The 72,089-nt window shown below is 43.8% G+C and overlaps 4 protein-coding genes across 5 annotated transcripts; 1 reads left to right on the top strand and 3 right to left on the bottom strand.

Annotated features, from left to right (window-relative positions):
• Positions 1–4,992: 4,992 nt before the first annotated feature.
• LOC110379499 (probable G-protein coupled receptor Mth-like 1) lies at positions 4,993–8,008 on the bottom strand. The gene is given in 6 exon segments (XM_021339193.3): positions 4,993–5,685; positions 5,748–6,071; positions 6,570–6,648; positions 6,735–6,991; positions 6,993–7,042; positions 7,045–8,008. Coding segments are annotated over 6 exon segments (1,734 nt in total). The 5' UTR covers positions 7,705–8,008; the 3' UTR covers positions 4,993–5,321.
• An 18,475-nt stretch (positions 8,009–26,483) lies between these two features.
• On the bottom strand, positions 26,484–34,687 carry Tpst (Tyrosylprotein sulfotransferase). Its single transcript, XM_064036329.1, is given in 6 exon segments — positions 26,484–26,598; positions 26,601–26,731; positions 27,419–27,672; positions 29,845–30,197; positions 30,200–30,387; positions 33,707–34,687. Coding segments are annotated over 6 exon segments (1,029 nt in total). The 5' UTR covers positions 33,709–34,687; the 3' UTR covers positions 26,484–26,497.
• A 4,428-nt stretch (positions 34,688–39,115) lies between these two features.
• On the top strand, positions 39,116–54,094 carry LOC110379497 (helicase domino). The gene is given in 19 exon segments (XM_064036094.1): positions 39,116–39,162; positions 42,106–42,303; positions 42,368–42,752; positions 42,837–42,977; positions 43,313–44,508; positions 44,906–45,230; positions 45,320–45,380; positions 45,383–45,532; positions 45,535–45,590; positions 45,592–45,932; positions 49,610–49,675; positions 49,677–49,939; positions 49,942–50,276; positions 50,530–50,787; positions 50,858–50,918; positions 50,921–51,015; positions 52,804–52,947; positions 53,023–53,619; positions 53,621–54,094. Coding segments are annotated over 19 exon segments (5,193 nt in total).
• Positions 54,095–54,465: 371 nt separating this feature from the next.
• Positions 54,466–67,819, bottom strand: LOC110379491 (uncharacterized). Of its 2 annotated transcripts, XM_049839276.2 has the most exons (7): positions 67,660–67,819; positions 65,446–65,566; positions 59,867–59,965; positions 59,085–59,194; positions 58,115–58,217; positions 57,981–58,041; positions 54,466–55,619 (listed from the first exon to the last, which is right to left on the bottom strand). In XM_049839276.2, exons 4-7 carry the CDS (start codon positions 59,117–59,119, stop codon positions 55,117–55,119), a joined length of 702 nt encoding a protein of 233 aa, XP_049695233.2. In that variant the 5' UTR covers positions 59,120–59,194; positions 59,867–59,965; positions 65,446–65,566; positions 67,660–67,819; the 3' UTR covers positions 54,466–55,116. The 2 variants fall into 2 exon arrangements, with proteins under 2 accessions (XP_049695233.2, XP_063892398.1); XM_064036328.1 differs by having other exon boundaries at positions 57,981–58,217.
• Positions 67,820–72,089: the final 4,270 nt, after the last annotated feature.

Raw genomic sequence — 72,089 nt, 5'->3', positions numbered from 1 at the left:
TTTTGTTTGTAAGTTTGTTCCCTAAAGAACCGAAAATAGACACGTCTAAACTCAAATAAATACTTCTTCAAAGAAGGAGTCAAGGGCGTTGCAAACTGATATAATAATATAAGCAAATGGACATGGGCACGTTGTATGGGATTTGGTACCCATTATTATTTGATATTTTGGTATCGACTCGAGAGTAAATCCCCCACTGTTGCCGGGATTAATAAATAAATAAGCCGTGTCTAATTTCTTGCTTTAACAAAGTTTTTAGTCATTAAGGTATATGAATACCTAATTAAGAAACAAATAAGAAAATATAAATGTAAGTATTATATGTAACATAGTTTAGTCCGCAAGAACCCCTGATTGCCCCTGGTTGCAGGGATTATAGTTTTATAATATCAATAGTCTTATTGAAAATGAATTGTGTCTCGCGGGTAAAGGGACAAAAAAATATAAATTAAAACATAAATAATGATAAACAGTCGATGAAAAGATATTTTAGGTAATATGAACATATTCCTGGGATCCCGGAGCATATCTACATGACCACAGATATCTTATTATAAGTACGTACGTAATGCATATGAACATTCAAATTTGCCGAAATGGAAGTAGGTAGGTACCCAATGGTGATCATTAATGAATAGCGAGGGGCGATCGCTTTCTACCTTCCGACGCGACACCCGCGAAGTTGTTGCGGTGACGTAACGTGTCCTTGTGACATTCGTAACTCGCGACATTATGAGTGCTCAGTGGCGAGCCCGCGCGGTGACTCACGCGCACGCCGTGCGCCGGTGTGCGTGCACATCGGCTGATGCTTTGTTGCATTGCGCAGGCGTCGCTAAAATGGTCACGTCTGTTGCCGCCGCAGTCTCCCGATAATGTGCAGACATGTGTCGTGTAGTTTCATTATTCAGTGGTTTCATAACTTCTGCCACTAAAAGTCGTTTGATGATATCTTTTTGAGTCTCTAAGCTCTAAACAATTTATCCGGTAACTTGAACTACCCGCACAGCGGGTATCTGATTCTACCCTCATTTGTGTATAGTCAAGTACCTACATGGTGCGATATGTTTCCCTTCATCAATTATAGGAAAAGAGGCCCTTTGCGTCGCTAAAATGAATGTCAGAGAGCGGAGGTGAGCCGATAATGTGAAACGCAGCCGTCGCGGGCGCAGGGCCGGGTCACTGACCTGCCGCAACACATCGCGACACCCAAAATACATAACAAGACCCAAATGATGGTGTCATAAATCAAATCAAATGAAACAATAAATGTAACGTTGAAGTGCATAATTTAGATTTAGTAAGTCGTGGTGGCCTAGTGGGTAAAGGACCAACCTCAAGTATGAGGGCGCGGGTTCGATCCCAGGTCAGGCAAGTACCGATGCAACTTTTCTAACTTTGTATGTACTTTCTAAGTATTTCTTAGACACCAATGACTGTGTTTCGGATGGCACGTTAAACTGTAGGTCCCGGCTGTCATTGAACATCCTTCCTTGGCAGTTGTTACGGGTAGTCAGAAGCCAGTAAGTCTGACACCAGTCTAACCAAGGGGGTATCGGGTTGCCTGGGTAACTGGGTTGAGGAGGTCAGATAGGCAGTCGCTTCTGGTAAAGCACTGGTACTCAGCTGAATCCGGTTAGACTGGAAGCCGACCCCAACATGATTGGGAAAAAGGCTCGGAGGATGATGAATTATGAAAAAGTATCAATTTATCCATTAGTTCTTTACCACACCACAAAACCGTGTAGATGCAATCTTAGTTCCTCTTCATCTGCTTGCTGTGGAAAAACTACTTCCCGCACACGGATACGAATAATTTCAGGATCTACTTTGTGTATTGTCATCATCACGCCTTCAATGATCAGCGCATACGTAAGATCCCAGTTAAGGTTTGGTTATAAGGTCCTCGCCTTTGCAACTGCATTGCGCTGGTCATAAACGTGGTAACTAGGTAACATTCAGGTGAAATTTCACAAAAAATGCCACATTAATAATAAACTGTTGAGGTTCTAAATAAAACTAAAAAAAAATCTAGCCGATTTACAGATAAAGGCTTCTTTATATCCAGGTTCGTGCAGAACGGAACGTTCCCACGGAATGCGGGTGACACCGCTGGCAGAAGCTAGTAAATATAAGAATTAAATAATGTTGCCGGAAGATGGTTTGCGGCTATTTCAGTGACCGCCGCAGTGCCAGCCTTTAGCGACGCAGCCTGAATAATACAGCAGGCGCACCAGACAGCCCCCCCCCCCTTACCGCGCACCACTGCTGGTCCATTAGGTTCCAGAGTTACTCGTACAAGAAATATTTTTGTGGTGATTTATTTAGTCGTCAGCAGTGGCTAATAGACGGAGAGCCGCAAACCGTGTGTCTCTTCTCGTCTCAAAGAGTACAAACCTGTAGTAGGTACAGGTTTCATTCATATATTCGCCACCATCCCAGCAATTAAGGAAGACCCTTCATTTGTTGTGTTTACTGTTTTCTGTGTGAAGCTATTCCCTCGTTACCTGTCGCCTGCGCTATCGCTGCGGTATGCAATCGTACGACTCGCCGACTGTAATCAATGCGCCAGTAATGGTCACGGTGGACCCACGACAGAATAACCAAATTGTGCACAAGTAGCGAACAGCTTCACTCAACGATTTCATAATGTAACAATGTAGCACATTGCAGATTCTCTAAATCCGCGATCAATCTCAAGCTGACAATATTGTTTACTAATCATACAAATATGTTGAAGTGAAGTGGCGAACCTTGGGGAAGGTCTTGGAGCAGTCTTTTTTCTGATACGACGACGACATATTTTCACTGATGATTTTAACACCTGCTTACCATAACCGGCTTTTAGACAATCCTGACGTAACATTGTTATGCCTGTGAGTGCGCGAAGCGTGTGGTGGTCAAAAGAATTGACGAGTCGGGTGTACGCGTAATGTTTATCTGTCGCCTGTGTGCAGACCGCAGGCTTCCAGCGATCCAGGTTATTAATGTTTTTAGGTACTTTGAACACCGACCGACACAAGACACAGGCACGAGGCAAGACGGCACAGGTCAGCTGAGGAGCCGCGCGGAGCCTGCTGGCGCGTCTCCAGCGAGTGGAGCGAGAGAAGGCGCGCACACTCGCTAACGGAATAGAAATCGGGCGGCGCCCGCGCAGCATCCCGCGTCACCGGTGTCAAGCAGATCGTGACCGTTACCGACTCACGAACAACGCGTTTCTCGCGAACTTTACTGCCACAAAAATTCCTTCCAAATGAAGCGATTCTGATTTGTCGCCGTAAGCTGATTAAAGACCATAGAGTGCCCAATCAAATTACCGAAAACAACAATCACAAGATCCTTGATAGTGTTGCATTGTAATAGGAAAAGTGTGATTATTTTTACACGCTAACAGTTCTGAACCTAGAGGCGGATAATATCGTCCAGGTGCAGTAGTGCCACCCGAGCACCGCGCCGCGCCCTCATCAGCTCTCTTGAATGATGCTATGCTGTTGAAGTTTCCTAACCTAGACACACCTTGCTGAATTCCGTAATAACAAGCAAAGAACATTTATTTATAAGTTCGATCCTTCCGGCAATCAATATATGTATAGGGAGGGGAGGAGTATGTTCAGCAGCGAACTTCCAGCGGCCTGTTCTCTGTCACGCGAGTGAGGCGTCTGTCTGCCCAACACGTTACTAACATTCAGGAATTGTAAATGTTTACACATTACGATATTTTATCGGAAACAGTGTTATCGTTGAGCCGCTCAGCTTGCGTCGGGAGCGCGCGTGCTGCAGCAGTGACTCCCGGCCCCGGCGCGCCTGCCGCGCCGCGAGCACACGTATTACAGTCGTTATTTATAACTATAATCGTTTGACGCTGGTGACAGTGTTAAGGCAGCGCGTGGAAGTGGCGCGCTGCAGGCACTGAGCACACAAGCAGCAGCAACACTATTCATTATGCACTTGTTAACCGTCTTCCCAAAAAGGAGGAGGTTCTCAATTCATCGGGATCTTCTTCTTTTTATGTATGTTCACCGATTACTCGAAGACGCCTGGACCGATTTGCAAAATTCTTTGTTTGTTTGATAGGGTATACCTTCCAAGTGGTCCCATAATCATCAGGTCAGGATCTGATGATGAGAACCCTGAGAAATCGAGAACAACTTTCGAAAATTATAGGCATGCATAGGTTAGAAACTTGACAACAAGACACTATGCAACAGTGAAGGTTTGGAGCTGACCTGATGATGGAGACCAGAGAAGATCGAGGGAACTCGACAACTGAATATGTAAACTACCTCATCACTTATATTAGGCCTAAAATAAGCGACCTAAGGCAGCAGGCGTGGAACAGGCGTGGCGCAGGCCAACGCCCCTTCAAAACGATTTCATACAAAATGTATGCAGGCGACGTTTTTGAATTATAATACTGAAGCGCCGCGGCGCAAGCACGCCGTTTCGTTGCCTCGCGTCGCTTCAGTACAATTCACTCGCCTGCGCCGCGCCTGTTTTTATTCGCATTGAAGAGAACTTGCCGCTAATGCGGATAGTGACAACTATGCTTGTCACTGAAAAGCCGAAAATAAACTTTTTACAAAAAATAAAATAAAACTGACTCCCAAAAGCACTGGAAAGCAAAAAAAAAACTATTCTTAGGTGCATCGGCCTAAAAGTCAGTTGCGAAATAAACATATCTACTTCTGGTTATTTATCCATTGATGATTTTATTTTATTTCTTTTTTTTCAAGCTCGTGTCTTGTACCTGTGTACCCGTATTCTGTACCGCGTAGCGGACAACCTAGATGAGATATGTTTTTTAAGTACACAACATAGGTTCTAGAGGTATCCATCAACAGACTTGTTAACAGTTGTTGAATATGTTCAGTGTATTCAGCAGGTATTTGGCGCCACGAGCCGACGCGGCCACGCGAACTGACGCGGACGGCCCGCGCGAACAAAAGATATCAACGCGCGACCCACCCACCGACTATTAAGTAAAACTACACAACGTAATGGTTTAACATTTATTTTTTGATCAACAGCCAATCTAACAGGGCAAGATGTCACCAAAGCTCACGTATCGGGAGCTTTCGTCGTTCGCTTTCTTACATAAAAGACACATATCGCAATTACATATATTTACACAGATTTACACTTCTACACATCAGGCGCACTGTTCGTGTCCGTCATCACTTCATCAGCGGTCAATCTTACGACAACACCGACCGTAATCCTTACGGAAATACAAAATAATACTGAAGAATAAATATTCACTATGACTAAGTACGTAAAGTACATTAAAGCTCGAGAGCCTCAGAGGGCAAAGTTGAATGTATCACTCAGCACACGGTCTCCATGGGGACGCGCGGCGGTGCGGCGGCAGGCGCAGGCGCGGCGGCGGCGGGCGCGGGCGTGGTGTGCGTGAGCGACTCGCCGCAGGAGGGCAGGTGCGTGGAGGAGTGCGTGGCGCGAGCCCCGGGCCGCCCGCGGGCGCAGCACGCCGCCGCCGCGCGCTTCAGCGCCGCCCACGCGTGCGGCTGGCACCCCACCACCAGGAAGATGAAGACGCCCTGCAGCGCGTTCAGCAAGTCCGTGGCGTACCACACGTAGTCGGGCCCGCCCGCCGCCCACGACACCACGTCGGCGCCCCACGTCACGCCCATCACCACCACCAGCTTGGCGCAGACTCGCCCCAGCGCCGCCCTGCAAGCAGCGACAGTGAGCGCGGCCCGGCGGAGCAGAGCGCGGCGCGAGGAGGTACTCACCGCTCGGACGTGGACTTGACCTCGTCGCGGCGCCACAGGCCGCACGTGAGCTGGCGCGTGGTGGACACGAACAGCGCCAGGTTGACGAGCAGCAGCACGCCCACGGGCCCGAAGAAGTAGACGAGGATCTCCATGTCGCCGTAGAACCAGCAGCGCTGCACGGCGAAGCGCGGGCGCAGGAAGGGCGCGGCGGCGCCGGGCGGCAGCGCGTCCAGCGCGGCGGCCGCGCCCGCCAGCAGCAGCGGCCCCCCCCACGCGTACACCATGTACACGCGCAGCCGCCACAGCTCCTGCCCGCGCTCCAGCGACGTCGGCCGGAAGTCGCTGCGCACATGCACTCCCAACATTCATTCACTATTCTCTAATCTAGCATTTTTGTAGGCCGGTATAAAGTGGTGGTGGCGGTTTCTCCCGCGCATCCCGACTACCTACATCGCGCACTCAAATAAAAAGCCTACCGCGATCAATGGCATATCAAACACTGAATTCTTTTCTTGGATAAATAAAGACTTTTTTTATCATTCCAGTCACTCCTGGGATATATTAGAAACTAGCCGTCTTACCGCGACCGCAGTAAGATATAGCCTAGCTAGGTGTTACTCGGGAAGAGTGTTCTATTTGACATCAGGCTGCACTGCATCTCTATTCTCAAGAACTGTGTCAGTAAAACAAACTAAAAAAATTATCGCATTGAACTGTTCTAATTAGACTGCTACCACCGCGGTAACTACACTCACAGCGAACAGGCTCGCATTCCTTAGAACTTGTTCAGTAACAGACATTCGAAATTGACGGAAGAATTGAAGAGGAGGAGCTACTCACCGGAAAGTCCACCAGATGTTGAAGCACATCGTGTTCAGCCAGAAGAACGCCGACAGGAACAGGAAATGCATACACACAGCTGCAGCACCGCACATGAAACAAACAGAGCCGTCAGACTCGCACTCGCACTCGCGACACTCGCACTCGCACTCGCGCCGAGCTCACCCAGCGCGCGGCACAGGTCTCCCGGCACGCGGTCCCCCGCCAGCTGCGTGCCCGCCAGCAGCACGTCGCCCAGCATCAGCGCCGCCACGTAGTGCGTCTGGCAGCGCCAGTGCAGCGCGTGGTGCGCCGCCGGCAGCGCGAAGCCGGCCGCCAGCGTGGCCGCCAGGAACGCCGCGCCCACCGCCAGCCCCGCGCCGTACAGCGTGTGCCGCGTGCTGCCGCGCCGCCTGCCGCCGCTCGCCAGCAGCGCGCGCTGCCGCCAGCAGCGCCTCCGCGCACCACGCGCCCGCCGCCAGCCGCCGCCGCCGCCCGCCGCGCGCAGCTCCAGCGCGCCGCCCGCCAGCCGCGCGCCCGCCAGCGCGCCCGCCACGGCGTAGCGCGAGCCCTCGGGGCACGCCGGCCAGCCCACGCCCACGCTGCCGTTGCTGAGCGCGCGCAGCTCCTCCAGCGCCTCCCGCCCGCGCTCCTCCGCCTCCACGCAGCTCGTGCCGTTGAAGGCGCTGCCCTCGGCGCAGCACTTGCTGGGCTCCAGCGGCGCGTCCGCCTCGCACACGAGCGCCGCCGTCGCGTCGGCGCAGTACCGGTCGGGTGGCAGCGGCGCCGACGCACGCCGCAGCAGCATAAATCCGTTGTTAGCGAGCAAAGCGTAAGGTGCCGCGTGCTCGGGCAGCACGCGCAGCGGCTCGCACGCCGGCAGCTGGCCCTGCACCACGCGCCAGTGCGGCGGCAGGAAGCCGGGCGCCAGCAGCGTGCCGCGGCTGGGCGCGTACACGCGCGGGGTCCAGGCGGCGGGCGCGGCGGGCGCGCACGGCGCCGCGCCGGCCGGCAGCACGGCGAGGCGCAGCGTGTCGGCGCTGAGCGCCTGCCCCGCGGGGCAGCAGCGCGGCACGCTCACGGGCGCCGGCTTCACGCCGCCCGCCGCCACGCACAGCGCGCTCCACGCCGCCAAGTAACCGATCACCCGAGACATGTCAGCGGCCGCGCCGAAATCACCGATCACACCGACGAGTACACTGTCCCCGGCCAGGCATCGCTAACTCGCACACTTGTCCGTCATACATACACAATAACTGTTCGAGGAAATAGCGGGTTCCCTATGAAATGCCTGGTTGGAAAAACAACACAATATTTAGATCAACAATGATAATGTTGAACGAGAGTAAACACGTGGTGAAAGGTCTAAACCGCAGCGAACGCGACCTTCCACTCGGGGAGCTGGCACGGTACTGCCGGCAGTCGGGGTCGGTCGGCTCGCGGAGACGCGTACAGCTGACTGGAGGACGCCCCCTCCCGCCTCGCGCGCCCCGCACGGTCGCCGCACGCTAGCTGCACCGGCACACTGCACTCGCGCGTCGCTACACACAATACAAACTTACGATAAACCTCGAACCGACTAATGCAAACACCCGCCAAATAAGTGGCGAGCCACGAACCACGCATTGAGGGGCCGTAGTTATAATATGAAGTTATGTTATGTATGTATGTTACAGCCAAAGTAATAAGTCCGCATATTATACATATTATATAGCTATTATTTATAATATCTACTCAATTTGGATGAAGTGATAATTGACACAAAATTAATCACATTAACTAGGAATTTTATATAATATCTCCATAGACTTAGATAATGTAATAAAACAAGTAGTAAAGATTATTATTTCATGTTAACTAACTAAAGTGCCTGGTAGCTGACCTTAAAATAATTCGAAAAAGGCTAGTTAGCACAGTGCACCCCATAATAGTAGCGAAAAGTCCCCTCTTTGAAGTGTGGCTCGGGCCACTGTACGGACGGCCCGGAGTGTGCCCTGCCCGGGAAGGGCACCGCCGTGTCCTCGTCGAGGCAGTCGGCAGCGGCGACCTCTCGCGCCCGGCCCTGGTTCAAGCCAAGGTCCGGGGCGAGAGGTACTGGGATGCCATCGTGTCCTTCTGTGTGGTCGAGAGACGACTCCCAGCCACCGTAGACGTGGGCCTGTGCGATGAGTTCGGGTGCCTTATCGGCCTTCCGTCTCCTGGGAGACACGGGCCGGCTCGGCGGCGCGCGTTGTTCAACGCGTGGGTTTAAGCCACTAACAGTCTGATCTCACGCTGCACGCTCACGCTCACGCTGCTCTCCCACAGTGGGAGGAATCATTTGATGATTTATCATAAAAAGAGTCGATAATAACTCGAGCCGTTTCTAAGAATTAGTAGGTAGTCAGACGATTATACCATATTTATTACTTTGGCTAACTTTGACCAGCTATTATGAATAAGATCCAGATAAAGTGATTAATCTATCACACTGTCTAGTCAATTTGGGCATTATATACAATGACCAGTCATTATGTATAATATATATTTAATCACTTTGGCTGTAACATGTATACCATATGAAGTTTACTCGAAAGTCTCTTATTATTAAATCGGAATACTTGGCGGATGGTCACAGAATCCAGAATGGAGGTGGAAACAATCAGAGACCTGGGAGTGATTTTTGATAAAAAAGTTACCTTTATTCCACATATTGAGCATGTAATTAAAAAAGCGTCAAAAATGCTTGGGTTTATTATTAGGAATACCAAAGATTTCAAAAGAAATTACTCTAAAATTATTCTATACAATAGCTTAGTGCGTAGCATCTTAGAGTATTGTAGTGTAGTGTGGCGACCGCACTTTGCATCACACACTCTGCGGATAGAAAGAGTCCAGAAAAGATTTCTATGGCATCTGGCATTCTCTATGGGTAAAACTAAGCGACTACCTTCTTACAATAGCCGCTTACGCTATTTCAAGTGTCACTCCCTAACATCCCGCAGAGAGGTTACTGATGCAATGTTTGGATATAAGCTGGTTAGGAATTTAATACATTGCCCAAATTTATTAAGCCAAATAAGGTTCAATGCTCCTAGACGTTATCCTCGACATCGCATAACACCGCTATGTCCACCATTAAGAAGGACGGTTCTTGGTGCAAACTCCCCAATTTCGAGACTTTGCAAGGTCCTAAATAGCTGCAGTGACCTGGTGGATTTACATTTGGACGGTGTTGGCAAATTCCGAAAAATAATTCTAGTTTACATGACTTTTGTTCATGAAATGGAATACATACGGTTACATTACTTTGGGTATCTACATCTCGGAAAAAATATTTAAAAAAATCCAGCACGTCAGGTTTTTGAAATATTTATTAAGAAGATTTTTACAAAAAACACATCTAAATAAACGACAGACAGTTAAAAATGGGTAATTTTTGTTCTTTCTTTATAAATATTTTCATCTGTATCTCTCACAACAGACCAACAATAGTCCCCTAGCATGTTTTCGTCCCAAAAACCTTGATAATTCTGCTCAAATAATTTTAAATCTTGGTGAAATCGCTCACCGTGTTCATCACTCACACTACCAAGATTTTCTGAAAAAAATACTAAGTGGGAATGCAAAAAATGAATTTTTAGTGACATATTTACACCCATACGCTCATAATTATGCAATAATTTTTCAACTATCTCTTTGTAATTATAATTTTTTTTATTGCCTAAAAAAATTTTAACGACACTTTTGAAAGAGTTCCAGGCTGCTTTTTCTACATCGGTTAAAAGGCTCTCGAATTTGGTATCGTCCAATATTCTCCTGATTTGAGGACCCACAAATATCTTCTTCTTATCTTCCTTTAATTTAGCCGCAGAAAGATTCGTAAATACAGAGCAGAGATATTGAAATGCAGGCTTGGACTTATCCAAAGCTTTGGTAAAATTTTTCATCATTGGTTTACCAAATTTCAGTGATCTATTTTTACCTGAATACCAGGGGCTGAGGACCAATCTGCAATTAGTGCAAATCACATGAGGAACCCAATTTTTATCTTGATTTGACACCGGAAATCCAAAATATTGTAAATAGGCTTCTTGCAATGGTTTTTTCTTGCAGGGAAACCACGATTTAACTGAACAATTTTCCCACAAACATAACAAAATCTATCTGGATGTAGGTAGTTTACACACTCTAGATGTCATTTTTATATAAAAATGAGACTTTTGATTCACACAGTTGTTTACAAAACAGAACGATAAACGCATTTAAACAATTGCGGGTAGATAAAAAAAAGTCATCGATATCTTCGAATTGTGACGTGCTACGAAAAATAAAAAAATATTTTTTTAGTAACCGTCCATAGCCTACTTAAATAATATAGGTTTTATTTCATGAACAAAAAAAAATATTTTTTTTGTAAACTAGTGATTATTAGCCATTAAAAATAAGCAAATTTATAATTAATTTATCAAATAATGTAAGTTATTTAATTTTGTATATTAAGTGATTATTAATGTGATTTTCTTGTTTGTTTTCTTTTTTATAAAATTTTGTTATATTGTCATATTTTTTTTTTTATTTAATTGTCTCGTTTGCACTGTAAATGAAATTCAAATATTATATGTATTTTTGTCTTGTATTTAATGAATGTTGTTCGCCGATACAATGCATGTGGTGTTAGCCTGTAAGTAATTGTTGCACTTATTTAATTGTTCGTCATTGTTATTGTTATGTTAATGAATTGGTGTAAATAATTGTTAGCTAACCTCAATAAATAAATAAAACAAATAATAAAACGAAAATTGAAATAAACTAGAGTATTTTAACAGCTTCAGCTAGCAACCAAGAAATAGCCTGTAGCCTCATTCGATAAAATGAGCTGTCAAAGGCGCTCTCTGGACGAACCATTAAAATTCGCACAATATTACGAATTTTGCATTGACCGCGAATATTAACCCATACCATATTGACAATTGCGAATGGTCGCTAAAAATCATTGCGCAATCTCCAATATTAATGACCTGAGCATCTAGGGAATTGACCGTCCAGGGAGCGCAAAACTCTAAAGTAAACGGTCATCAGAGGGCCTTGAATGAATATATAAACTACTCTGCGACGATGAAGGCTAGGGTGGCTGTGGGCTATGTTTGATCCAGACACGCGAAGTTGAAAGTTACTTATGAAGGTAAAAAACCTGTGTCAAACTCATTTGTACTGGATAAATGACTACTTACACTGTGTAAATGAAACTACTGACGCAAACAATAATAAATAAGTATTAGTATAAGTAAAAATGTGTACTTAAATTAATTGATGAGCAATTTAATTTACTATCCCAGTAGACAGGGATGGGGAAGAATTTTTTGACGCGTTTTAGAGACCTATAGTGTTTTTTTGTTATTATTTTACTAGAATAGTTTTTTTTGTGTTGTAAATATCTATGTAAATAAAGTATTTTATTTACAACAAAAAAAAAATATTACATTGTCAATTTCGCTTGAGACACAGGTTTGACCTTGTTCAAGCAATTATAATATAAGCACATATGTCTAGATTTTATTAAGAAATAATGTTGTATTTTAGTGTGAACGTTGATAAATGAATAAATGATTTGATTTGATAGGAAAGTAGGCAGCAAATGCTACCAATTTACATGAACAGAAGTGAATATCTTCTATGAAAGAAAGAAAAAACTTTTATGGGCACAACAAAAGACATACACATAATAATATACAACAATAAGTAGTAAGTAATAAGTAAGTGTAAGTTTTCCGAAAATGTTAAAATAAAATAACAAAATGTTGCGCCAAATATGTATGACGATAAAGATGGCCTGACAACTTCTAGTATCATTGTTAAGACGGTTCTACCATGTCCCGAGTTCCGTGGAAACTTATAAAAGGTATAGCCTATGTCACTCAGGGTTAGTGTAGCTTTCCAACAGTGAATTATCATATAATAATAATAATAAAATTTATTTATCCACAGTTACATACAGTTTGTTTGCCTTAAAATTAGGTAAGGTACATTTGTTAGGTGTAACTATATTGTAGTAGCAGACATTGCTTTCTTGGATCGGCGGTCCCCAAACTAGGCTAGGCCTGTATCTTGGGAGCCCGAGTTGCGGTTACATGAGTATTTTTGTCGTGTGCGGTATATATGTGGACAAAGATAGAATATAAAAAATTTAAACAAAACGTAAAAAATTTAGGAAAGTTAAACAAATTGGAGCTTCTTCTCAAAAAACTAAAAAAATGTCTCTTTCTAGACGTTAAAAGTAAAATATGTATTTAGTAAAAAATAAAAATTATAATAAAAGTGCTTAATTTTAATCGAACTTAGCTTATCAGTCTCAATATGGTTTCTTTCTAGTATTAATTGTGTGAGTGATGTGTGTGTGTTTGTGTAGTTGTGTGTGTGTGTGTGTGTGTGTGAGTGTGTGTGTGTGTGCACGTATGTGCGAGATGTGCTAGTGCGTCCTTTCGAGTGTTGATTGTGTTGTAAGAATGTTTTCTGTCTCTTCATATGATAGTCCTATTAGCCATTTTTTTATTATCTTTTTACATGTGGGAAGTTTCAGCTCATTCGTGTCGTGGGGTAACCTGTGGTGTACGTTGTTAAAGACAGTTGCGTGGAGATAGGTAGGGCAACGTCTGGTTAAGAGGGAAGTCGTGCGTGGTATTGGGATTTTGAATATACGTTTTGAGGTGAGTGTGTTATAGTCTGGTCTTCTTTTCAAGGATTTGTGTGTGTGAAGGTATGCATTAAGGATAAATAGTTGACGGACACGCAGGACTCCAAATTCTTTATATAGGGTGTCTGTTGGAAAGAGCCATGGCTTTTTAAGAAGCACTTTGATCACTGCCCTTTGGGCTCTTTCAAGGTCTATGAGTGTGGTTTTTCCCGCTCCTCCCCATACAGATATACCGTATTGAATGATTGATTGGCATATGGCGTAATCCTATACCATGAGGAGTATGTCTTTTGGTGTTCGGTCTCTGAGTTTTTTCATAATGTATATTAGTTTTCTGACTCGACCTGACAGAGATTGGATGTGTATTTTAAAGGAGAGATTTTCATCAATGAGGAGGCCTAGGTAGCGAATAGATTGGGTTCGTTGAATGTGTTCACATGAACAGGTTTCTCTTGATGTGTATGGAGTGCATGTGTGGAATTTAAGTGAGAGATTAGGAGGTGGACTGGACGTTAGGGTTTTGAAAAATGTGACTATTTTGGTTTTTTTGACGTTAAGTGTTAGCAGGTTGTAGTTAAGAGTTTGTGCTACTGTTGCTAGGCCTTCCTCAGCTAAGTTAAATAGGTGTTCCCAAGTTTTGGAATGAAAGATTATGACAGTATCGTCAGCGTAAGATATTAGTTCTGCATTTGGCAGGTTCAGACTAAGTATATCGTTCATATAGATTATGAAGAGAGTGGGACCCAAAAGACTACCTTGAGGAACTCCAAAGTTAATGTGGAGTTTATTACTTTTATATCCCTCAGATTTGACGTACTGGCTGCGGTTTGTTAGATAGCTGTGAAACCATTCGAGCGGCTTGCCTCTTATACCGGATGACTCTAGTTTTCTGAGGAGAAGATTAGTTGAAATTGTGTCGAATGCTTTGGCTAGATCTAAGAAAACCGCCATGCATCTGTCCCCCCTTTCGACGCAATCTGATATTTTATTTGTTAATAGCAAAGTGGCATCTTCAGTAGACTTCCCTTTTCTGAAGCCAAATTGTCTATTTGAGATAAGGTGGTTCTTTTCTAGGAAATTTACCAAACGTGTATTTACAACTTTTTCGAGGATTTTTGACAGTATACTAAGGAGTGCAATCGGCCTGTAGTTTTCAGGTTTATCTGTGGGTCCTCCTTTGTGAATTGGACTCACTGCAGCGACTTTCCAATGTTCAGGAAATACACCTGTTTCTAAGCTGAGGTTAATTATGTGTGTTAAGGGAGCTATAATGGAGCTTTGTATCTTTTTCAGAAGCCTCACACCAATTTTGTCGGGTCCAGGGCTGCTGTCGTTTTTTAGTTGGCTGATAAAGTGGGATATTTCTGTTTCGTCAGTGGGGTGAAGAAAGAAGGTGGTAGGTGAGGGTTTATGTGGCGTATATTTGCTGGTTAGGGATTCTTGTGTTTCAGACAATCTCGTTAGTATAGTATCGGCTAAATTTTTACCTACTGCTGTGAAATAAGAATTGAATTTGTTGAGACAGTCGATTGGATCTGTAGAGTTTGACGTCACGCTAGATCTGGCATTGCTTTGAGTGTTGGGGTCGTAGATGGATTTTAGCACTTTCCACAGCATTTGAGGGTTTTTGTTGTTTTCTTGTATTTGTCGGCTATCGTAGTCAGTTCTCAGGTTTCTTAAGAGTTTATTACAAAAATTTCTATAGCGAGTGTAAATTAGCTTTTTGGAAGTATTTTCTGGGTCGGACCTCAAAGACAGATGTAGGTTATCACGGTGCTTAATACATCTTATGAGTCCAGGCGTAATCCATGGTTGTAAATTAAGTTTGCTTCGCGGTATTTTGATTTTGTGTGTGTGTTTTTCTATTAAGTCTGTGAGTGTTTTCGTGAGTAAGGTTGCTGCTGCGCTTGTGCAGTTTTGACTCATAATGTCAGACCAGTCATATTCAGCTAGTTCCAGGGCTATGTTCTCTTCGTTTATTTTAAATTTCCAGGGGTTATTTTTTTTTCTGGCGGTACTGATGGGGAATTATGGGAATTATTTTTTCAGCAGTTATACAATTATACAATTGTGACGTATAAGGAAGTTCAGGAGTTGGCGCTAGATAGGTGTAAATGGAAGGAGCTGCACCGACAAGAGCTGGGCTCTTAAATTAATGATGATACAATTATAATTGTATTTGCATAGTCTAAAGACTCGGAATCTTTAAAATAAAAGCCAAATATTATAATTTTATTTAAACTGTTATAATTGGAACTTACTTGTAACAATCGGCATTCAAGCGCGATAATTGTGTACGATAACTTTATTTAATACTAGCCGTTTTCCCGCGGTTTCACTCGCGTCCCGTGGGAGGTACTGCCCGCCGGGATAAAATATAGCCTATGTTACTCGCAGATAATATAGCTTTCTAATGGTGAAAGAATATTCAAAATCGGTCCAGTAGTTTTTGAGTTTATCCATTACAACCAAACAAACAAACAAACAAAGTTTTCCTCTTTATAATATTAGTATAGCTGAATATGAATATAATACACTGAATACTAAAAGGAACTTCTTGTGAGCGGTACAACTTCCATAGTTGAACTTGTTAATCACCTTTTCGGCGCCGTCGGTATTTTTCTATCATGTTGTACATTAACATCATTTTAGACCGACTTCCTAAAAAGGAGGAGGTTCTCATGTCTTAGGGATCTTTTTTTTATGTATGTTCACCGATTACTAGAAGATGCCTGGACCGATTTGCTAAATTTCATTTTTTGTTTGATACCTCCCAGATGGTCTCAGTATTATCAGGTCAAGATCAGGACCCTGAGAAATCGAGGGCAACATTCGAAAATTGTAGGCGTGCATGCTTAGGTTAAAAACTTAACAATGAGTTGTACGTCTGATAACACTATGCAACACTGAAGGTTTGGAGTTGACCTGATGATGGAGACCAGAGAAGGTCGAGGGAACTCGACAACCGAATATGTAAACTACCTCGTGTTTGGGCTTTTATTATTTGTTTTGATGAGAACTTTCTACTTATGCGGATAGTGACAACTATGCTTGTCACTGACCAAAAACAAAAAAATAAAATCGAAGGTTTATATGTACAAATAACGGGACTTTTGACTAATAATAAGAATTTATACGTGTACCTAGACGACTTTTTAAGAAAAGATCTTGAAATTCGATTATCTTGAAACGGGTTAACTTTTGCCCAGTGTATCCCATGGTCAAATTTTTTTCCGTATTGACCTATACTATCACCTCATGAAAGGATGCAGTCTACTTACAAGTAAACAAACCGTCTGACTACGTGTTGTCTGACGAATGCAGCGCCATACAGCGCCACCTGGCGGCCGGAGAATAAAATGCGTAGTGTGGACGTAATCAAAAGGCAGTGGACTAAAACCGCGCTCGACTAACAGCGGCGTGCCTGTCGCAGCGATGCCAACGACCGACAGATGGCGCGACCGCGGCGTGCCGATTTCAATGAATATTATGCCAAAATGACAAGAAGAAGCGACTGCATATTTATTTGTTTACTAGCTTTTTCCCGCGACTTCGTTCGCGTGGAATAGTGACTTCCGGCAGATTTATGGTTTGACCAATAGATGGCGGTATATGTCCGGAATAAATTTTATTTTTTATTTTTGTATTTCTTTGTAATAAAAACTATCCTATGTCCTTTCTCAAGTTCCAGACTATGTCTGTACCAAATTTCACACAAATCAGTCCATTAGTTTAGGCGTGAAGAAAAGACAGACAGACAGACAGACCGAGTTACTTTCACATTTATAATATTAGTTAGGATTAGGATTTAATACTTCTTGCACATACAGTACAATGGCGGACATAACGCCTTAGGCGTTCTCTACCAGTCTACCTTTGGGTGGCGGAGAGAAAGCGTTGGTAGGTGCAAACAAATCCGAAAACTAGTATGAAACATATACCTACATATATTAAAATACACGAACATATTATACTAATTAAAATACATATAATACTAATAACATATCAAGAAAATTAATTTGAAACTGACTGTTTATGTTCCTGCCAATTTCCCAAGATAGTGGTCACGAACTTTGAGTTTGAAGGTGTGAAATATTTATTTATTTATTTAACAGTTTATGTACACACACAGAATACAGAGAAGAAGAAAAATAGAACAGATAGTACAAAGGCACAGCTTATTTCATAAGAAATCACTTCCAGCTGGCCCGTTATGAGAGAGTTAGAATAGAAAGAGATGCAGATAGAGTGCGTAAAAAGAAAAGAAGCTATAACTAACATAAAATAATCACTAACTTAACCTAAATATGTATATATAAAATATATGTCAATATATATATATATATATATATGTATAAAAATATATAAATACACTAAATACTATAAGCATCTATGATGACAAGGAAAGATAGTGTTCCTTCAACTTGCGTTTAAATAATGCAACAGTCTGGCAGCTCCTCAGCTCAGGCGACAACTTATTCCACAGCCCGCAGGTACGAAGGAGATTTAGGATTGAAGAGGATATTAAATAGAAGACACAAAATGCGAGTGTTCCTGCGAAGACCAATAGGGAGCCACTTGAGATCCTTGCGAAATTGTGAGACATGATCATACTTTTTAAGATTGAAGACAAAACGAATACAAAGATTTTGCAAGCGCTCAAGTTCATTTAAAAGCTCCTCTGTGGCATCCAGATAACAGGCATCGGCGTAATCTATAATGGGGACCCGATTCTCCTAATTTTACTTAAGTGACATACGATTCACTTTCGACTGAGATCCGATCTCGACTCAATTAATAATGGCGTCCACGGTCGATTTCGGCCACGGCGGCTGTTCTCACTTAAAGAGATCAGCCAGCTGCGCAGCTGCTATTATAGTGCACGAGCATTTGCGCAGACACAGGTGCACTCCCTATTCCTTCACTCTCATAACCCGATGGGACGGCAATCCGACACGACCGGAAAGAGATCAGGCGCAGGACCGACATTAACGTGCTCTCCGATGCACAGGTGAATCAATCACCAACTTCCAGACTACGGGCTGCGTTGTGAAAGTAAGAAAACCCACAAAGCTATTTCGGCCCGACCCGGGAATCGCACCCGAGACCTCGAGCACAGCAGCCGCGCTTGCGACCACTAGACCAACAAGGCAGTCTAAAACGATTCAATTACGATTGAAGCGTTAAAGCGTATGTGGCGTTCCGCTATTTTTTCTTTGAAATAAACGTTTTATCCTTTTCTGTCATTCAATAATGAATCATTTTGTCTGCAAATGATTTACGATTGCAATATGATTGTAGACCAAACTACGGTATAGACCAAAATCACCAAAATAGCAGACGTAGCAGACCAATCGCACACCAATCAAATGTCAATCGAATACGATTAGTCTTTTATTAGTAGCAGAATGCCCGATATGGTTAAAACTGCTATTGCGATCATATTGCGATTCGATTTCTATTCGATTTTGACATCTGATTTTTAGGAGAATCGGGCCCCTGGCTTCTCCATAACGACTGCCAAGTATGTTCAATGACAGCCGGGACCTACACTTTAACGTGTCATCCGAAACACAGTCAATGGTGTCTAAGATATACTTAAGAAGTACATACAGACTTAGAAAAGTTGCATTGGTACTTGCCTGACCCGGGATCGAACCCGCGCCCTCATACTTGAGAGGTTGGTCCTTTACTTACCCACTATGCCACCACGACTTCCCTTCTCTTTATGATTTAGGAAAACTTCATGTAGCTATGTGGCATCTACGGCGACAACGCGGCGCACTGTGTGTGACTATTTAGACCGACATTGTGAATACTTTCATATTCTCATACTCAGGCAATCGTCAATCCCATGCTTGGAGTCTCATAATAATGTAGGTACGTTGTGTAGGTGCACGTTTGTATAGTGGCGCGCGCGTACAATGTATATAGAACACGTCTTTTACTCTAACCAATTAAAAAAATTCAACATATTCGCATGTAATAATATAGTTACATCGGCTTTTAGCAATTGCCACGTGTTTGACGAAAGAAACGCGAGGAAACCTTTGGTAGCTAGGTACCTATAGCGCCATCCATCTATCGCCGTGATCTTATATAATCTGTGATTTAACTGTCACTAGGCAAAAATTGATACAAGTTCCTAACATAGCTCTTTGAACAGCAGGGAACTAAAAGTCCAAAATACAAAATATAACTATGTTTTGTAGGGTTATTTCCGCTCGGTAACACCCTTTCGTCGACACTGTGGACGATCGGGAAAAAAAAGTTTCGTTCGTTCAGTGTTGACGAACGCTACTTATTATTTCGGGTAATTCCCGTTCGGTATCACCTTTCGTTCCTGTCGTCAACACTATTGCCGATCGGGAAAAAAAAGTTTCGTTCGTTCAGTGTCAGTGAATGCTGGTTTTTATTTGTTTGGATTTTTATATTTTTTTTAATGGATTATGTTAGATCTTTTAAAACACATAAGTAAATAGAAAATAAAAAAATGGCCTTATCATCTTCTATAATAACCATTTCCCTGGATTTCTCAGGGTTTTCATCATCAGATCCTCACCTGATGATTATGGGACCACCTGTGAGGTATACCCTATCAAACAAAAAAATAATTTAATAAAATAGTCATATGAACGATGTTTTCATAACAGCGCCTGAACAATTTTTAAAACATTTTTTTCGTATGAAGGTGTAAAAAAAAGAATTAGAGAGTATGCTATATTTTTTTAAACATTTTTATCTTTTTTTTGAGATACGTCACATTGTTATAGGATAATAGGACGTGGGGCAATTTTGATCCATCTTTTTTGGTACCATATTGGTATGTACCGTATGAATCACGACGACATAATAAAAATTGACGACGTAATAAAAATAATAACTAATCTAAAAAATACTAATACTGTTGGATATGACGGCATTTCTACAAAAGCAATAAAATTCACCAAAGAAACAATAGCAGGACCATTGGCTCATATAATCAACTTATGTATTGCAAATGGCACATTCCCGGACAATCTCAAGAAAGTAATAATAAAGTCTTTACATAAAAAAGATGACAAAACAGATTTAAAAAACTACAGACCTATAGCAAAAATTCCAATATTTTCCAAAATTATTGAGAAAGTTATCTATGACTCTTTATATAATTTTTTTTGTAAAGGACCATGAGTCAAATTGGGCTCATTGTCCAACAGAGTTATAGCATATGCCGTTGTGAAGGTTTTTGTTTGTACTAAAATTGTTACTATGGGCACTACCTTCAATTCCATGGCAAAAAAAAGATATGCACCTAAACAGGTTTTGTAGAAAAAGAATTGTTAGGAGTCGTAGTGCGCTTGGTTGTTCATGACATAAAACCTAATTCGCAGGATTTGATTATGCTAGGATTATGGGACCACCTTCATCACCAGGTCAGGATCTGATGATGGAAACCCTGAGAAATCGAGGGCAACTTTCGAAAATTGTAGGCGTGCATAGGTTAAAAACTTGACAATGAGGTGTACGTTTGATAACACTATGCAACAGTGAAGGTTTGGAGCTGACCTGATGATGGAGACCGGAGAAGGTCGAGGGAACTCGACAACTGAATATGTAAACTACCTCGGGTTTGGGCTTATATTATTCGTATTGATGAGAACTTTCCACAAATGCGGATAGTGACAACTATGCTTGTCACTGAAAAGCCAAAAATAAAAAACTTTTTACAAAAAAATAAAACCGAATCCAAAAACACTGAAAAGCAAAAAAAACTATTCTTAGGTGCATCGGCATAGAAGTCGGTGGCGTATAAACTCAGGAACATCCATAGGAGACATCAGGAGACTCCATCTCTAGCACAAAGAAGAAATCGTCCACGGACTGTCCTCGGTATCTATATGACGAAACTAAGAACAGGAGAATCAAACGAGAGATTGTCAACATTGTTTAATATATCTCGCCGAATACTGGAATACATATTGACATTACGAAATATATTATAATATACACGATTTAATGCTCTAAATTGAATGACAACTTATGCTGGTGTGGAGCCGTGCTGTTGCGGTGCCGCTATACTGTGCCATGACCCTTACTGCTCGTGTCTAACAGGTAGACGCACAGTAGGAAGTTGTGCTCATATCATTTCAATAATAATATGGTATCTAGAGTTAGTCAGGCACACACAATTTAATCCACCGGCAGGATATTTAGACGACATTATTATTGATATTGATTGAAATGTTAACAAAAATAATTTTAACTCTTAGCAGTTGTTGTATTTTTTATGTATACATTAAACCTGGAATTAAAACTAGTTAAAGGTGTTCAATAACAAAACCTATAATGCCATAACAGCATTACTTTTTACAGAATGTTAGTTTATTTATGGTCGGAGTAAAATATTTATAGCAAATTAACCCCATGGATTCTTCGCAAAAATGAGTTTAAATCTTTATATTTAGTGCTTTACAAGTATATTCAAAGTGGTCTCATCTCTGTTGGTGGGTGAGCCCAGGCTTCATACATTTTTGCCCATGGTCCTTTGATTTATTCTGCAAGGAACAAAAAGGTTTCCGCAAAAATACAACAATTAACATGGCTCTTTTTGACTTATTGGCTAATGTAATGTCATCTGTAGACAACAAAAATCCAGTCTGCGCAATCTACACCGACATGACCAAAGCGTTTGATTATGTGGACCATAACATATTGCTACAGAAATTACAAAATTATGGTATAAGAGGTAATATATTAAAATTAATAGAATCATACTTAAGTAATAGGCTTCAATGCACAGAAATTTCAAGAATTTGCCCAAAAGACAAATCTGAAAAAGTTTATGTATCAGAAGCTAGGTATGTAAAATACGGCGTCCCGCAAGGTAGCGTACTAGGACCGCTACTTTTCCTAGTATACATCAACGATCTTCCAAAAATAACAAAAAACAAAATGATTCTTTTTGCAGACGACAGTACGGCCGTAGTAAAGTGTACAAACAAAATCATTTATGAGCATGACATAAATACTTGTCTGCATGAAATTATAAATTGGCTACATAATAATAATTTAGTAATTAACCTAAATAAGACCAAAGTTATGCACTTTCATCAGCGCAACAAACACCCAGACGTAAGCATTGCCCACCAAGGTTCCTCTATTGAAGAGGCTAATACAGCTAAGTTTTTGGGTATACTTATTGATAATAAACTCTCATGGAAACCTCACATTGAAGAACTATGTAAGAGACTTAGTAAGTCCGCATATGCACTTTTTCAACTATCCAAAAAAGTGAACAGGCAGGCTTTATTAACAGCGTACTATGGTTTGGTTGACTCTGTTTTGCGGTATGGTATTATTTTCTGGGGGCAGTCTACTGATAGGGAGCTGGTATTTAGAATGCAAAAAAGGTGTATAAGGTCGATGTGTGGTATTAAGACAACAGATAGCTGTCTTCCCTATTTTAAATCATTACAAATTTTAACATTTCCATCTTTGTATATTTTAGAAACAGCTTTATTTGTTAAAAATAATCCAAACTTATTTCAGAAATTGTCAGAAACTAGAAAAAATCCAACACGATCTCAGTATGTCGATAAATTATGTCAACCGAAATGTAATACTGCACTAATGAAAAAAAGCTTTTTTGGAATTGCCCCACGCATTTATAATAAAATACCTAATGCTATAAAACAATTACCTGTATTAAAATTTAAAAGATGTTAAAAAATATTCTGATTGAAAAATGTTACTACGCAATTGACGACTTCCTGAATGATAAATCATTGACTAATTAACGTTACCTATATTTTGACATTTAATTCCATTTGACATTATAATTTGTAATTATTTCTCTTTTTATTATTATTTCTGCAGTATGTTGTCAATTATTTATCACTATATTAATTTTTATTATTACTTTATTTGAATGATATGTTTCTATTTTTTTTTTCTATTAATTCTGAAACTGTTTTATATAATTTGCATGCCCATGTGACGGTAGAATATGGAGAACTTTTACTTTTATAACCTAACACCTGTACCTGTACCCATGTTTGCAAATAATAAATGACTTTGACTTTGACTTTGACATAGTGGTAAAATAAAATGTTTTATTAGGAAAGGTATCCCCCAAACACGTAAAGAAAGAAGTGGAGTTTTTTTATTTTTATTCTAACGTGTGATATATCGTTGAATAAGTAGGCATTTAAAAGTCACTGTTAGAACTGACAGATTTTAAAAAATATTTACGTAATATATTTGTGTAAATATTTTGTCATGTAACATCCTTACAAGTCGTTACGGATAGTCAGAAGCCAATAAGTCTGACACGAGTCTACCTAGGGGTGCTGGGTTGCCCGGGTAACTGGGTTGGGAAGGTCAGATAGGCAGTCGCTCCCTGTAAAACACTGGTACTCAGCTGCATCCGGTTAGACTGGAAGCCGAACCCAACATTGTTAAGAAAAAGGCTAGGGAGATGATGAGGTATTTAAAAATGGATAGATATTAAAATCATTTTTTGATAATGTAACATTTCGGAAATAATCGCTCTGAAAGTTGAACAAAATGTGTGCTCTCTAACTTTTGATAAAAAAAATTTCGAATAATTGAGGTTCGAATATACAAGTCTTCATTGTTTTCTAGTCTTTCGATTTTTTTGTTGAGCTTGATTGCTTGAACAGTTTTTGAAAGTTAAAATAATTTTGAAATCAACCTGTATTTTCAAGCATTGTTTAACTTAATTGACATATTTTATAATGGGAGGATATTTCTTTTTGAGAATAAAAAAAACAAAAACAGTGCCTTATGGCGTTTTACCAACTACGTGAGTGAGTCTTTGCCAAGTTAAAAAAAAACATTGCACAGAAGCCTTTGCCGAGACCTAAGAAATTCAGATTTTTGAAGAAATTGTTTTTAAAATCTCTCGGGGATTCAATTTTTATTCCCTGTTTTCTATATTTTGTATAGTTGTTAACTAAAGCGTTTCGTTATACGCCCTTTTTTTTAACGAAGTCAAAATCATCAAATGACCCCTCCCGGTGTGGGAGTTTCAGACTCTTAGGGTCAGTTCACACCGAGACGCGACGCGGCGCGACGCTGCGCGCACATTTTTCACAGAGCGACTCAGAATATACTTTATTCACTACACGAAAAGATACACATTACATTGTGAGAATTCAGATTACGTTGCACCACGCAGCGCTGCGCCTCGTGGCGCAGCGCGAAATCATTGGCCTCTTTGAGTATCGTCGCGTCGCGTCGCGTCTCGGTGTGAACTGACCCTTACTGACTAAAAACCGTCGTGTTCCGTCGTAGGTCTTTTATGTACCAGGGCCGCGGTAACTCTTTCGAACAATCCCGCAAGCCCCGGCCGACCTTGGCCCTGTTGGGCCCCGCTCGGGTTGCTGACATCTCTTTGAGGAGCGCGTGAAACAACGACACGGGTCTGTTGTCTAATAGACATGAGCGATGAGCCACCCGAACTCACCGCCCACAGACCCACGCCTACGGTGGCCGGGAGTCGTCTGGCGACACCCGGCGCCCGTGGTGTCTACCTGATCCAGCGCGGCGGCCGGGATGAGAGGTGCGAACTCTCTGACGTTCCGCCGCCTCCTTCTCGAGCATGAATGCTTCGCAGAAGGAGGCGACGGCATCCCACTCCCTCTCGCCCCGGACCATGGCCTGAACCAGGACCGGACGCGAAAGGTCGCCGCCGCCTAAAGCCTCGACGAGTACCCGGCGGTGCCCTTCCCACGCAGGGCACTTCTGGACTGTGTGGTCTACCGTGTCCTCGGGGCTGTCCGCACAGTGGTGACATCCGGGCGCCTCCTCACGACCGATTCGATGCAGGTACCTCCCGAAACAACCGTGTCCGGTGAGGACCTGCGTCATGCGGTACGTGAGGGCGCCGTGACTCCTGCCGAGCCACTCCTCAAAAAGGGGACTTACCGCCACTATGGTGGCGTACCCTTCGTTATACGACCTGAAAATTATATGACGTTGAAGTTGTTCAGCGCCATCTAGTCATCTGCTAGGTAAAGAATAAAAAACAAATTCCTCATTCTGAACGTGTTTTCATTTCGTTAAAAAGAATATTCATTGATTACATTATGAAGTCAAAAAGTTGGAAAATTGCCCTTGATCCACTTGATCCATACTTCGAGAAACACAATACATAATCTATACATATAATAAATCTGTAAAAAAACTTTGTCTGTACATTGAATATAATAAAAAAATAATAATTGAGTGGGATTTAGAAACAGTAATAGAGCATAAATCCAAAAAAAAAATTATGTCTGTTTGTCTGTATGTCTGTTTGTTTGTACACGCAAATCTTCGGAACTACTGGACGGATTTCAATGATTTTTTCTTTGTTGTATCGGTATTAAGTCTGGGCAACATATAGGCTATAATTTATCTTCGAAACTTGAAGACCTGATGCAGAACTGCAACAGGCCAACAAAACTTTAAGAGATACAAATATGGTGCCATGGCAAAAATTGTTCCACGTGATCAGCATTTTTGGCTGAGAGAATAAATTTGAAGATCTGGAACACCTGATGTGGTACCCCAAGAGCCCCGCTACTCTGTAGCATATACGGGTATGACGTTTTAGCAAAAGTTGTTCAATCTAATAAGCACTCTCTATTGACTTATAAAAATCGAAGATCCCAACACCTGATGCGGAACTTTAAGAGCCCAGCTACACGATAGCATACATAGGAATACCGTTTTAGCAATAGTTGTTCAATCTGATGAGCACTCTCTGTTGATTTATAAAAATCGACAGCCAAGGATGGTTAATGACAGCTGGGACCTACAGTTTAACGTCTCCTCCAAAAACCGATCATTGGTGTCCAAAATATACTAAGAAAGTACATACGAACTAAGAAAAGGCCACTTGCCAGACCTGGAATCGAAGTCACGCGCTCATACTTGAGAGATTGGTTCTCTAAACACTAGGTCACCACTACTTTGTAATCTAAGGGTCCATTCAGAAAGACCACTTAAATGCGGACTAATTAGAATCACTACTTTTATCCCTATGGTCACGCCTATTGCGCTTTAGTTCTTAGCGTTTTGTTTAGTCTGGTGTGCTTTTGCCGTTGACGTACAAAAATTAAATATATGGAACGATTTATGATCGCTGGCATAAGGGACAAGATCCGCGTACGAAGTCGCGGGCAGAAGCTAGTATACAAATATGTGTTCAGTTCGTCGCAGAGATGTGTTGTACGCCAGAGGCGACCGAGTCGGTCGCAATGAAACAAGTACTGTTTGGTGTTATCGTTTATTGCGCGTTGGTAGGTGTGGGAGCGGGCGCGGCTAGGGCGGGCGGCGCTCGGTGGCGGCGTCGGCCGTGGCCTCGTAGCGGCGGGTTGGCCCAGGGTCGTAGCCCAGCACCGACAGCATGGGCGCCAGCTCCGCCATGTCGGCGCGCACGTCGGCCGGGATCTGCCCCACCCACTTGTCCAGCGCGTCCAGGTTCACCGGCCGCACCACCTGGTCCGACGAGCGCTCCACACTGCAACACGCACACGGTCACACAGCCGCCACACGCCGCCGACAAGCGGGGACCTACCTAACTCTGTACTGCTGTTCCGACTGCTCCGGCCAGTATCACTGCGTTACGAATGTTTTTAACCGACTTCCCAAAAGGAGGAGGTACTCAATTCGGCCGGTATGTTTTTTTTTGTATACTTTGTATTTATGTTGACAAAATAAAATTGACAAACATAGAGTTCCCACAAAGCGGACGAAGCAGCTGGTGTCCAATTAAATACAATATATGTATACTACCTATATATGTTATGGCTAAAGCCCGAAACTAGTTAAGCCGGCATAGTATTCAATATGAAATGGCTTGTCGCTGTTTGTTGATGTTTTACCTACTAACATTCGATAAGCGGCGTGATACAGACTGAATTTAAACCACGGCAGCTATTCTCGAGCCTAAGGAGATCAGCTGAAGGACATTGTTGAGCGCAAAGGTTTGCACAGACAGGTGTATTCTATATTCGAATACATTACGACACAACTGGAGAGAGATCAGGAGCAGGATCGACATTTAGAGACACGAGTGTTTCAATCACCAATTTCTAGACTCCGGTCTTTATTAAAATCCACAATAGAATTTGGGGCCGAGCCGAGAATCGAACCCGGGTTGGCTTGCGTCGGAGCGTCGGCGCTAAGCGTTAAGATGTAAAGTTACTTGGAGAGCGCGACGCCGTTGGGCTGGTTGATGTAGCGCTCGTGGTGCAGCACGGCGTCGTGCCACGGCAGCTGCAGGAAGGCCAGCACGCGGCGCAGCGTGGCGCGCGGCCGCAGCACCAGCGCCTCGTAGCGCACCACCAGGCACTTGTCCGGGCCCATCGTCTTGCACTGCTGGTACATCAGCTCCACCGCGTGGTTCCACTTGGTCAGGCACTGCCGGTAGCTCGTCAGGTCGAATCCCGTGATCGTCACCTGCGCACGCATCACGTCGCATTACCGCTCAGTCTCTAATTCATCTGGCGCGACCTAAGCAATCTCTGACGCTATAGCTGGTTTCCCGTGGGAAAACAACGATAATTGTACATTAACTATATAATAAATACACTACTCACAGTTTGGGGATATCTTTTTATAGTTGATTTTCTCAAGTGATTTCCAAGAAGCTGTATTACCGAGGAAAATTATAGTACAGCAATTTGTAGGACCAAGTATCTAATTTTCAGATGGATGAATCCGTAACTTGTTTAGAATGGTAACTTTTTGTGACAGCTAATGGATTTCAGGGACTTTCCGGAATACCTTAAGGTTAAAAAATAACTACCATATCCGTCAATGTGCGTTTCGGTAACCTTTTTAATGTTAACTACGGAACTAGGAAGCCATCGTTTGACCATGTCAATTGTTCCGTCCGACCGCAGATAATCTCAGGGCCCGTTAGCACTAGGGAGTTCTGGTACCAATACGTATACGAGTATCAATCACGCACGCCGACCATGTGCTAAAAATATTGTATTAGGGTAGTGTAGTGTAGAAATTGGGGAGTGCACTCCCACTCCCACCACGTGTGAAGACGCAATTTAACCATATTTTCAAATATTTTTTAATTAGTCTACATATTTTTAATCTTAAATTATACTTCAATTTTAGTAATAAGTATAGATTTAATAATACTAAACGGGGTAATAAGAATAAGATGATAATATGTACTGCAAACCTCTCCAACTTCTTTATGCTGTGTAGGGCACAGCCGGGTCCACATTGTTTCTAATATATTGTTTCAACTTTATAAAAATACCACCTATATAACATATCATCATTCTCCGAGCCTTGTTCCCAACTATGTTGGGGTCGGTTTCCGGTCTAACCGGATTCAGCTGAGTACCAGTGCTTTACAAGAAGCGACTGCCTATCTGACCTCCTCAACCCAGTTACCCGGGCGACCCAATACCCTTTGGTTAGGCTGGTGTCAGACTTACTTACTTCTGACTACCCGTAACGACTCTCGAGGATGTTCAATGACAGCCGGGACCTACTGTTTAACGTGCCATCCGAAACACAGTCATTGGTGTCTAAGATATACTTAGAAAGTACATACAAACTTAAAAAGTTGTATTGGTACTTGCCTGACCTGGAATCGAACCCGCGCCCTCAGACTTGAGAGGTTGGTTCTTTACCCACTAGGCCACCACCTAAGTAACATATGGAACGCAAATAAAGAATTGAGTATCCATGCGGCGGTATGGGCTATAATACTCTGGAAACTACGGAACCCTATACTGAACGTGGCCCGACACGCTCTTGGCCGGTTTTACAAATTAGTAAACCAATTTGCTATTTTATTTTATTATTGCAAACAAAAATGCTCATCATACAAATGTTGATCTAACGGGAATTAAACCCGGAACCATTAGCTCGGCATGAGAGCTCGGCTAAGGTGAAAAAAACTGCATTTTTTTTCTTTCGTTAGCTCTTGTACGATTATTCCAAAACTAAAGATTTAAAATACTTGAGCCTACAATTTGCTGATTTTCGCTGAAGAAAATCCACCATGAAAAACTATACCTGTGAGTAGTGTACGTTTGTACCTCAAGCAAGCATTTAATTACTGTTTTAATTTTACTTGTAGGTACTTGCAATCATTTTAATAGGTACGTGAAATGAGTTTGCACATCGATTAAAAATAACACTATAATTTTAATTGGTAGGTACAGTCAGCGGCACATAACTTGACTAAAAAATACTAAGGATAACTTTGCGCACTTAGTGCCTTTGTGTGCTTGTCGTTATTTTATGATAGTTTTCATAATGATTCTTGCCAAGTTACGTGCCGGGAGCATGTACAACATGGTTATTAAATGCCTATCGTAGATTACTTTCTATTTTGTGTAGGAAACATTAACTCCTCTGTGTTGCGTGTCTTTTTGCCTAAGTGCCAAAGTTATATTTTGAAAAGCCGAAGAGGCCGGATTACATCGGGCAGCCTGCAAACGCAGGTGGTCATGAGGCTGCTCGATGCTGTTGTTCTCATCGACATTGCGCGTAGCGCTGTATGTCAACCCTCGCCGGAACGTGTCTCGTGCAGTCTATCGTGGATATGTATCTTTAGCGGAGGACATCGTGAAGTACGTGTATTGGATAACATACCTTGCGAGTGATGATAGAGTGCACTGTAGCGCGGCCGTCGCGCACCATGAACAAGAACTTAGCGTTAGGGAACAGTTCCAGCACGTAGGTGCCCATCTTGAGCACGAGCGGATCCTTGTTGCAGAGCCGCGGCGCCGTGTCCCCGTGCCTCACGATCACTTCCAAGCAAAAGGCGGCGATGGCGTTGTCCAGCACCGCTTTAGAGACACCCGCCTGCTCCAGGCGCACGCTCTCCTTCTGCGAGCGCATCCAGTGCTGGCGCATCTGCAGAATGCGCGGCACCACTCGCGTCTCCTGTCCGCAGCGCACGTCGGGGTGCGCGTCCAGCATGGCGCGCATCAGCGTGGTGCCGAGCGCGGCACGCCGCCGATGAAGATGAGCGGCAGCTCGCGGCCCTCCACCGGCTCGTCCAGCTCGCGCCGGCGCTGCGCCCTCGCGGGCCGCGCGCCGCCGCGCCACAGCCACACCAGCAGCGCGCCCGCCAGCAGCGCCGCCGCCACGCGCCAGCGAGCGCCGCGCCCCATCTCTAGCCGCCGCCTGAGCCTGCGACCACACACACATCACAATAGCAGCGCGGGACCCTCCACTGCACTAGGAGTGTGCTCGCCAACATCGCGCGCGTTGCTCGGTAGCGGATGGTGAAGGTGGGGAGGGGTATAGTCACATGCTCGTATTTGTGCTCAGAATTTAGTTGCGGCCGAGTTTTACGACGTCTGTACGAGACAGTTTGTTTACGGTAGATTAAACTATGATGTTGTGAATGTTGTAATGTGATTAGTAAGCATTAGCAATCGCATTTTATTTTTAAAGTCGCATTCGGAACCTTGCGATGTTGAATGTTTAATGATTATAATATGGCAATATTAACAAACAGGCAACATTAGAGAAAAATCTTCCTCCTCATCTTAATTTACAATATCTGAACAAATTCTATTCATTTCTGATTTTCCTCGTCGCGATCACTTCGTTTTAAAAATTTAGCGTATGCGTATATTACACAATATGAACTTTTTATTAATTTTTATTTCGCGGGAAGTCCAATATCGTTATTTCGATTTAAAAATAATATTAATTTTCTTTTTATAAGGGGCTTAGGTCTCTTTATAACACCTTGCATATGTTTCATCACTGTTGGACAGTGTTGAAAAAAGTGGGCCCAAAATGCAAGTGGTAAGTACTTTAAAACCAAAAACTGAATATTCGTATTCGCGAATGTCGATAGCATGCGATGCACATGCATGATTGAACATGCGATTGCAGTTGCAAAGTCCAAAAGTTGCGTTCGTTACATCCCTACTATGAAGCTCACTACAAACAAAAGGGTACAACAGCAGACAAGGAAAAATCATATTGTTCCATAGTGATATAGATGATAGGGTATAACATGTGACTCTGAAAATAGCCCTTTTCTAATGTTATCGTTTTTACTAAAAAAGCGCCGCACTCATAGCACAGGAGCGTAGTGATATTTTTCTTCAAGAATGGCGATAAGACTCTCTCGAAGAACTATAGACCCATATCACTGCTGAACCATGTCTACAAACTGTTTCCGAAAGTCGTACGAATCGTCTTTCAGAGAGAAACTGGAGGATTTGAGTAAAATGCTCGATGATCAACAGTCTCCCAGCGAGTAGGTCTTAAAATGAATAAGGATAAGACGATGGTCAGGTCTTGCCTCCAAGTACCTAATCTTGTTAAAGTGGGAGACTGCACGCTCGCAGCTGTTGACCAGTACATGTACCTATGACAAACGGTTCAGCTAGGTAATTCCAACTTCGAGAAGGAGTTCAATCGGCGAATCTATCTCGGCACGTCATCGTTCGGGAAGCTACGTCTCCAATTAATTTATGACCAATGTGTGTTGCCAGTACAACCACGCTACGTGTCTTGTGAGAAACCTCATAGTCACTCAAAGAGCAAGGGAGAGCGCTGCGCTAGGATTTTGTCTGCGAGATCGAATCAGAAGTGAGGAGATTCGCAATCCGTTAGTTCTCGACCGTAAGGGTGCTTACATAAAAAAAACAGGTTTCCGGTACAGACAAATCTGTACGGGTAGGTTCGATCAGCGCAGGTATAATATTTCAATATAATCCCTATTCACTCACTTATAAAGAAACAGGTTGTAACTTATCGGTGCCGACTACCTGGACCGTACCATACGGGTTTAATTTTGATTGTCTAGGACAGATTCACCTGTTTCTTTATACGAGTCAACACTGTAGCGATCGGTACTGATCTGTACAGATTGGTCTGTACCGGAAACCTGTGTCTTTCTTTATGTAAGCACCCTAAGACCCGGAAGACGCAGCGTGAGCAGGCGCCCCGCCCCGCTACATGGATGGACGATCTGGTCGAGATAGCCGGGAAGCAGTGGACGCGGTTTGCTGAAGATTGAGCATAGTGGTAAACTTGTTTGTTCAATGATTTTATTCTCAAAAAAGACGGAAGTCTTTTACATGAGAACAATAGTAGTAGATCATCATCATCTGATGATGATCTACATCATCTGCCTAGCCTTTTCCCAACTATGTTGGGGTCGGCTTCCAGTCTAACCGGATGCAGCTGAGTACCAGGGTTTTACAAGAAGCGACTGCCCTATCTGACCTCCTCAACCCAGTTACCTGGGCAACCCGATACCCCTTGGTAAGACTGGTTGTCAGAATTTCTGGCTTCTGACTACCCGTAACGACTACCAAAGATGTACCAATAGTAGTAGATAATTAATATAAAAAAGATAAGGATAAATTTATTTGTCAAAAACAATTTACATCAAGTTCGGCTATATTGCTTATTGAGTGTTACATTCATTTAAGAGATTCAAAGAATTTGGGCTCGCCCTTTACTGTTTTTTTTATTAAATATTGGGACAACTGATTCTTGAACGCCATTTAATAATGACGGAAACTCGGGGGAGGCCTTTGTCCAGCAGTGTACATACGTCATTTGGCAATTTTTTTTGCGATGGCAAAAATCATCAAATGACCCCTCCCGCTGTGGATTAGCAGCGGTGAGGGAGTGTCAGACTTTTACTGACTAAAAATCCATCGTGTTCCTTCGTAGGCCATTTATATACCAGGGTCGCGGTAACTCTTTCGAACAATCCCGCAGCCCTGGCGGGCCTTGGCCCTGTCGGGCCCCACAGAACGTTATTCGGCTGAAACAACGATCATAGCCAAAAACATTGCCAACCCTTGCAAACATGTCATAACATTGAAAATTGAAAACAAGTCAAGATAGACTATTTATAAAATAGAGCGGCTAATGAGCCACTATTAACTATTATAATATTAACTATTTTTAGGGTTCCGGACCCAAAGGATAAAACGGACAGAGGAGCGAAAACCCTCTTGTTTTCGCTCCTCTGTCCGTCCGTCCGTCCGTCTGTCACCATGAACTGTATCTCATGAACCGTGATAGTTAGAGAGCTGAAATTTTCACAGATAACAACAAATACTGAAAAGTAGAATTAAATAAATATTTTGCAGGGCAACATTTTTGATCGTTTTATAAATAATGGTACGGAACCCTTCGTGCGCAAGACCGACTCGCACTTGGCCGGTTTTTTTTTTTTTATTTCATTCGCAAAGTTATACAACCTACACACATTTATCTAATTTTTATAGTAGTACCTACAGTATTGGCTTTGAAATGCATATTAAATGTATATTACTTGGAGCTCCTAAACTATGTAGGTTAGATACCTAGATACAAGTCCTTTTTCTCATCTTAGAATGTTATCATCTCCCGAGCCTTTTCCCAACTATGTTGGGGTCGGCTTCCAGTCTAACTAGACACTAGATTAAAATTATAAAGACTTGATAATTGGCCTAAACTTTCCCAATATTATTTTCAAATATCTTACATTTCATATTACAGTTGAGCTCAAAGATTTTCAATCTTGAGCTGTTTTGGTACTCTTGGTACTCTCGCTTACACTCAGGATTCAAAGTTTGGAACCACTCGCAGCACTTGAGATTTTAGAATTACAAAAAGCATTACATTCCTACAAAAGAAAATGGCAGCTTGTATTACGTTTATGAATTCTTTTCATGGCTATGTTCACTTCCTGATTATGGTGGTTATTGTCACGAGTCCAGTGTGTTTGGTCCCATACAAAATTTTATGATTTTCCTTGTCGCTGTCAGTTCATATGAGGTAAAAATGTAGCATATTATTATGTATGTGTAATTTACCTAATGTATGTTTTTGCTGCTAACAATTTATTTCTAGGGTTTAAAATTGATATAGTCAATTGATTCTTTATAAGTGGCCATTTTACCCCCTGTCAGCTTTTGGGTACTTTTCTAACACTCTGTATATGTTTTTCTTTCACCATAATGTAATGGTGAAGGCACCACAAAGCTGCATTATTTTAATCCCTAAGGACAATGATTGAATTGCTATGAACCCTAGACAGCATTAACAGCTAGTGATGATTTTGGTATGTCTATTCCCTTGGTGTACCTACTTCAAAACCTAAAAAATGCATTTTTATTTTGAACTCGAACATTTCTGGCATCTAGTCTTACATGTACAGGATACAATTGGAATCTGAAATGGGACGAACAATATAGTATCTTCTATCGAAACAATCTAGTAACTATTTTTGAGTTTTCTTAAAATATTATCATATTACTAGACACTCACTGTATTTCTCAAGAGGTATACTGCATCCTATCACCATCTTCAAGCCACTAATACAAGCATGCATTCAAATAATCTCTCCTTTGTAGTTCTGGATTGCAATAACAATCATTGTTTTGGGGCACAATCACATAATATGTAAAATTACAAGGTCATATTCCGCAAATTTGAAATTTCAATACAGTATCAAGAGGTTGGGGCTTGAGCTTCAATAAACTAGCTATAAATTACAATATTAACTTACGATTGTTTCTAGCAGTTCCTGTTATGATTTTAAACAGATCCTGGAACAATTTATAGATAACTTTGTTTTGTAGCATTACACCAAGTTCATTTGTGTGCCACATAGTTCATTATGTGAATTATGAACACACAGAATTATTCAAACGATTTTTGCTTGAAGAAAAACTACTGATGATGCTAAAATGTAAGTAGGTACTGAACAATCGTAAAACGCCGTTATCGAAACGTGTTTATCGCATGTACAGGCACGAAATATTATGAGACATTTACCGCTTACTATAAACATACCTAAATATGAACAGTCTAATAAGAGATTGTGGGAAAACTAAATATTTTAATATGTGCAACCAGTAGGTTACGCTAAAATAGCGTAGTAAATAATTTTAATATAAGTTGGGCCCGTGTTATGATGTGATATGAAAAACATTGTTTTTACTTACCTGTATTATGAATAAGTGGTGTTAAGCTTTTTACTCACCTACATCAATGTGAGATTAAAAACAGTTTAACTAACTTCTTTCGTGCCAACACATCTGTTTGCACATAATATAAATAATTTTAACCGACGACAGGCTAGCAAGTACAGTGATATTTAAGTAACGTTGACAACTGTCTAATTTGTTGTACAAATACGAGATCACAAGTCGTATCGCGACTAACGTTATTTATTAAGTACGAACAGAACATTAACGTCATCAAATAGTGATTTGGACTAGTATTTTAAATTATTTTCGTTTCCTATTAGAATTATTTTAGAGGCTGTTCTTCGTGACGTGACGTTTTCGATCAATTATGAAACTGACACTTTTGTTCGACTGACACATGTGAAAATGTCAAGAAACTACGTGACATGACATTCGCATCCCCATGTCATGGTAGCATTAACACAGGTCTTCTTCTTCGCGAGTCGATGGCAAACTTAACACAGGTTAATTTATATTTAAGGTGAGACCGCACCAGCGGAACTGGGCGTCACGATGCGGAAAGAAAAGTAAAAAAATACTAATTATATTATTTATTTCTTCATAATTTAACCATATATTTGACAAACGTTATCGTATGTCCAAGTATTTAGTAGTTGGTCAGTTGTAGTTTTGGTCAGTTGATCAACTGCGTGACACAGTGTACCCGTGTGTAACAGTAGCTTAGACATATTATGTTCTGGATAGCTTAACAACCTTTTCATTACTTACATAAATAAATAAATAAAATATATTAACGACTCAATTTTTATTATTATAAATGTATGTCTCTTCCAGACCTCGGGACTACAGAGTTCCGGATTTTTGGGAGGCAAACGTGGGGCTGAAGCCAACACGCTGAAGCCCTTTTTAGACAACTTTAATGAAAGGTGACACAAAACCGACGATTATCCCGGTATACACTATAGAATACAGTATACACTATACAATACAGTATACCTGTAGCTGCAATACATACAAACATGCGCGCACCGCAACTCATTGGCCAGCGCGGATTGTGATAGATTCGCGCCGTACACTACGGAATCACTGTTTTAGAATTTAAGTAGGCAGGCATTTTAGTAAAATATATTCATTCTTACCTCGACTGTGGAGTTTGATTTATCTAACACCTATCTGCGCTACATACCCAAGGACAATCCCCGGTTCTGTGCTAAGCTATTGCTAACTATGGATGAAAACTACTTGGGCTATTGTGATGGGATGCTAATGGACTAGGAATGGGGAAACTATGGGAATTATGGCACCTGCCGATAACAATGTAATAAATACACGTAAAAATGGCAGGTGGAAAATCGCCACCTCACTTATTGGGCCCCCGGGAATCAGTACTAAATCGCAACAAGAGGGCAACAGGTACATGAGCGGCTGAAGGGTGAGGATACCTCGGCGGACTTTAAACGCAGATCACGCGCTCCCTGTGGGTCCAGCATCACCGCCCCACGCGCCACTTACCACGAGGCGCCTACCCTCCGAGCAGGGCTGCTAACCCTGCTCTAGCTAGGTACTCTACTCTGGTCGGCCAATGAAGGCAAGCCAAGAGGCGGGAGACCTAATGTCATGCTTCACTCCGGCAGGGCGGAGATGGGGGACAGTATACTGTCCCTGGAGCACTCGGATATAGCCCCGCGGGGTCGTTACTCCCCGTCATCCGCCGCCGTTATTATTATATTATTTTATTTTTATGTGCCAATTGTAAATAATATTACTGATTTTGTTTTTGTTTGTGTTTTTTTCCAATTTATTATTATTACTAGCCTATAATGTCCCACTGCTGGGCAAAGGCCTCCCCATCCCGCTTCCACACTTCTCAATCCCTCGATCGAGTCCACCAGTCCCGACAGTAGGTCCAGTTCGTCAAGCCATCTCTTCCGGGGCCTACCCCACCTGCGGTGTCCATCCTGGGGTGTCCACTGGGTGACAATAGTGGCCCATCTTTCCGGATGCTTACGGCTGACGTGTCCGGCCCAGTTCCATTCAGTGTTGCCGCCTTTCGGCCCACATCAGCGACTCCTGTTCTAGAACGTATAACAGTATTCTGGATGCGATTCGTCCGTTTAATGCCTAAAAGGCTACGCTCCATTGCTCTCTGGCAAACCTTGAGTTTGGACTTCTGACACTCCGTGAGAGACCAAGTTTGTGCACCGTAGGTTAGGACGGGCAAGATACACATGTTGACTAATTTTCGCTTGAGTGAAAGGGGAAGGTCCCCTTAGGGTAGGGTTAGGGTTAGGTTAAAGGTACACCAAAGACATAATTATTTACAAATAACTTACATACTAGGTACGTGAGTGAGCCTTTGCGAATTAAAAAAAAAAACATTGCACCGAGCCCTTTGAGCCGAGATCAAAGAAATTCAGATATTCCTGGACAAATTGTTTTCAAAATCTTTCAGGACATTGAGATAATAATCTAGCCATCAGCTAGAAAAATTATTAAAAAAAAAGAAAATCCCTCATTTATTTAATATAAACAATATTTTGACGCGTCGTTTCGCTCAGTTCCGCTTCAGTGCAGTTCCGCATAGTGTGGTCGCACCTTTATAGTAGGGTTCTGCATCATGTTTATGCATGGGCTATAAGACGAAAGTTTTCTTTGTGTCTATCCAAAAATAATGATATTTCAATCTTTGTCTTAATTTTCTAATAAACATTTAATCAATTTAATTATTTTGAAAGAGTGATGGAGATGAGTTATTCGACGCACATTAGTTTAGTTTTTAGTAAGATGTCAAGTTAGTATATTGTACATACATTAAATGTAAATATAGTGATATAACTATTGCATATTTTGAAATAATATATTTTTAAAATAAACCTATTTATAAATATTCACGCTGTGTAACGTATAAATATTCAATAGTTTACTTCCCGATTACTCATGACTGATAGTCCTCGACCACACAACGAAGGTAGATTGCCTCGTGTTACCTCCACGTTACATGACCCGTTTTTACCGATTTAACGCCCGTTTTCGCCAACAATCTCTTAAAGTTTCCCTAAGTGTCACTTAGAATATGAGCTCCCCCAATAATAAAGGTTATAAGGGACACTCAAACTTTGGTGAAAACGAAATTCGCATTAAGTGTTCCCTAAATGCTCTTAAGGGATCCCTAAATTAAGGTATTTGTTGGTGAAAATGGGCATCCGTCACTAAGGAGCATTGACATTACATATATATCGATGCTAAGGAGTGACTTAAGTAATCATTAAATGTCTCTGAGTGGGGAGGTAAGAAAAGTTATTTTAATTTTTGTTTTATATAGACAAAAATATGGTATCGTGTCGTATTCCACTTAATATAATAATGTTACTTTTCTCGTGAATGTTATTTATTGAGCTGTCTCACGTTTGATTATCTGCTATTGGCAACACTGGTGCAATGCAAACTATGCAAAGAGAAAAAAGCAGCTGGCAACACTGATTTGACTTATTTTAATATTGTCTGATAAATTGATGCATTTCATTAAAATATTACTTTCACGTAATTGTTTAAATATCTGTGATACTGAAAAAAAAATCATTTGAATGTGATGCTGTTTCAAATTAGTTATTATTATAGATTAGTTTTTGAATGAGATCGGACGCGTTTGGTACGAATTGATTCCATCCAATATGGCGGATTCTATAAAATTTTCAAAAGTTGTTTACTGTGGGTTATCCGGCTGTTATGTTTGTACATTTTAAAGGTCATTTATGTTTTAAACAACACAGTGTAACGCCGTTTAGTTGAGTGTGTTTTGTGAACCGTCTAATGAAGACCTTTCGATTAAGAAAATTACATTATATTTTGAAGTGTTGTTAACGCAGACTGGTGTAATTAGTGCAGTGTTTTCTGTTCCATAATGAAGACATTACGTCAGTAGTGAAATCGCCCGCGATGTCACAATATGAGCGGTCGCGATGAGCCTGCCGCGCCACCCGCCCCCGGCATCGCTCTGCAACTCATGGTACATTTTCTTATTAAGTGTAGCATTTAGATACCTAATTTTGACCTAACCGTGAGCTCTTCGGTTAGGTATCTTCAAGTTATAATTCTTTCAATAACTATTGACTTCTGCTATTCATTTTAGTTATGGACGCAGATACCTTATTTTGAAATTATAACTTGTTTATTTGCCCGCCCAGATGTAATCCTTTAGTGTTCTTTGAACAGCTATCTATTTTAATTTACTCTATTGTGTCAATTTGTTGATGTTTGAAGTAGCACAAGCCCTGATCATAATAACAAATTTATTACAGTCCAAATGAGATGCCTTCTTGTGATCAAAAATAAATAAATTACAGTAGAATTTGACATGGTTGAGAATTGTTAGCTGTTGTGTGAGCTTGTGTTGGGATGGGCTTCTCTGACTGTATGAATTTCTATTTAGTCCCATACTAGGAGCAGATGGAGTATTATGTTCTGCATTTATTGCACACGTGTGATAGAGGAGTGACCAGCACAACCAACCAACAAGCAAACTTAACAACTGGATTATTTATTATACAACAATTAACTTTTATATTTATCTTAAGTTTGTCTAGTTTTCTGTCAATGTAATCATTCTGTCATACTTCTGTGTGAGTTTTGGTGAGGAAGGCTCTCATCTTCCATTCTGATTGGGGGGCAAGTGCCTTTGTGGAGTGAATAAGTCAAGATCATTTATTGAAATAATATTACAAAGTAATATTTACGGTACAGCACTCCCAAAAACCACCCTTTCACCACTTTCTAGTGTTATGGCTGGTAAAAAAAAGTGGTGATGAAAAAACTTCTCAGTATCACAGCTATCAATCACAATTTAATTGCAATTTCCAGTCTTACCTAGGGGTACCAGGTCACCTGGGTAACTATGTTGAGGACATCAGTTAGGGAGTTGCTAATTGTAGGAATAGTTGCTTGGTTCCTTGAAAACTTTGCTTTAAAAATTCATTTAAATAAAACTTCAATGTCTTGCACACAGAAAAAATATATTCATTCTGTCTAAAATATACCAAGGAACATTAGAGTGGACTGTAAACATAAAGAACCAGGAACTAATATAATAACTGGAGTGAATTGAGCTGAATTAATCTAACTCAACACTCCTTGTAAAACACTGGTACTCAGCTGCATCCAGTTAGACTGAAAGCCGACCCCAAGAAAGTTGTGAAAAGGTTAGGCAGATGATAACAATACACATTGCATTCTAGCGTTTAGGAACTAGTTACCTAAGTGCACTACATATGTATTATATCAATACCATATTAACTTAGCTTCTGGGTAAGTCTTTAATGTCGGATGCAGCCTTAGAAAGATCACAGAACACATTGATTTCAGTCTGTGACTTCTCCCATCCACTGAATATGTGTTTCAGTAGAGGAACACTGGATCCATTGCCAAGCAACCCTTTGTGAAACCATATTGTGTGAATTAAAATGCTGAAGCCATTGCTTAAAAATATTTTTTTATAAAGGAGATGGACAAAAAAACACCCTTATGTTCCCTGATGTAAATAATCTTTAAAATCAACATAACCTATTTTTGTGATAATATGATAAGGCTCCTATACCCTATGGATTTCGGGCTGGACGCTCCAACTTTGTAACTTTCCAGGCACCATGTTTTGCACAATCTTGTTATTAGGTGTGACTTAACCACAACAACTGTTGAATGTATAAATAAATGACAATCCAGACTACAATAAGCACAGTCTTAGGTGCTCAGATACTCTGTAACTTGGAGGAAATAGCTATTTAGTGACAAGCTCCTTCCTTTTCCTACATGAGTCAACAAAGTCCCAAACTATCAGATTGATGATGATCCAAATTAGAAGTAAATAAAAGTCCAGTGCCAGAACAATTGTTTTGACGCTCTTGAAAGCTCAGAATAAAGCATCTTAGACAGTATAATTAAGTAGCTTAGCTCATACAATTCTGATGCAGTAATATGCAAATTTCCTTTCTTAAAAATACATATTATGCCTACTTATTTAATTAAACTATCATTAACCTTTTGAACGCCAATGTCGGCTATAGCCGACATGAGCAAGCGTGCCCTGTGCGCCAACGACGGCTATACTCGACAAAAAACAGGTCGCAGAAAAATACAAAATAAACCTATTAAATCATTACTTTTATGTATTTTTTAGTAGATATTTAATTTTAAGATTTTCGGGCTTGGCGTACAGGGCATAGGAATACCGATATAGCGTGGCGGTGAAAAGGTTAAAGGAGAATGTCACAAAAGTCATCTAGCAATGTTTCACATTGCAAAACAAAAATACAAAACATATATGTAATTGTTAAAATTTTTACAAGTTTTTCACTTCATTAACGTTTTTGTATCTGGAATATTTTTTAAATTACAATTGTAAATGATCTGAGGATTTATTTTATGAAATCCGAGTAGTTGAAACATAACTCTTAGGTTATCTCTGTTTTTGTCCAGCTACTCGAAAACCTGGGTTTTTGTAGGAAAAAAGGAAAATGAAAGTCATTAGTGGATAAAGAGCCTATGTTACTTGGAAAGAGCTTTCCAGCAGTAAAAGAATTTCCAATCGGTTCAGTAGTTTCTGAGCCTTAATACAGGGTACAAATAAAAAAACAAACTTAAACAAATGTTTCCTCTTCAATATATATCTAGTACAGATTTGGCCAAGAATTTGCAAGTTTCCTAAAGTTACGTTTTGAATTCAAGTGAGGTCAATTGACTCTGTATATGAGGCCATTTAAACCCCTTCGTCTTTATGGGTACCATTTTGCCACCTTGTTTACCACATTTTTTTGTACCCTTAACACTCTGAAACGATTTAAATATTTTTTGAAAAGCTACATTATTTGCGTAAAAACTGCTAGTATCTATTAACGAGATTTTGTCCCCGGCGTTGCTTGTTAAATTATATGTGAAATAAGATGACATTCTTTTTCAGGTGTGGAGCGCGTCGGCGCTCAGGGCGGCGGCGCCAGCGCGCTCAATGGCGGGCCGCCCTCCCGCGCCGCCCGCGCACTCCCGCGCTCCCGCGCGACGAGCCGCCGCGCAAGCGCGCCAAGCTGCCCGACGACGCCGCCGCGCTGCGCCGCCGCATCCTCGACTGCGAGCTGCAGCGCCTGAGGAACCTGCGCGACCGGTGAGCGCCGCCCCGCCCGCAGCGCCGCCCGCCGCGCCCGTGCTCACGCGCCCTGTGCTTGCAGGTTCACGGAGCAACTGAGCGAGCTGTACTTCCTGCAGGCCGGCGGCAACATGATGGACTACGCCGTGTGGCGCAAGCGGCCGCCGGCGCCGCAGCTGCTCGCCTTCCTGGAGGCGCGGCGGCCGGCGGCGCTGAGCGCGGCGCCCGAGCCGGCGCCGGCCGCGTCGCCGGCGGACGAGATGGTGGAGAAGGCCAAGCAGGAGGCGTACGTGGCGGGGCGCGTGGCGGAGCTGGCGCGGGCGGGGCTGTGGGCGGAGCGGCGCCTGCCGCGCGTGCTGGAGCCGCCGCGCACCAAGTCGCACTGGGACTACCTGCTGGAGGAGATGGCGTGGCTGGCGCAGGACTTCGCGCACGAGCGCAAGTGGAAGAAGCAGGCCGCTAAGAAGGTATTTTTGTAGCCCAGAACCAGAGAATGTTGTGAGATGTCATTTAAGTTTATTTCTTATTTCCTGTTCAAACCTTTGTTGCAGTGTGCTCGAGCTGTTCAAAAGTATTTCCAAGATAAAGCTATAGCAGCACAGAAAGCAGAAAAAGCTCAAGAAATACAGCTCAGAAAAATTGCTGCTTTTGCAGCTAAGGAAATAAGAACATTTTGGTCCAATGTAGAAAAGGTAGAAATTTTAGTATTTGACTTTTTATTGTTCTATGTAGGCACGCTAACGACGTTCAATGGCTGTCGATACTGGTAGTCCAAAGCTAGAAAGCCACTCGTATAATCATGTCAGATGCATACTCATTCCCTGTAAAACACTGGTACTCAGCTGCATCGAGTTAAGACTGGAAGCCGACCCCAACAAAGATTGGGAAAAGGCTAGGCAGATGTTGTATACTGAATTTAGGCAGGTCAGGTGGAAGTGAGGGATACCTCATATTACGAAATAAGGTCTATCAACTACATAAATAGTTTGCGCAGTAAGTAATGCACTGATCTCGGACTCTCGTGCAGCTGGTGGAGTGGAAGCGAGTGCGGCGCGTGGAGCGGGCGCGCAAGCAGGCGCTGGACGAGCAGCTCAGCTACATCGTCGACAAGACCGAGCGCTACTCGCGCCAGCTGGCCGCCAACCTCGCCGCGCCGCCGCCCGACGACGACTTCACGCCGCGCGGCGCCTCCGACGACGACGAGTCCACCATCGCCGCCGCCGAGCGCGACGCGCCCGCCGACCACGCCGCCGAGCTGGAGGCGCTGCGCCGCGACTCCAGCGCCCCGCTGCGCGACCTGCTGCCGCCCGGCTACCTGGCGCAGTCGCCGCCGCCCTCCGACTACGGGCCCGACGCCGACGACTCCGCCGACGACGAGCGCTCCATCGCCGCGCAGGAGCGGCGCGAGCGAGGCGACGCCGGCGCCGAGCTGGCGCAGCTGCGCCGCGACGCCGACCTCGGCCTGGACGAGCTGCGCCGCCGCTACGCGCAGCCGCCGCGCGACGCCGACTCCTCGCCCGCGCGCTCCGCCGACTCCTCCTCCGGCGACAGCTCCGACTCGGAGTCGGACGCCAGCGAGTCGTCGGCGGCGTCGGAGGCGCTGGAGGCGCTGATGGAGGAGGCGCCGGCGGCGGACGCGGCGCCGGGCGACGCGTCGGAGCGGCGCGTGGAGGCGGCGGCCGTGCTGGCGGCGTCGCTGCAGCCCACGGGCACCACGCTGTCGGAGACGGCCGTGGCCACGCCGGTGCCGCGGCTGCTGCGCCACGTGCTGCGCGAGTACCAGCACGTGGGGCTGCACTGGCTGGCCACCATGTACGCGCGCGGCCTCAACGGCATCCTGGCGGACGAGATGGGGCTCGGCAAGACGGTGCAGACCATCGCGCTGCTGGCCCACCTGGCGCAGGAGCGCGGCGACTGGGGCCCGCACCTGGTGGTGGCGCCCACCTCCGTGGTGCTCAACTGGGAGATGGAGTTCAAGAAGTGGTGCCCCGCCTTCAAGATTCTCACTTACTACGGCACTATAAAGGAACGCAAGATGAAACGTGTCGGGTGGACTAAAGCGAACTCTTTTCATGTGTGTATAACCTCGTATAAACTCGTAGTGCAGGACCATCAAAGTTTTCGAAGAAAACGTTGGAAATATTTGATTCTCGATGAGGCACAGAACATTAAAAACTTCAAATCTCAAAGGTGGCAGATGCTATTAAATTTTCAAACAGAGAGGTGAGTGAAACATGTATATTTAGAACAATGTCTGTACAACTTATGTTATCTATTCCGTAGTCCGACTTGAAATCAAATATCATAAATGCCGTAAAATATTTTCTTAATTTTGATTAAGTCTACTATAATCTTTTACGTTATTAAAATTGGTTCACGCAATCCAAAATTACCACTGAAAACCCAAAATACATAAACCATTTAGTTTATCCTTCAATTGGGCTATTGTAGTATGGGCTATACTCTGAAAACTACGGAACCCTACACTGAGCCTACACGCTCTTGGCCGGTTTTTAATAGTAACTTCCTTTCGAACTCTCAAAGTAATATTTAAAAAAAAGTAACTTTTGGGTATGTGGTAAGATGGGAGTTCCAAACATCTAATAGTAAATGTTTGCAGACGACTGTTGTTGACCGGCACGCCGCTGCAAAACAGTTTGCTGGAACTGTGGTCGCTGATGCACTTCCTCATGCCCGACGTGTTCGCCTCGCACTCGGAGTTCCGCGAGTGGTTCAGCGAGGTGGCCGGCATTGCCGACGGCTCCAACCGCTACAACGAGGCGCTGGTGCGGCGCCTGCACGAGGTGCTGCGGCCCTTCCTGCTGCGCCGCCTCAAGCAGGACGTCGAGCGACAGATGCCGCGCAAGTACGAGCACGTGCTGCTGTGCCGCCTCTCCAAGCGCCAGCGCTTCCTCTACGACGACTTCATGTCGCGAGCCAAGTGAGTGTCGCCCTGCGTCCGCGCCCGCTGCCCGCCCTCACACCCGCCCTCACGCCCGCCCTCACGCCCGCCCTCACGCCCGCCCGTTCGCAGAACCAAGGGAGCCTGGCGTCCGGCCATCTGCTGAGCGTCATCAACGTGCTCATGCAGCTGCGCAGGTGTGCAACCATCCCGACCTGTTCGAGCCGCGGCCCGTGTCCTCGCCCCTGCAGGAGCCGGGCCTGCGCCTCGTCGTGCCCGCGCTGGCGCTGCTGGCCGGGCCCGCCGAGCGCGTGGAGCTGGCCGCGCGCCTGGGCGGCGACCTGGCTCGCTCGAGCTGGCCGGCGCCGGCGCCTTCGCCGCGCACCGCGCCCGCCACTCGCGCCGCCGCGCCGCCTCGTGGAGCTCTGCGCGCCCGCGCCGCGCCGCCGTGCCGCCCGCCGGCCTGCCTGCACCTGCGCCTCGTGCCGCGCCGCCGCCGCCGCCGCACGCCGCGCCGCGCGCCCCGCCGCCGCGCCGCCCTGCCGCCGCCCGCGCCGGCGGCGGCGCGGCGGCGGCTGGCGGCGGCGGTTCGCGCGCGGCGGCTGGCGGCGTGCAACGAGCGGCGCTGCTGGCGGCTGCCGCTGTACGGCGCGGACCTGCGCGCGGCGGTGTGCGTGGGCCCGGCGCCGGTGTCGGCGCGGACGGTGTCGGACGTGCTTTCGGACCTGCGCGACCTCATCGATAGGTGAGCCCGTCCGAGCCGTCGTCGACTACTCGCAAAACATATTTAAGCCTTACTTTTTTTTATAGATTTGTTCACTGTTTGCCTCCACAGAATTGACGCGTTTATAACACAGGTCAACACGAATTTTCAGTCTGCGTTCTGTACTTCTGATTTTGATTACTTATGCCTAACTTAGAAAAAATATTATTATCTATAGTGTATTCACGGAGACGAGTTAGTAGAGCGCTATCTCACTCACACAATTTTTTAACTGCAGTGTACACAGTACGAGTACTTTTTAGTCTACTCATACTTCCCGTATTGTGCAGACGTGCTCTTATTTGTCACTGTGCGCTCAACTTGTGAACCGGCTGGTGTATTGCTTTGATTGAGATAATGGCGGATATCGAACAATCTGCTGAGAAAAGAAAACGGCGGGCTTTTTTGTCTACCGAGAAGACTATGATTTTAAATATGTACCACGCAATGAGAAATGGGGTCCTCCAAGGGTGACATTCTGAAAGCTGTTGCATCTTCTTTAGGTGTTCACTGGGCTTCTGTTCATAGAATTGTAAAAGAGAAGAATGATAGTGGCGAGCTAAAATCTCCGAAGAAATTGAAGCAACGTTTGTCAATTGTTGATACGATTGATAACTTTACAAAATGTGCCATCAGAAATATAGCCCACAATTTCTTCGCGTAGTACCTACTCTTGATAAGATTTTAAAGCAAATCAGTGATGATGGAACTTTGGGCGTTATAAAGAGAACGACGCTACATAAAATATTGAAAAAAATTGGTTTTAAATTTTGTAAGAGAAGCAGAAATAGCTTATTGCTGGATCGCGATGACATATTCTTTTGGAGAAGAAATTATCTGCGAGCTATCAAAAATGCACGAAATAATCATCAAAAAATCTACTACTTAGATGAAACTTGGGTGAATGAAGGTCACACTACCTCAAAAGCTTGGGTCGATACCACAGTGAAAAGCAGGCGAGACGCTGTTATTAAAGGACTAACGACTGGCTTGAAAACACCTTCAGGTGACAATTTTTTATTTATGTAATGGTCAATAGTAATTTTTAAGCGGCGCAGGTGTGCTAATGACCCGTTTATTGTTCTTTTGTCATAAATGAGCATTATCATAATAAACTTTTTCCCAATTTTTGCATAGTAAACTGGCCCAGGTGCTGCGCTACATCCATTGTTATTATTATCATTAAGTTATAGTTATGTTCTCAGTGTTGAAACACGTGTTTTATTTTATAACATGTTTTATATTCTCTTTACAGGAAAAGGCAAAAGACTACTTATTACCCATATGGGGAGTGAGGATTGATTCGTCGAAGGTGGTCTAAATATGTTTGAGTCGAAGAAACAAGGCGATTATCACAAGGAGATGAATGCCCAAGAATTTGAAAATTGGTTTGGAGAAGTTTTAAATAAGCTGGATGATAATTCTGTAATAGTCATGGATAACGCTTCCTATCACTCTAGGAAAATAGAGCGTATCCCAACGGCCAAATCTAGAAAACAGGATATATACAATTGGTTACGCGAAAAAAATATTAGCTGTAACGCTGAAATGTTGAAACGTGAATTATTAAACATTGTTAAAAACCATAGACAGCGATACGACGCTTGTATTATAGACGAAATGGCAAAGTCACAAAACAAAACTGTACTGAGGCTGCCGCCGTATCATTGCGAATTAAATCCAATTGAGCTAGTGTGGGCTCAAGTTAAAGGAAATGTAGCTTCACACATGAAAACACACAAAATGGCAGAATTAAAAATTGTATTAAAGGAATCAATTCAAAATATTGACGCAGAGAAATGGAAAAAATGTATAAAGCATGTCAAAGAAATAGTTGAGCCCAAAATGGATGCCATGGACAGAAATGTGGAAGCAATGACTGAAAGATTCATAATAAATGTAGGAAACGACAGTAGCGATAGTACGGAGAGTGATGATGATGATATGTTATGAAAATGTATAGGTAGATGTAAACAAAGTGCGTGTACACTTTGTTTGGTCTGTACCGTTTATATGATTTATCTGTGACATATTTTTAATCTGTGGAGGCTTGTGAGATAAATGAAGATTTAAGGTTAAGTTCATTATTTAATTTTTAAGAAACGTGAGGTAAAGCAATAGCTTTAAATATTGTTTCTCTTTCAGAGCAACACATGTGGTTTTGTTTTACCTCTAAATCCAAAGATAATTAAAAACACATTATATAGATATTATAATATAATAAAGAAAATATAATCATTAACTCTCGATTTTATTTCTTTCCTTCATATCCATCACTTAAATAAAAAAGTAGGTAACAATAAACAAATTCTATCAAAATGTCTCTCAATTAATACGATAGACGAAGCCGCAAGAAAAAACTAAGCGTACTTTTAAGAAGCGCAGTGTGAACGCACGTTTACATTTCTAAGGTATTGTTAACCCACTGACCCTAAAAAAGTTTTTTTTTGTCTTTGTCATTTGTATGGTAATGTGCAATAGAGAAGGCGCTATACTAACTCGTCTCCGTGAATACACTATAGTAAAGTTTGCTTTTGTAGTTACTAAAACGAAATTTATTTTTTTATAAAAAGCTCTATTTTTAATTTCAATTCAATATGTAAAAGGAAAACAGTTTTGAATTCATATATTTTTATTGAATTTAAAAAGTCGTGGTGGCCTAGTGGGCAAAGAACCAACCTCTCGAGTATGAGGGCGCGGGTTCGATCCCAGGTCAGGCAAGTACCAATGCAACTTTTCTAAGTTTGTATGTACTTTCTAAGTATATCTTAGACACCAATGACTGTGTTTCGGATGGCACGTTAAACTGTACTGTACTCCCGGCTGTCATTGAACATCCTTGGCAGTCGTTACGGGTAGTCAGAAGCCAGTAAGTCTGACACCAGTCTAACCAAGGGGTATCGGGTTGCCCGGGCAACTGGGTTGAGGAGGTCAGATAGGCAGTCGCTTCTTGTAAAGCACGGTACTCAGCTGAATCCGGTTAGACTGGAAGCCGACCCCAACATAGTTCGGGAAAAAGGCTCGGAGGATGATGATGATGATATTTTTATTGAATTTAATTATACAAGACGGCATATGGAAACCCCAGAAATACAAAAAAGACTTTAAAACTGAACAGACTTGGTTTTTCTTCTGTGTAAGTTGGAATTTTTTCGTATGAGCAAGTATACTATAGTTATCGGCACGGATATTGAGCTCTCGGCGGAAGAGTGGGGATAGCTTTGCGCACTGTACACATAAGGCAATAAACTAATAAATCGCTTCTGCGCAGGTGAAGGTCAGGGCTCAATATCCGTGCCGATAACTATACCAAATGTAGTTACCCATCATGTTTTCATTATATTGTCCTTGATAACGCTTTTCAAAGTTCACTACAGCTTGGTGGAAACGTTCCCCTTGCTCTTCTGAATATGCACCTAAGTTGTTCTTCAAGTTATCCAAAAAGATATAAAAAAAAGAGTCCACGGGATACAAAAGCAAACTTTATTTATTATAAATAGAGTAACTGTTTTTTTTTTTTTTCGATGTATACAATCAGAAAATAATCTCTAAATAACAGCTCAAAGAAAATTTTTTTTTGTTGACTTGTGTAATCAATCTGACCTAAGCGCGAACCCAGACAATTTCATTGTGATACATGAGCATGTTGTGTGGTACAGGTTCTGCGTGTGCTGTTGCGGCGTACGCGCTGGCGCCGCGACGCTGGTGGCGCGCGCGGGCCCCGCGGCGCCGCGTGGCGGCCGCGGGCGGAGCGGAGCGCGCGGCGCCGGCGCTGGCGGCGCCTGCACGCGCCGGCGCGCGGCTGGCCGTGGCCTTCCCGCACCCGCGCCTGCTGCAGTACGACTGCGGCAAGCTGCAGACGCTGGACGCGCTGCTGCGGCGCCTGAAGGCGGCCGGCCACCGCGTGCTCATCTTCACGCAGATGCGCGTGCTGGACGTGCTGGAGGCGTTCCTGTCCATGCACGGCCACGCCTACCTGCGGCTGGACGGCGCACGCGCGTGGACCGCCGGCAGCCGCTCGTGGACCGCTTCAACGCGGACCCGCGCATCTTCGCGTTCATCCTGTCGACGCGCAGCGGCGGCGTGGGGCTGAACCTGACGGGCGCGGACTCGGTCGTGTTCTACGACTCGGACTGGAACCCCACGATGGACGCGCAGGCGCAGGACCGCTGCCACCGCATCGGCCAGACGCGCGACGTGCACGTGTACCGCCTCGTCACCGCCGCCACCGTCGAGGAGAACATCCTGCGCAAGGCGGAGCAGAAGCGAGCGCTCGGCCACCTCGCCATCGAGGACGGACACTTCACCACCTCCTACCTACGCTCGGTCAGAACCCTACTGTACTCTATCTGTCGTAAGCATGCGTTTGAACCGACGGAGCTTTTTATTTAACTTTCAATCTATGTTGCAATTTTGTTACGAATTGAGCTGAAATTGTGGCGAAAAAACCCTACATTTTAATATTTTTGGGCCCTAGGTCAGTACGATCAGACGAGTAGGTAAAATATGGTAAAATACGTATAAGCTACATGTTTACCCACGTAAATACAAATAAATATAATAAAGTGTGTCGTTATAGGCCAACATCAAAGAACTATTCGGTTCCGAGGCTGAAAATGGTGAAACAGAAACGGTCGAGGCCGAACCCGCCGCCGGCGGAGAGCTCGAGTCCGCCCTCGCCGCCGCCGAGGACGAGGCCGACGCCGCCGCCGCCACCGCCGCGCGGGCCGAGGCGCAGGGCGACCTCGCCGAGTTCGACGAGACGCTGCCGCTCGACGACGAGCCCCGCGCCGCCGCCCGCGCCGACCCCGACGACCTCGCCGCGCTCATGAGCCAGGTCCGTGTGTGTCTGTCTAGCCGTGCCGTCCGCGCCCGCACCGCCGTACTCACCCGCCTTCCGTCCGCAGCTCACGCCCATCGAGAAGTACGCCATGCGCCTGGTGGAGAGCAGCGAGGCGGCCACCGAGCGGGCGCGGCGCTGGGCGAGATGCGGCGCCAGCTGCGCGAGGGGAGCAGGCTCGGCGGGCTCGCGCAGCCAGTCGCGCCGCGCGCGAGCGGCGCTGACGTACGCGCGCGCGACGCGCGCGCGCAGGTGCCGTCGCCGCCGCCGCGCCGCCGCCGTCGCCGCCGCCGTCGCCGCCACGCCCGCCGCGCTCGGCGGCGGCGTGCACATCGACCTGTGGGCGCTGGACCGCGGCGGCGGCGGCGGCGGCGGCGGCGACTGCGCAACGGGACGCTGGACGCGTGGCTGGCGCGCCGGCCGACGCGACCGACGCTAAGCCGAAACCTAACGATGATAATAAATGACTTTGACATAAGACTCGTGCGTTTTATATTTCTGACGTTCGAAGTTTCGGTGCCGCTCGACGTTCGTCCGTAAATGCTTGAATGTCTCCGAGACGGCGGTGTTTCCTCGTGATCGGCAAACTGCGGCACCGATCAGAACGTCAGGGATGTACGGCGTACAAGCATTTACGGGCGAACCGAGTCGGCCCCGGGCCGGCGACCGTCCCTCCCGCCTCGCTCATACGTAGCCAGCCGTACATTTCACGGTGACGACGGTCGCAACAATCTATTGCTGCGCTACCTGTTCCTGGGTTCGATTCCCGTAACGGACAACTAAAACAAATTGGGTGTTAATCGCTACTTCAAATGATTATTATTGTGAACGTATACAAGCTGTTGATTTGCATTCGTGTGAATTCAAGGAAGCGTAATTATGCACGGATTCGATTCGGATTCTCGCCCCAAATAAAAAAAAATTGGTACGTAATTTTGTTTTAAAATTTACTAACGGAAATCCTAGACGTATTTAGGCTCGGCGTGTGTGTTACTGGCTTTAAAACCGCGCTGCGCCCTCACACAAACGCAAACACAAAGCATTCGCAACAATCATTCATAAAATTGGGTAAACATATTAGCTATTTCCCGTCTATCGAAATTCCAATCGATTATTTACGAATTTTATGTCAACCTCCTGAAATATTGCACGGATGTAAATCAACAGCTAGTACATATGATATAGGAAAAGTTCTGTGTTGGGCAAAAGTAAAAAAAATTGTTTTAGTACATCAGTTTAGCGTTCCACTACCATTTGATAGATTGGCTATGATGAAAATAAACATAATAGTGTAGACATGTGATGGAGTGAGATATAATTACGTCGGACATGGACTTATGAGTTTGTTGCCCGTGGTACTACCAATAGTAGTGTGAGTGTGAGTGAATATATTTATTTACTACTAGCTTCTGTCAGCGGTTTCACCCGCATCCCGTAGGAACCACGGCACGAACCCGGATAAAAAGCCCGCCTATAGCCTTCCTCGATAAATGGGCTATCTAACACTGAAAGAATTTTTCAAATCGGTCCAGTAGTTCTTGAGATTAGCGCGTTCAAACAAACAAACTCTTCAGCTTTATAATATTAGTATAGATTTCGTATATAAGTAGATTTGGTAGTTGTGAAATTTTTCATTGCTGAAACTAAGTTTTTTTTTTTTCATCTATACTAATATTATAAAGCTTATAAAGTTTGTTTGTTTGTTTGAACGCGCTAATCTCAGGAACTACTGGTCAGATTAATGGTTTGATAACGAGAGAATTACATGAAACATTTTTAGCCAATACAATATACTATCATAGTTTAGAGGCCGTAGAGAAGTATGTAAATATTTAAATAAGTTTTTTTATTCATCTGTCGCATTGAAAATAGTTTTATGGATGCAATGGGAACAGCCCTTTGTAACGAAGCTATAAACAGTCACGTACCCCGCATACTCGCGTAGACCTCGGGAGTGGCTTTAATGAGCTTGTCAGGCCTTAGCAACGTTCTGCATTTTGGTGCGCTACTTAGGAGATTTTGAGTTATGACATCGCTAATCATTTTATTCTCAAACCCCAAGCCTTCCACCCACCTCCGAAAACCCGTATCAAGTATAGATGTACGATTTCTGTTCAGATATGGGTGAGCAGTTCGGGAACCGAGGAGCGAATGCCGGTAAGTACCATTATCACATGTTACAAAATATTCTTACAATAGCGAGTCCACCCTTTCACTCTTCGACCGTTACAGATGTGGTGTCCGCCCACCCCGCCCTCCGGCGACGGCGACGTGTACTGCGACAGCTGGGCGCGGCCGCTCTACCGCGCCGGCCCCGCGCCCGACGCGCTGCTGCCGCCCGTGCACCGCCGCGAGCCGCGCCGCGAGCCCCGCCGCGCCCGCGCCCGCCCGCGCCCCTCGCGCCGCCCTCGCTGTTCGAGCGCTGGCCCGCGCCGCCCCCGCGCCGCGCCGCCGCCCGCGCACCTGCACCCGCACCCGCACGCGCAGCCGACTGGCGCCCAGCGACGCCGCGCTGCGCCGCGCTCCGCCGCCTGCAGCGCCGCCCGCCGAGCCGCCCGCCGCGCTCGCGCCCAACTGGAGTGGTTGGCCGCTCGTGGCCTGCGCCTGCGCCTACCGCTCGCCCGCGCCTGCCGCGACCGCCACGACGCGCTGGCCGACCCGAGGCGCGCCGCCGCCGCCACCGCCGCCCGCCGCCCGCCGCCGCCGCCTCGACGACGACGCGCCGCGCCCGCGCTCGCGCGCCTCGACGCCATGCGCGACGCCGCCGAGCGCCGCCGCCGCCCGCGCCGCCACGACGACCCGCCGCCGCACAACCCCAAGCACGCGGCTGCTGCTGCACGAGCACGGCGTCGACTACGACGCGCCGCCCTCGCCCATGGACGTGGCCACGCGCCGCGCCGAGCGCATCGCAAGGAGAAGCTGGCGGCCGCGGCCGCGCCCGGTCCCAGCGCCGCGCCCGCCCGCCGCGCCCGCCGCCCCGCAGCGTATCGTGGTGGCGGCGGCCGGCAAGGCGGACGCCGCGGCGCGTGCGGCCGCAGGAGCCGGCCGCGCTGCTGTACCGCCAGCAGTTCCCGCGCCAGCTCAAGATCCTGCAGGGCGAGGCGGGCGTGCGCAAGCTGCAGCTGCAGCAGGGCGTGCGGCGCGGCCGTGCGCCCGCACGCGCACTCGCGTGGTGGCGCACCTGGCGCCGCCGCGCCCGGCCCCGCGCCGGCCCGGCCGGCCCGGCCCGCGTCCGGCGCCGGCCCTGCGCCCGCGCCGCCGCCCGAGCGCCCGCGTGCTCCCGACCCGCGCCAATGAACAATAAACTGCTACCACCGATACGAAGCCTATCATTAACGCACCCGATCTTCTTATTCATCCATCATGATTACCACGCCACGACTCAAATGCACTCCCCACTCTTTATTTCCCGAAATGCGCCTCATATAGACTAGATAAAGATACCAGAACGGATATATATAGTATACTGTAAAGAAAATGACAATATTCTTTGCGCACTTAAAGGCCCAGCACACACTGCTGGAAGCGCATCGGAGCGCATTTGAAGACAGCGATTTAATATAAACCTTAACTACTCGGACATACGGTTTACAAAATAATAAATTCTCATGAGCCGCTCGGGGGGGCGCTCTGCAATGCTGAGCGACGACTGTGGGCGTCTCTGTCTTTTACGTTCTATCCAAGACGTAATTTCTTAATGATATACGCGATAAAACGATATACTTAGTTCATTTTTATACGAAGAAGATAGCGGCCACAATTTATGAATGCTTCCAGGAACTCTATGTATCTACTAAATAACTTCTTTTTGACAATCCATAAAAGGTTTTATTGATTAAAATTACAATTAAAATCATAAACTATTTTAGTAAAAAACCTGAAAACTAAGTTCTGTTATTAAGACACCATCTTGAAAAAACACTACAGCCCGATTCTGCTAAGTTAATAATGTCAAAATTGAATAGAAATTGAATCGCATTAGCAGTTATAGCCTTACCGGGCATTATGCTACTAATTTAAGACCAATCGTATTCCAATGACATTCGATATTGGTCTGTCGTTTGGTCTATAGTCTATACGGTAGTTTGCTCAACAATCATATTGCAATAATTTGCAGACAATATGATTCATTATTGAATCACAAACGGATAAAAACGTTTATTTAAAAGAAAAAAAATAGCAAAATGCCACATACGCTTCAATCGTAATTGAGTCGTGATTGTATCTCAGTCGGATGTGAATCGTTTATGTCGCTTAAGTGAAATTAGTGGAACCGTGCCCCAGCTAAGAAGCACAGTAGAATACCAAACTGCAGGGCATTTTTATTTAGATAAAAACCAGCAATATTTCGGTGAATGTTATATTGGTGGCTAGACGGTATGGTGCGGGCAGGTAAGGCGCACATCCACAAGGCGCACGGCGGCCAGCAGCCGCGCCGGCTCCGCCACGTCGCCCAGCAGCGCCGCCAGCGGCTGCAGCGCCGCCCGCACGCCGCGCGACACGTTCTGCGCGAACACCAGCAGCGGCTGCAGCAGCGCGTTGAACGTCAGCGCCAGCGCCGGCTTGAGCGCCACGTCGGACGCCGTCTGCAGCAGCCCCGCCGCCGCGCCGCGCAGCGCCGCCAGCGCGCAGCGCGCCAGCTGCAGCAGCAGCGCCACGGGCAGCGGCCAGCAGGCGCGGCGCCGCCAGCAGCTCGGCCAGCGCGGCGCGCGCCAGGCGCTGCGCCGGCCGCGCCGCGCGCTCCAGCCGCGTCACGCGCTCGCCCGACCACGCGCTCAGGAACTCGCCCGCGCCGTGCTCGAAGTAGTACAGCTCCACGCGGTCAGGCTCTGTGCACACCGACTCACTACCCGTGTCTAATACGCAGACGGATATTAGACACAGACTACCTATATAGTATGGTCTGATTCTTTATTTTTAGAGTTCCGTACCCAAAGGGTAAAACGGGACCCTATTGTTTTCGCTCCTCTGTCCGTCCGTCCGTCCGTCTGTCACCAGGCTGTATCTCATGAACCGTGATAGTTAAAGAGTTGAAATTTTCACAGATGATGTATTTCTGTTGCCGCTATAACAACATATACTGAAAACTACAATAAAATAAATATTTGGGGGGCTCCTATTCAACAAACGTGTTTTATATAGAAAAAAATTTTAGGGTGATTTCAAACAAAAAAATAATTTCGGTTCACACAATCCAAAATTAGCACTGAATACCTACCAACATATTATTATAATCTTGTATATCTCTACCAGACCTCGGGACTATAGAGTCCCGGATTTTTGGGAGGCGAACGTGGGGCCGAAGCCAACACGCTGAAGCCCTTTTGAGACAACTTTAATGAAATGGTGACACAAAACCGACGATTATCCCTGTATACACTATAGAAATGCAGGTATCCAAGGACAATCCCCGGTTCTGTGCTAAACTATTGCTAACTATGGATGAAAACTACTTGGGCTATTGTGATGGGATGCTAATGGGCTAGGAATGGGGAAACTACGGGAACTATGGCACCTGCCGATGACAATGTAATTAATACATGTAAAAATGGCAGGTGGAGACTCGCCAGCTCACTTACTGGGCCCCCGGGAATCAGTCGCTAAATCGCAACAAGAGGGCAACAGGTACATGAGCGGCTGAAAGGTGAGGATACCTCGGCGGACTTTAAACGCAGATCACGCGCTCCCTGTGGGTCCAGCATCACCGGCCCACTCGCCACTTACCACGAGGCACTTATCCTCCGAGCAGGGCTGCTAACCCTGCTCTAGCGACTCCACTCTGACCGGCCGATAAAGGCAAGCCAAGAGGCGGGAGACCTATCCCCCGTCATGCTTCACTCCGGCAGACCGGAGATGGGGGACAGTATACTGTCCCTGGAGCACTCTGATATATAGCCCCGCGGGGTCGCTACTTCCCGTCATCCGCCTCAGATGCCCTGCGGGGCTTATTAACATTAAATACACAAGGAACACAGACAGATTATGTGACAAGTCGAAACTATAAGAGTTCCCATTTGTCTACGGAACACTAAAAAAGCGGCCAATTTCAGAAAATGTGTAGGTAACCAACCGTGGGGAATATTTTTAACCCCCGACGCAAAAACGACGGGGTGTTATAAGTTTGACGTGTCTGTGTGTATGTGTGTGTGTGTGTGTGTGTGTGTGTGTATGTGGCATCGTAGCTCCCAAACGGATGATCCGATTGTAATGCGGTTTTTTTTGTTTAAAAGGTATGTCAGTCGGGAGTGTTCTTAGCTATGTTTGGTGGAAATCGGTTCAGGTCTTCAAGGTCATCAGCTCGTTTGCTAGGTGTGATAGGAATGTTACACGCTCAGTTTACTTGCAAGTATATGTGGGATCTGAAATTTGAAACACTAATGTCTTTTGGAACCACTGAGCTGGTCTGCTGTTAGGGCACGAAGGTAGGAGACGTAACCCTGAACTGCCTTTTATTAAACCCATCGAGTTTGGGCTCGTTGAATTTGTCTTGACGAGTTCTCTTCATGTTTCTGATTGACGAGAACCTGATGCTGGAAATGGGATGTGGCGGATGAAACCCTGGAATACCGGAATGAAACGGCTAAACCGATTTATATTTTTGCTGAAAATCTAGAATGTCCAAAGGTCTTTATTGTTTCTCAATCTGTGCAATTCTCCCAGAGCCAGTTTGTCATGAGGATTATTAAACAGCTTCCTTTGGCCGAGATCGCATATATATAGCTACCCCATCTTAAGATAAAATAAATTAAATGAAAGAAGGAAAAGTTAAGGAGCTCCTTTAAAAAGCATGAAATAAAATTAAATTATAAATTTAAAAAAACCCCCGACCCAAAAAAAGTACGCAATAATTATGACAAAAGGTTAAAAACGCTAAACCCTATAAAAAGCAAAAAATAACTTTTAACACTACGTAAACTAAATTTTGGCGTGTCGGGGGACCGCTTTTTACCTTCATAAATACTTACATAAATCAAATGATACCTACCTAATTACAACATTCGTTTAAAAAAAAACACGTATCTAAAGTAATGAATTAGAGCGGTCCCCCGACACGACAAAATTTAGTTTACGTAGTGTTAAAAGTTATTTTTTGCTTTTTATAGGGTTTAGCGTTTTTAACCTTTTGTCATAATTATTGCGTACTTTTTTTGGGTCGGGGGTTTTTTTAAATTTATAATTTTAAGACGTACCGTTTTCGTACGATCTTTCCATACCGATGCCTCGAAGTAATTTCCAAGTATGATACTTTTTCTGAAAATGAAAGTTGTAGGTAAGTACACTATGTTGACGTCGATGCAGGGTTAGGAGTAGTTGTAACGCAGACCGGAGGATGCGGGGGCGCCGGCGGCGGCGAGGCGGCGCGCGCAGGGGGCGGCGCGGCGCGGCTCGGCGACGTGGCCGCGTCCGCCAGCGCGCGCCCGCTGCGTCTGCGGGCACCAATAACCTTCATTTAAATTTGTTCTTACTACAGAATAGAATTCTCTGACTGGAAGGCACGATAGAATCTCAAAGCAACCCATATACCTACTTGGACATTAATCTGAATTAAACATTATACTAAATCTCTGTGGAGCCGCACTTAGCCGTGTAGACCAGGGGCCCGATTCTCCTAATTTTACTTAAGCAACGTACGATTCACGTTCGACTGCGATCCAATCCCGACTCGATTACGATTGAAACGTATGTGGCATTCTGCTATTTTTTCTTTGAAATAAACGTTTTTATCCTTTTCTGTCATTCAATAATGAATCATTTTATCTGCAAATGATTAACTATTGCAATAATTGTAGAGCAAACTACCGTATAGACCAAAATCACCAAAATAGCAGACCAATCGCAAACCAATCGAATGTCGTTGGAATACGATTGGTCTTATATTAGTAGCAAATTCCCGATATGATATGGTTAAAACTGCTATTGCGATCATATTGCGATTAGAATTTCTATTCGATTTTGACATTATTCACTTAGGAGAAATGGGCCCCAGTAGACATACATTAGATACTTACCTAGTTGTTTTTAGTTCACATGTATTAAGTAGGTATTGTTAATTTGCACACAGAAGCTGTTGGTGTTCCCTTGTTATTAAATAAATAAAAACCAAAGAAATGTCATTGGAATACGATTGGTCTTATATTAGTAGCAGAATGCCCGTTCAAACTGCTAGGTATTCTGATTCAATTGTTACCCAATTACCTATCATATTAATTTAGCGGAAGCGAGCCCCAGTGCCACGGAAACCTTCCGAAGCATCCCGCAGCCGGCCCCAGTACTGTAACCTAAAAGCAACTTACGCAAAGTAGGGATGCGCCTGCAGTGCAGTGCACATGGGCGAGCCGGCCGGACACGCCAGCAGCAGCGGGTGCGGCAGCACGTACACGCCGCCGCCGTCGCCGCGCCCGCCCTGACCGATGTCTCCAACATATTATTCACCGGCTATTCCGTCCGCGGCCCCGTCCCCGGACAAAATATACCCTGTTAGGTACTCGGTGCTAGTCTAGTTAGGTAGTCTGGATGGTCGCAACAGTGAAAGGATTTTTCAAATCAATTCTATTGTTACCGACCACTGAATACCTATATATCCAGGAATGGACACGGAATGACACGGTACGGACAGACAGACAGAAAGAGTCCAGAACCCTACAAAAAATTAAACCCAAAAAAATCGTGTACCTACGTATTTTTCTGAAAATCGGTGGTTAGTGGATGCAGCTATGCTTTATTATTTTCCGTTTTTAAGTGATCATTCCTCAAGTTTGACGTCTCCATTATCGTTAGCTTGATGCCTTCACTGTTTTACCTAGGTAGGTAGGTACCTATCTTCTTATATATAAAAATGAATTGCTGACTAAAACTCGAGAATGGCTGAACCGATTTAGCTGAGTTCCAGGGAAGGTTTAAACGATACGAAGTTCGCGGGATTAGCTAGTTTAGTTGGTAATATTTTCAGATATATGTATGTACACCTAAGTGTTCAATTTTTACCTTATGAATGCCTCCAACTTTCGGAATTTCTCAGTTTCAATGACCAGATCTCGATCTGAATACTATTATGGAACCTGAATGTGTGAATGACCTGGTTGTACGCGAGCGGGCTGGAGGCGGCGGGCAGGCGCGGCGAGGCGGCGCGCGGGGGGGGCGAGCTGCGGGCGCGCCGGTGCTTCTCCACCACAACCTGCCGAATAAGGCACGTCAATGTCATTTCATACAACCCGTTTCTTACAACAAGTACAGGATATTATACTTACCTACATAATTATAATATATTTTGAGAGAAGTCATTTTTGTACGGTAGACTGCACATCAGTGGTAACTGTCATGCACCTTAACTCAATAGTAATAAGTACGATTTTCCTATAAAACTGTTACCACTGACCTGAAGTTGACTGTACATAAAGTATTTTGAAATAGTTACTGTTATACAAGAGTGCAAAGTTGCTTTTTAACCGCGGGCTCAATTTTGATGACCGAGCAAGCGAAGGATTCTAAAATTCAATAATTAGAACGCATGGCAAATTAAAAAGATGAACCTATTAAAGGACAATGCCGGATTTTGTATGGACCCTGTCCCCACCCACCAACAGACTTGAAACTAGTGTCATCGGAAGCGCATCCTTCGATAGATCATGATTATCAAAACGATTTATTCCAAATGTATGGGGTTTTGGAAATACACGACATTTTAGTATCCTTAATAATCAATTAACTTCAAGTTTGTTAACCAATTACTCGGAGTTGCGTCGACCGATTTTGATGACTTTTTTTTTAATGCAAAGATAATAGAATGACGGATATTTCCAAAATCCCATACATTTGGATTAAATTGCTATGATAATTATGATCTATCAAAGGGGGCGCTTCCGATGACACTAGTTTCAAGTCTGTTGGTGGTGGTGAAGGTGTCCTTAAGACATCCTACATTGCCTCTTCATACCGATTATTTTAACCGATGATAACTCAAAAACTGCTTAAAAGATCTTAATGAAAATTAAATTAGACTAACTTTGAGATAGATTCTGTAAAATAAAAATAAAAACATCAAAATCGGTCCACCCAACTCCGAGTAATTGGTTAACAAACTTGAAGTTAATTGATTATTAAGGATACTAAATTGTCTTATAGTTCCTAAACCCCATACTTAATAAGAAAATACATAATAAGAAATGATCTATTAAATGAGGCGCATCCAATGACACTACTTTCAAGTCTGTTGGTGGGTGGGGACGTTTTTAGGCATTGTCCTTTATTGACTATTTATTTTATCTATACATATAATAAATCTGTAGAAAAGTAATTTTTGTACATTGAAGAAATTGACAAAAAAAATAGCCAGCATGTTAAAGGATAACTAACAGAACCCATTTCCATAATTTTTGTAATTTTTGTCTGTTTGTCTGTTTGTTTGTTCGGGATTCACGTAAAATCTACGAATTAAATGCAGACAATGCTTATATACAAAAATTCTACGTAACTTGGGGTATTATTTAGTTTTTGTTTCATCGAAATCGATTCATTCTATCAAAAGATATGATTAATTTTGTGAATTCAAGATGTAAAATATTACGACACGCAATCTATTTGTCAAAACTGTACATTTGAATGTTGTACTTATATTAGTTGATCGGCCTATTATTAATCTTTACACAGAAAATCACACCTTTATAAGTCTATACATATAATAAATCTGTAGAAAAGTAATTTTTGTACATTGAAGAAATTGACAAAAAAAATAGCCAGCATGTTAAAGGATAACTAACAGAACCCATTTCCATCATTTTTGTAATTTTTGTCTGTTTGTCTGTTTGTTTGTTCGGGATTCACGTAAAATCTACGAATTAAATGCAGACAATGCTTATATACAAAAATTCTACGTAACTTGGGGTATTATTTAGTTTTTGTTTCATCGAAATCGATTCATTCTATCAAAAGATATGATTAATTTTGTGAATTCAAGATGTAAAATATTACGACACGCAATCTATTTGTCAAAACTGTACATTTGAATGTTGTACTTATATTAGTTGATCGGCCTATTATTAATCTTTACACAGAAAATCACACCTTTATAAGTAACTTCGGAAGAAAAAAAAATATGAAAATTTTGTTTAGCCAAGGTTAAAGTAGCTCCATCTGTGGTATCTGTGGTAGATAAAATACATCAAATTAGTCAAAGGAGCGAGGTGGTAAATGACAATATTACCATACATTCTTTATAGAGGATTATTATTTCAACAGATGGAGTTGTGTATTTTCCGTAATTCACCATATTTTAACACGTAGTGTAATTTTTCGATAGACATTTCAATAGTGTTTGTCAGTTTGCCGTGCCACATCAAAATCCAACTATAATTATTACCTTGATGAAAAGAAAATTAATAGTTCTCAGCCAAATTTAAAACGGTGCCATCTAAATTATTTTTTGAACATTATGTCAAAATGATGACTTTAGTGGAACAATTAATTATCATTTAAAGTTACAGATGGAGTTCATATCAGAATTTTTCATAAACATAGTTTAGCTTATCTTCCACTAATGTGGTGGCCTTAAAACAAATTACTTTGAGTGAGTAGTATTAAGTAGACCTTAATTATTTTTCTGATGCAAAATATGTAAACTTAATCCTAGAAGAAATGAGGATCTATCTCGCAAGCGCTGCTAAGCGTGAGGTAGGTAATGTAGGATTCTGTAGCTTTAAAAACAAGAACAGATACAAATGCAGATAAGGAATGGGAGCTTTCTCTATTTAATACCATACACACGTACAATGCTTTATGCGTCTGAAAACGTACAAATTGCGCGCCGCATACCAGAGACATGCTTACTTTCAACTTCTGATCGCAAATACACTGTTCACGATTACGAACAGTCTCAGTACGACCCGAGCCAAGTCTAAAAAAATACCTTTTATATAAAACTACGTTTGATGTCATTTAATCACAAAGACAGAATTGTTCTCTGTTGCAAATCCTATCCACCTATATCCTATCCTAATCCAGAATGCATTGCAGGTGTGCATAGCACAAAAACCAATGGTATCCTATTCGAGAAGTCAAAAGAGTTGATCTGCCAACGTCGCCATCAGAATTACATTCATCGTTGAATGAGGTGAATAAATCTTCAGAAACCACAATAACAGTAGGAGCCAAAGCGTATTATCGCTTCATAGAGCTCTGATTGGCCCCAGGTGACCAAGTCAGGTCTGATTTGTTCGTTCATCAGATCTTTGAAAGTGTTTCGGTGGATACTTACTGTCGCTCTGTTTACGTGTGGCACAAAATATACGTCCTCCGCAAGAGCGAAATTTTCCCGGTGTGCGGTAGTGACGCACAGTATACAACACTTATGTTTCTTTTGATTTGCTGGCTCCACCAAGAAATGACAAATTGCGAGCGTACATTTTGAAAATCTTGGCAAAACTGCAGGTTTCAAGTACGAACACATGAAGTGGACTCTCACAGATACGTACATTTTGCCTATTCGTGAACTAATGCAAACATTTCGGTGGAGTCCCGGCTTAGGCCACCATATTAGGCGTGCGCGATCCTCGGGCGTGTGAGAAGCGCGGGGGCCGCGTGTGCGTCGCGAGCGCGTTGCGTGAGCGTCGCGTTTTGCTGCCCTGCGGCATTTGCAGCGCGCTCGCGGCACGCACGCGCCGCTCTCCTGACGTTTAACTGCTAAGGCGTTTAGCGGGCGGCGGGGATAGCGGGCGAAGGGTAAATACGCAACTCGAGCGCCGCGTGCTCGCCGCCAGCGCGTCGCTTGCACTCTTCACACATGCCGCAGGGCAGCAAAACGCGACGTTCACGCAGCGCGCTCGCGACGCCCGCGCTACTCACACGCCCGATGATCGCGCACGCCTAATGTGGGGTCAGCCTTACCATACTGAGTAAGTGAAACTATCCTACCCTATGCGCCTGCTGATGATGATGACTCATTTTATCATCCATCCAGCTATTCCCCAACTATGTTGGTGTTGGCTTCCAGTCACCGAATCTGTTTGAGTACCAATATTTTGCTTGGAGCGACTACCTATCTACCTATTTTCAATCCAGTCAACTACACAAGACGATATCCATGGTAAGACTGACAGACTTTCTGGCTTCTGATTAGTCGCAGCAGCTGCAGAAAATTTACAAATGACAGCTTTGTCAGACTCAAAGCATAAGTATAAACATAGATTATAGCTGTTTCCTGTGAAAATAACTTACGCACAATACGTAATAATTTTCCAAATTGGCTGACTAGATCCAGAGATATTCACAACGTCACAAACTTTGTTTAGATAAATGGTCACATCCACAACACAACCTTGATCAATGAATCTATGCTACTGCTAAGTGCTAATCCTAATTATACTGTCACGTGAAAGAATGCACCTACGGGATAAGTAGTATTTTGACTATTCTATATTGCCCACGCAGACGAAGTTGCGGGCAACAGCTAGTTACTATATAAGACGAGTAAGACAATTTTTTTTATTTTTTGACGCTTAATAAGTGCCTGTGAATAAAATGAAATAAATGATTTGACTCTGCACCATATAAAAAAAAAACTCTGAGACCAATTTTTAATAACAGGTATTTCACATCTCGTATAATACTTACACATAACAATAATCAGTGTTTAATTAGAAACCACGAGTAGGTATAGGAAAGTACGGATGTGCATACCCTCTATTAACAGTAAGAAGGCATGGCTATTATTCAAAAAATGTAAATAATATAACTAAACTTAAACATTGTTAGGTACTTGCCTGGATTCGAATCTGTAGATTCGAACAAGACATGCAGGTGCATTATAACAACTGGACACCATGAAAAGCTAAAGATATATATACAGCAGTATAAAACTATTTTTACAAATATATGCTGTACCTACCTACACATATCGATAGGGTTATAAAATCTTCTACCTATAATATAAAAATGAATCGCAAAATGTGTTGGTAAGCGCATAACTCAACAACGCCTGGACCAATTTGGCTAATTCTTTTTTGTTGTGTTTGTTATTGTCAGGATGTTACGGCGCCTACGACTTTATAACTAGCAAACCGCAAATACGTGTACAATTGCCATTCCAATAATCAGCGCAAGTTAACGGTGCTAGAAAGTAGCAATTATTTTCAGCGTCCGCTCCACTGTTCCATATTTTTGATATAGTTTTAATTGCTAAAAAAGGGCTTTCATTTGCTCCATTGTGTACCTAAATATACATAATGGAGCAAATTAGTATAGTGGTCAGTATCCCCGCCTGTCACACGGGAGACCGGGTCGATTCCCGATCGATTCCCCGCCGGAGAGCCACATTATGTATATTTAGGTACACAATGGAGCAAATGAAAGCCCTTTTAGCAATTAAAACTTATAATCAAAAAATATGTGAACAGTGGAGCGACGCTGACAGAATGAATTGCTACTTCTAGCACCGTTAACTCTGCTGCGCGGCGCCTGATTATTGGAATGGCAATTGTACACGTATTTGTGGTTTGCTAGTTATAAAGTCGTAGGCGCCGTAACACAGGAGGTTCTTATGAAAAAAAAATAGGTAAAAGTAGAGAAGTCAGTTGACGGGAGCGAAGCCGCGGGCAAAAGCTAGTATAATATAAAATTGATTGAACGAGTAGGTACCTATGTAAAACAAGGGTTGTTATGCACCTGGAGGTAGGAACCTGTCTCGTCATTGGAGGCGACGGGCGGCTGGCCCGCGTCCGCGCGCGCCCGGCCGAGCCCGCGCTGCTCTCGGCCGCGCAGGGCGTCGACGCCGACATGTCCAGTTCTGCCCGCGACATGCAACCATACAAACACACACCATTCCGTGCGATATACATACCTACCCCGTACCTACGCTGAGACACGAACCGCTTACGTTTTTTACTCGCGGTTCTACACTTTTTTTGCATTTAGAACCTACCTAATTTCCCCGATGAGGTGGGATGAAAAGTTCTGTGTTGCACTCGAGTGCTAAGATTTTTCACCTTGTGCTCTTTTGATTCCCTCGCTATCGCTCAGGATTCTCATCCTCCGAGCCTTTCCCAACTATGTTGGGGTCGGCTTCCAGTCTAACCGGATTCAGCTAAGTACTAGTGCTTTACAAGGAGCGAATGCCTATCTGACCTCCTCAACCCAGTTACCCAGGCAACCCAATACCCCTTGGTTAGACTGGAGTCAGACTTACTAGCTTCTGTCGGACTGACAAGGATGTTCAATGACAGCCGGGACCCACAGTTTAACGTGCCTTCCGAAACATAGTCATTGGTGTCTAACAGCCAGTTTCTTCATCAAAAGTTAAAGCCAAAGTAAAAGTTCAAATTCAATTTTTCTATTAGTTTTGCTGTCACTTTAGCCTTGAAAAAACGTATTCCACCGTTACTTTTACTTTAGACATTACTTTAACTTTAACTTTTGATGAAGAAACTGGCCGTAAGATATACTTAGAAAGTACATACCAACTTAGAAAGGTTGCATTGGTACTTGCCTGACCTGGAACCGAACCCGCGCCCTCATACTTGCTCAGGATTCTAATATTTGAAATAGGTACTCGCTACACACTTGTTTCAATTTTAGAATCCTTCTTGCTCAATAATATAGCCCGCGGTTATAAAGCAACTTTGCACTCTTGCGTACAATAGTTATTTGTATATACAAGAGTGCAAAGTTTTTAACCGCGTGCTCAATTTTGATGACCGAGCAAGCGAAGGATTCTAAAATTGAAACACGAGCGTAGCGAGTGTTTCAATAATTAGAATCCTGAGCGATAGCGAGGGAATCAAAAGAGCACAAGGTGAAAAATCTTTGCACTCGAGTGCAACACGTAACTTTTCATCCCACCTCATCGAGGAAATTACTAAATGCAAAAAACAAAATGGCGCGCACATATGAGTATCAAAAATTAAAATGAAGTACCTATTAAAGTTCATTTATTTAAAAACTCATTTTAAAAATGAAACGAGGTTAAAAATCTATGTAAAAACAATAATAAAAATTACTTAATTAATTGAATAATTATTTTAAGCAGTATTTTATTTGTTTGATATGCATTTCTTTGAAAAGTTTTATCAAGATTGTCACAAATGGAGTATTATCACACGATGTTCTAAATTCAAATCAGTTTGCCGCTCTAGAGGATAAAAACGGGTTTTGCGCTCAGATATCAAAGGGTAAAACTACTCTATCCGAGATGGTGGGATGAAAATAACTATTAATACCTATGTACCTGAAAGTATACTATCTAAGTATACTAATATTATAAAGCTGAAGAGTTTGTTTGTTTGAACGCGCTAATCTCAGGAACTACTGGTCCGAATTGAAAATTTCTTTCAGTGTTAGATAGAGCATTTATCGAGGAAGGCTATAGGCTACTTTTTATCCCGGTACGGGAAGTAGTTCAAACGGGATGCGGGTGTCAAGATATAAACTAATACTAGCTTCTCTTCACCCGCATCCCGTGGGAACCTCTGCACGAACCCGGATAAAAAGTAGCCTTCCTCGATAAATGGGCTATCTAACACCGAAAGAATTGTTCAAATCGGAAAAGTAGTTCCTGAGATTAGCGCGTTCAAACAAACAAACGAACAAACTCTTCAGCTTTATAATATTAGTATAGATAAGACATAACAATCAAATTAATCGGGGCAAAACTGCTAGTTAGGTACATATTATTTTAAAATGTTGCCCCACCCTGAACGTTGATAGTTTCCCCGGGAAGCGGGTAGACCCGCAGCCTATATTAGGAATGAAGCTCCTGAATAGTCCAATATGTCCTCAACCATGATAGCGTGGTACAAATAGACAAGACCGAAATAGCAGCACTTATATAACGCAGGAATTTCACACAGCAGAAAACTATAAAAAGTGTGTATAAGGAGTTACCCAAATTCGTATTCCCCAATTCGACTTCTTTAGCATGTACTCCTCTCTGAGCTGTACTAGTAGTATAATTAGAAACATACTTTTTAGGTGAGAGAGTCATTTTATAATTCTTGAAAAGTTTGATTTGACCGTCTCAACTCTCCACTAATAAACATTTCTACATAACCCCAAAACCGTGACAAGCGTCAGAATATTGTCAAAAGTCATACAGTAAAAAGGTTGCGGTGCCACAAAATTTGTGCCTGATGGGTCTATTTGTCTATTTACTCTTACCTTATAATAAAGACAGCCCCCAAAACGCCCACCCTTCGCCACTTCCTATGTGTTTTGGCTGGGGAGAAGAAGTGGCGGAACAAACTCCCCAGCAACACTTGTCTGTCTGTTAGGTTAGAAGAACCATTACATTACAATACAAAAATAACAAGACACTTTACAATAAGTTTAGGTACTCCAACGCTATGTAATAACACTAGGTACACTACCTACATGTGACGTTAGGCAGTAACGCGACGACTCCACGAAGACTCGACGAAGACTCGACGAAGACTCGACCAAGACGCGGACGCCACGAAGACCACCACGACTCTGCCAAGCGCGCCAAAATGTTGTTTCACCGGAAACGCCACCAGAGGGCGCGCTTGCGTGACGTTTAGTGTCCGTACTAATGACAGTCTCCGACATGTATATGTACCTCTAATATATCAGGACCAATAATATCTACGTCATTTTAATGGGAGAGGATGACATATTGCGCCGACCCCAAATAAAGTTGGGTACAGGGCAGGAGAAGAAGAAAAAGAGATATTTTTAAATGGTTTCCTCCGGACTCGGGTAAATAAACTCGCAGGAAGACAGGAGCAAAAAAAAATACCTAACAATTGTTCGTTTCCAAACACCAGGTGAGTCTCAGGTGTATATAGAAGGTCTTTTATAGTACAAAACAAGATTTACTGTCGACTACAAGCTATTCCCAACAAACTTTCACGAAAATCGCGATTTAAAGAATATGACCTTGAGGCAAAGTTTACCTGCCTTGTACACACCGGGTGGGTGGGCGGGGCATTTTTGACGTTTTGTAAAAGATATAGGAACGCGAGTGGTGTCAAAAGAAGCGTCTCGGCGAGAGCTATCCAATGGTATGTGTTTGAGAGTAAGTATAAAACAAATTTTCAAAATTTGGTCGAAAAACTGATTTTACCTAAATAATAATTACCTAAATAGAGATTGGTAGGCAAAAGTCCCACCCCATAAGTCCGATAAGACAAAACATGTTTTGTCACATATATCTATCACAAAATTAACTATCAGAGTGAAAATAACTCAATTTTATGACACATAAGCTTTCAAAAGAAAGATACCGAAACCTAACTTTGAGTAACCCAACGAAGCGAAACCTAACATTGAGCAACACAACGTAGCGAAACCTGACTTTACGTAACCCAACGTCGCGAAACCTAACTTTACGTAACCCAACAAAGCGAAACCTAACTTAAAGTAACCCAACGTAGCGAAAATAACTTTGAGAAACCCAACATAGCGAAACCTAACTTTGAGAAACCCGTCGCGAAACCTAACTTTACGTAACTAACAAAGGGAAACCTAACTTTACTTAACCAACAAAGCGAAACCTAACATTGAGCAACCCAACGTAGCGAAACCTGACTTTACGTAACCCAACGTCGCGAAACCTAACTTTACGTACCCCAACATAGCGAAACCTAACTTTGAGAAACCCAACATAGCGAAACCTAACTTTGAGAAACCTCGTCGCGAAACCTAACTTTACGTAACCTAACAAAGGGAAACCTAACTTTGGTAACCTAACGTAGCGAAACCTAACTTTGAGAAACCAACGTCGCGAAACCTAACTTTAAGTAACCCGACGTAGCGAAACCTTACTTTGAGCAACCTAACATAGCGAAACCTAACTTTGAGAAACCTAACGCCGTGAAACCTAACTTTGCGTAACCCAATAAAGCGAAACCTAACTTTACGTAACCCAACGTGGCGAAAATAACTTTGAGAAACCCAACATAGCGAAACTAACTTTGAGAAACCCAACGTCGCGAAACCCAACTTACGTAACCTCAAACCTAACTTAAAGTAACCCAACGTAGCGAAAATAACTTTGAGAAACCCAACATAGCGAAACCTAACTTTGAGAAACATGATAAAGCGAAACCTTAACTTTACGTAACCAACAAAGCGAAACCTAACTTTGTAACCCAACGTAGCGAAACCTTACTTTGAGCAACCCAACGTCGCGAAACTTATTTTTGAGCAACCTTAGCGAAACCTAACTTTACGTAAAACAAAGCGAAAACCATTTACGTAACCAAAAAAAACTAACTTTGTAACCAACGTAACGCCTTTTGAGCAACCCAACGCGCAAACCTTACTTTGAGCAACCCAACATAGCGAAACCTGACTTTACGTAACCAACGTCGCGAAACCTAACTTTACGTAACCCAACAAAGCGAAACCTAACTTTGAGAAATTCGCGAAACCTAACTTTACGTAACCCAACGTCGCGAAACCTAACTTTGAGCAACCCAACCATAGAAACCTAACTTTTGACGAAACCTTACTTTGAGCAACCCAACATAGCGAAACCTAACTTTGAGAAACCTAATCGCCGTGAAACCTAACTTTGCGTAACCTAACAAAGCGAAACCTAACTTTACGTAACCCAACGTGGCGAAAAATAACTTTGAGAAACCCAACATAGCGAAACCTAACTTTGAGAAACCCAACGTCGCGAAACCTAACTTTACGTAACCCAACAAAGCAAAACCTAACTTAAAGTAACCCAACGTAGCGAAAAATAACTTTGAGAAACCCAACATAGCGAAACCTAACTTTGAGAAACATAACAAAGCGAAACCTAACTTTACGTAACCCAACAAAGCGAAACCTAACTTTAAGTAACCCAACGTAGCGAAACCTTACTTTGAGCAACCCAACGTCGCGAAACCTTACTTTGAGCAACCCAACATAGCGAAACCTAACTTTACGTAACCAACAAAGCGAAAACTAACTTTACGTAACCTTAAAGCGAAACCTAACTTTAAGTAACCCAACGTAGCGAAACCTTACTTTGAGCAACCCAACGTCGCGAAACCTTACTTTGAGCAACCCAACATAGCGAAACCTGACTTTACGTAACCTAATCGTCGCGAAACCTAACTTTACGTAACCCAATAAAGCGAAACCTAACTTAAAGTAACCCAACGTAGCGAAAATAACTTTGAAACCCAACATAGCGAAACCTAACTTACGTAAACCTGTCAAGGGAAACCTAACTTAACTCAACCTAACAAAGCGAAACCTAACTTTAAGTAACCTAACGTAGCGAAACCTAACTGAGAAACCAACGTCGCGAAACCTAACATTGAGCAACCTAATAGCGACCCACCTGCGAAACCTTGAAACGATGCGAAACCGGTTCGGAAAACCCACATAGCGAAACCTAACTTGAGAAACTCATCGCGAAACCTATCTTACGTAACCTGAAGGGAAACCTAACTTTATTTAAATTAACAAAGCGAAACTTGTCTTGGGTAAATTATCAAGTCGCGAAACCTAACTTGAGCAACTAACATAGTGAAATCCGGCACTTTGAGAAACTCAATGAAATTTCATCTTGAGAAACCCAACTTCAGGGTTACTTGTTAGGTTCAAGCGACGTTGGGTTTCTGTTAGGTTTCTCAGTTAGGGTTTCGCGACGTTGCCACGTGTAGGTTCGCTTCTTTGTTGGTTTAAGCAAAGCATTCCCTTGTTGTTACGTAAGGTTATTCGCGACGTTGGTTCTCAAAGCCAGGCTCTCAAGTTGTTGGGTTACTGTTAGGTTTCGGCTTTGGCTGGGTTGAGTTAAGTTAGGCCAGGTTAGGTTAGGCCAGGTTAGGTTAGGTTAGGTTGTAGGTTAGGTTAGGTTAGGTTAGGTTAGGTTAGGCCAGGCCAGGCTTGTAGGCCAGGGTTAGGTTAGGTTGTAGGCCAGGCCAGGGGCCAGGCCAGGTTGTGGCCAGGCCAGGCAGGCCAGGCCAGGTTGTGGCCAGGCCAGGTTGAAGGCCAGGGTTAGGCCAGGCCAGGCCAGGCCAGGGTTGAGGCCAGGTTAGGCCAGGTTAGGCCAGGCCAGGCCAGGCCAGGCCAGGGCCAGGCCAGGCCAGGCCAGGCCAGGCCAGGGCCAGGCCGGCCAGGCTCAGGCCAGGCCAGGCCAGGCCAGGCCAGGCCAGGCCAGGCCAGGCCAGGCCAGGCCAGGCCAGGCCAGGCCAGGCCAGGCCAGGGGCCAGGCCAGGCCAGGGCCAGGCCAGGCCAGGGCCAGGCCAGGCCAGGCCAGGCCAGGCCAGGCCAGGCCAGCCAGGCCAGGCCAGGCCAGGCCAGGCCAGGGGCTCAGGCCAGGCCAGGCCAGGCCAGGCCAGGCCAGGCCAGGC

The sequence above is a fragment of the Helicoverpa armigera genome, chromosome 9 (genome assembly GCF_030705265.1).
Source record: "Helicoverpa armigera isolate CAAS_96S chromosome 9, ASM3070526v1, whole genome shotgun sequence".
Taxonomy (NCBI): domain Eukaryota; kingdom Metazoa; phylum Arthropoda; class Insecta; order Lepidoptera; family Noctuidae; genus Helicoverpa; species Helicoverpa armigera.
The sequence above is the reverse complement of the archived record's forward strand: the minus strand, read 5'-3'. Positions and strand labels throughout refer to the sequence as shown.

Excerpts from the sequence above, each read along its gene's own strand:
- LOC110379491 (XM_064036328.1), bottom strand. The coding sequence starts at position 67,759 with ATGACTCTCTCACCTAAAAAGTATGTTTCTAATTATACTACTAGTACA. Across the intron at positions 59,195-59,866 it reads GCCCGCTCGCGTACAACCAG|GGCGGGCGCGGCGACGGCGG; the intron begins GTCATTCACACA and ends GACATCGGTCAG. Across the intron at positions 58,218-59,084 it reads CAGGCGCATCCCTACTTTGC|ACGCAGCGGGCGCGCGCTGG; the intron begins GTAAGTTGCTTT and ends TGGTGCCCGCAG.